At 40.2% G+C, this 72,089-nt stretch overlaps 2 long non-coding RNA genes across 2 annotated transcripts; both read right to left on the reverse strand.

The window, feature by feature from the left end:
- Nucleotides 1–9,794: 9,794 nt before the first annotated feature.
- Nucleotides 9,795–16,774, reverse strand: LOC122183672. The gene is made up of 3 exons (XR_006180327.1): nucleotides 16,751–16,774; nucleotides 15,728–15,801; nucleotides 9,795–12,309 (listed from the first exon to the last, which is right to left on the reverse strand). It is a non-coding gene; the product is annotated as an uncharacterized LOC122183672 (long non-coding RNA).
- Nucleotides 16,775–26,988: 10,214 nt separating this feature from the next.
- Nucleotides 26,989–34,210, reverse strand: LOC122183673. The gene is made up of 4 exons (XR_006180328.1): nucleotides 34,152–34,210; nucleotides 30,988–31,067; nucleotides 27,081–27,153; nucleotides 26,989–27,002 (listed from the first exon to the last, which is right to left on the reverse strand). It is a non-coding gene; the product is annotated as an uncharacterized LOC122183673 (long non-coding RNA).
- Between the last annotated feature and the right edge of the window lie 37,879 nt (nucleotides 34,211–72,089).

The raw sequence follows: 72,089 nt of genomic DNA on the forward strand, positions 1-72,089 counted from the left end.
CAGCATTCAAATTCAGGCACCTGAAGTTCACCATCATTTGGCACCTAACAGAGTGGTTTGCCAAAACTGAAGAACTTGGTGGAACTCAAGCATTCCAGTATGCCTCATGAACAGCTCAAACTGCAAATTTGGGGAAATGGCTGTAAGGTGCTCCACAGACCGTAAGGTGCAAGAAGTATGGCAACACTGCCATGTGCTAGAAGGAGCTTCTGTGGTCAGGCTCTGGTTTAGTTTTGCAAGGCTGGAGGCTTACAGGTGGGAAACTCATCTCCTAGCCAATGTGCAAACTAATAAATCTGTTCTTAAGTAACTCTGCCATGTAAGGTTCATTTGGAAAGCCTTCCTGGAAGCACCTCACTTTTTTCTTATTGTCTTGCAGATATGCTTGCAGATAGTTATAGATTGGTATCTGCAGATCCCCCATTAAGAAGTACCTATTGGCATCTGCAGTTAGCTTGATCTTCAAACAGCAGCAGGTGAACTAAAGATACCCCAGGAACAGCTTGTGAGGGGAAGGAATTTGTGTGTGTTACGTAGCCACTGTTAGCACCAGTTGGTTTATATCATGAATTTCCAAAGGTCTTTTAATATTTAATAAGATACTAAAAGGTGGTTGATAGTTTTACATCTCCCTTTAAAGTGTAGAAGAATTCTCGTTGAAAGCAAGGCTGAAGGATACAAGGATAAAAAGAATGGTTGTTCTGTTCCAACAGAGTAGGCCATTTCTCTGCTGTAGTCATCTAAGTTCAGGGTGATGTGATGTTTAGATTGGAAAGCATTCTGCTTTCTGACTTGCCAAATTTAATGGGGAATCTGATAAAATATCTATCTTCTTATGTTCTTTTTAACAAGATAAAATATTACATTAGAAAAAAAAAAAAAAGAGGAAGAAAAAAAAGAAATTAGAGGCAACAATTAATGATTCAAAAGTCACATCCTCCGGTTTTTAACTTCTCAGCTGCCTGTTCCTGTATTTACTTTTTGAAGACATTTCAGTTTGAAATCTAATTGTTTAAGCAGTAGTGCTCCCATGGTTGTTACTGGTTATCTAACAGTCATCCACTCCTTGCTTTATTTTTAGTGCTTATGTTATGCTCTGCTGACACTATATTGTTTCAATTGTGTTTTTCTGCTTCTGCACAGGGAATATAGATCATTGTATTGCTTCATTGGATCCTAGAAATGTCTGTCTCTTATGATTGCCGAAAATCGGTATACAGACTAGAAAATGGCACTGCATATTTCAAAACAGTAATTTTCATCACTGAAGCTATGCTAATGAATGTTAGTGGTGACAATGTTCTGATAAAGATAGCAACACTTCTGCAGGATGCACAAATTATTGCGTGTTCCCATGTAGTAGAAGTAAGAAAGTTTTTTTGTTCATCTTTTCTCTGTTTATTTGTTTTGGTTTAGAAAAGTAGGGACAATCCTGAACTTAAAAGCAGTGCTGTTTTAAAATGCCTAAAACCTTGACACCAACAAAATGGGGTGTTTAAACCGCATTAAAGCCACTAATGGGGCTAAAGCCCCATTCAAAGCTCATCTTCAAAGAAATCTAAGCTCATGCATAATTTAAGCCCATAGCTGATTTCTTGGGCTGGTGGCTCTGTGAATAAATGATGTTAGAAGCCAGCTGAAGATGCTTAAATTTACACTTAATTGTCTATTTTATTCCTACTAGCTTACGTTTTCTGTGCTGTTATTTCTTCTTTGTGTTGACTCGAAGTTGCTTGATGTCTAAGTCTCTATGAAGATCTATGAACCGTTCAGGGAGGTATTTCAGCATGTTTTTGAGCTTATTCTTTCAACAATCACTTAAGTTCAAAGCCAGGCTGGATGTGGTTCTGGGCAGCCTGGTCTGGTGGCTGGCGACCCTGCACATAGCAGGGGAGTTTGAAACTAGATGAGCATTATGGTCCTTTCCAACCCAGGCCATTCTGTGATTCTATGATTCTAAGTCATAGTGTAATTTTTAGCAAGTGCTTTCATTATATTATTGGTTAATGTTCACTTTAACTTAAGTTGTGGCTACATATCTTCTGGGAGTTACTTCCACCATTTGCCTTTCCTGTTTACAACCACCCCTCAGTGAATGTGCATGTACATTTTGTAGATATGATTTAAGTCTAAGGAGTGTGATTTTGCTAGACAGTTTAAATGCTTGCTTTAGTTGAAATTAAGGCAGTAAAGCTTTTAAAAAGTGTTTAAATGTACCTACTTGTAATGAGAAATTGGCTTATGATGACCAAATTAAAGCTGGTAAATAGTTTTATTGCATTTTTAAAACTGTTTTTCTGCAGTAGAAAGAATGTTCATTGCTTGAACATGTCATGCATGTTCAAACAAGAACCTTAAAAGTTGATTTCCTCTGGCAGGGAGCAATTGTAAGCAGCATTGGGATCGGCTGGGATCCATGCAGCCTACATGGCTGCATCTGGAAAAGGATGTAAGATCATAATTTTAGGGTGATCTGCCTTGCAAAACGCAATAAAGTGCTTTAATATTGGATAATAAAGAGAAACAGCATTTATGGAACTGAAAGTGGATTTTTTATGTAGAACTTCTAAGACTTCAGGGGACGGCTGGATACCAGATCTTTTTGCTGGTTGATTTCCAGAGAGCTGTGATAGGCGCAGACCTGACATGTGACCTTTGTAAACTTTCCTACAAACTGAAAATGTTCATGGATCTAGGAATTTATGTAATCAAGATCTGAGTGCCAAATGACTTCTCTTGCTGTGAAGATCTTTGTTGAACTCCTTTGGGTAGGTCAAGATTTAAGTACAGCTTTTCATGTTATTTTATATATTTGACCTTACACAATTTATTATTATTATTTTGTTCCCCAAAGAAATGTCCTTCAAACTACATCTTTCCAGCATAGCAGCGTTTTTATCAAATTCATCTGGAGTTTACGTTGCCCTGGAAGCCGACTGAAATGTGGGTCAAGTCTGACATCAAGTGGTCAGATGCACTCTGTTCCCAGTGGGACTGCTAACACTGTGCCTCTCCTGTCTCAAAATGAAAAACCTCCACCTCCACTTTTTATCTCCAAGTTTTTTCTTCTGTTAAGAAGATTTCTTAGTACTCACCCTACTTTGGTTTCCACCAAGTTCATGGTGTGGTGTGTCATTCCTGAGAAATTTTTGAAGTGTTGAATTAGTCTTGCATTAGGTATTGCAACTGCAGAATCAGTCAACAGAACGTCATGACTGTGTAAATAAAGTCTGCATGACAGGGAGCTGCAGATAAGACCTTTACATGCACTGCTTTGTTTTCCCAATAAACTCTAACAAGATCTACTTCTTTTTAAAAATACTCCTACTTCTTGAGGCTCTGAGTCTGCCATCAGAGCAGAATTTGAAGCTTACGAGAACTGCAAGAGGGTTTCACACTAACACGGTGCTTCCTACTGTTGAAACACATAGCAAACTCTAATTCAATAACTCTTGTCATTCAGTTCTGAAGAAACTTAACGAAATTATTCATTCCAAGGTATAGGAGATGTAGTGGGAAGAGAGATCAGAAAGAATTGACTTGGGATCTTAGGTTTTCCTAAATGTGTCCATCAGGTTCAGTCTTTGGCATGCTGCGTTGCTGCCCTCATGTTTTAGTGGGATTTGTATCCCTGCTGACTCAGGACCAGGTCAAGAAAACAAGGTTGGTGCTACCTTCCTCCAAAGCTGGCATTATCCTTCAGTGGCCAGCGGGAAGTTTTTCATCTGTCTGCTCAGTGATCAGCAGGTTTGGTTTGACCTGTTCAAATGGCAACAAACGGCAGGTCGTAAACTGGACCATATAAACTTTTTATCTGCACAACTGACTTATTTTTCACTGAAACAGTAGTGTATAAATCAAACAGCACCAAGATCAGCATACCTTATAACTGCAGAGTCAGCAACACAAATGCAAATGTTCAGTTTCTCCCATAAATGCCACAGCTTGATAAGATTAGCCGCTGTGTTTGTGTCTCTGGGACTCCAAAGTATCCATTAGCAGGTGGGCACCATTTTTTAAATTCATCACAAAGGTGAAGATATTCACTTCAGATTTGGCTTTTTAGTCTGGAACAGTAGTTTTACAAGGATCTTAAGCTGACATAAACCAACATTGCTGCCAACAGAAATACAGCTCTTCCCCTGGTTCATCACAGCTGTTTTTTGCAGCTCCGCAGAGACCCGGACTGGGAAATTCTTACAGTAAAAATAGCAAACAAAAAATAAGGCACATTTAGTTCATAACCTTAACCACTTTCTATTATGTAATTTATGTCACTGTCTAATGGTCACCTTATCCTCTGTGAGCAGAACTTCTTGCTTTAACAGTATTTCTTATGACAAACAACTCTTTTCTGTGAGGTAAGTGGTCACGGTTCACTTTCCCAGCATGTTCTCTGCTTGGAGATCACTGAGGAGAATGGGTATGCAGAATTTTTGTTCAAAAGTCCTGCAGCCTGCTTTACCTGGAAATAGTTCAGAAATGAACACAGGATTCTGGTCTACGGTTAAAAACATAATGTGCTTGACTGGAACGTTCAATGCTGTAGCTTTTTTTAATGTAAGTTCTATTTTAATGAATCCGGACACATTTTGGTTGCCATCCATCTGATTTTGAGCTCTTTATCCTCACTCTTCTATAATTTCAATGTCTAGATAAAATTGTGGTGAATCCTCTTAATAGTTCAAGGCATGCTTGTGTATGTATCCCCATGGATGGCTCCTACCAAAAATGTATTACTAACATAATTGTTATAATTTAAAATTGCTTCTATTTAAATATTAAGCATATGATCTGTACTAAACCTTGCTATCACTGAAATCCCAAATCATGCTGTAACTTGTCCCAGCACTGGTGTCGGGATCCACGGTTCAATATCCACAGAGCACTAAGAATATTTGTCTTTGACCCAAGGAGATGGTGTTTTAAAAGAGATGGGAGGGAAAGAATATTCGAGGAAATGACCACAGACTCGAGTTCAGAATGTCTCTTCAAACAGATTTTCAGATTGCTGTCCAAGTTAGAAGCCATATGGGGTGTGAAATGTCATGGCTTCCATCCTGGGTAAAAATAAGCTCAGAGCAAACCTTTCTTTACATCTCTATCGTGGCCATCTAATTCTCATAAAATATTTCTGCTGAACCATGCTGTTTGCATTTGAACCAGATACAGCATTTTTCTATTGAGTAAAGCTTAGCTACAGCAGAAAATATACCAAATGTTACTACTGAGCATTTTAAAAGGGCATTTTTTCAGGGCACCTATTGATGCTAGACTGATGGGTGCACTGAGGTTCATCACAGAAAATAATCTTGGTAGCCAAATGGCAGAGCTATGTGGCCCAAGCTGCATCTTAAGAGCTTTGAAAGGAATTTTGGCCAGAGTTCACAACTGTAGTTTATTGCAACTCATACAAATAGTACAGTAATTTTACACAAATCTGGGCTTTTTTATATTGAACAGACTATTCAGCATGTGTGTGCATTTTTAGCAAAACAAATCATTCTCTTGTTTAAAAACAAAAACAAAGCTCTACATATGTTAACAGGACTATAGCTACCATTCTTTATTTTAAAGTCATACACAAATGGTTTGTTCTGCTCTGATTAGCTTATTAGTTAATGTTGGATCTGAAAGGCAGTTTTGGGGCATTGTCTGTCAACTTAGTGGAAATTAGGACAGTGAGTGCCTTCAATAGTCTTTGTTCATTAAACCATATCTCTGCAGATGTTCAGTGTTTTAACATTTCTTTAGCTGCTCTGAAGTATTCTCATTTTTTTCAGCTGAAGAGAAATGTGTGACTTTTTGTACTGTTGTTTATTAAAGATGCAAAAGAGGTAGTCTTGTTATTCAAAAGACTGACATCTTTTCTCTGAATATATTATACCCATAAGTGCCAATTCACATTTACAAGCCCTCTAAGAGACAGATGAGCGAATTGAAAGAATCTAGAGAAATTTTTGCTTTCAGGAGAGCCCTGAGAGCATGTTCTTGCAATCTAAGAAATCATTAGTGCCAGGGGAAATTCAGCTTTAGCCGGCTGTGTTTCTCTGTCAAGAGGGGTTCACACGCAGGTTCCCACTGCCAGCTTTTCCCTTACACTTCTGTAGGTACTTACCAAAGTTGGAATGCAGTCCATCTGCAGACAACTAATGAAAGGGCAGGCTATGTTCTTCTGATATCTTTGAGGCAGAACTCCCATCAGAATGGCAAACGAGATGCTGTTGTAAGTGGAAATCTTTCTCCAAGCGATGAAGTCAGAAATTTCTGACTGACACTGTGCTCTCACTCCTAGCAGAAATGCCTTATTTATGTTGAAATAAAAGCAAAGACAGTTGTTCATACCTGAAGTGCAGTTAATGGGCCCAGCTGGCAATGACAAGTGAGCGCTCTAATTGATTAGCCAGGGAAATGTACTTTATCTGCTTCTCTTTGGTGAGCATTATGCTGGATTGATCATCAGGGTGCTAGTTTCACTCCTTAAGACTGATTTCTTCTTCAAATCATGCACATCATTAGTCAATAGGATGGATGGAAAGGTGTGAGGTAGTTGTTTGTGCTTCTAAATAGGTATTCGTTATGTGTGCAACTGTACTTTGTTGGGATTCTTGATCACCTTCTATTTCCAATTTATGTGTTTTGCTTTATGAACTTCCAATCTGGATGGAAATGTGCTTGTTCATAGGTAATGCTGCTCTTGCTGGATAAATTAATGAGAAAATATTTATGAAATTCAGAAGGCTGTTTTCATCAGGTTTACTCACTTTGACCCACTCTTATCTTGAAAGTACAGGTAACAACCAACAAGAAAAGAAAAAAAAATATAATACCATTGAAATATGTAAAATTAGCTGTTTATGAAAGGAAAGGTCATGTTTTATCTTCCTGCTTAATATCATGTGTTCTCTGTACTTACATATACGTGAACTGAAAATTAAGATAACACTACAATGTGTAAAAATATGAGTTGATAGTAATATAACTGGTCATTGGTACAATATGTGCTTTATGGGAACATAATATAGACATAGGTTGATAGTACAAAGAAAGGGGCTGTTGGAGAAGTTCAGTATATTAAAAATGATAGCATATCAGATATGGCAATTACACTAGCCATCAATCTTCAATAGTTTGTGAAGAATCCTGCTAAAATGCAGTGAAGCTTTATAAGATTTGTGATCACAGAGTGTAAAATATAACAGATGCTACAATATTTAGATGCCTGCTGGCATTTACTTTTACCCTACACAGCTCATTTCAGTTATATGAAAATTTTATGTGCTCTGTAACCCCACTGAAATAGAGACATGTTTGCAAAGAACCCACAATGGAGCAGAGTATTTTCAAGATACACAGTATTTGATCTGTCTAATAAGGTAAAAAGAGAAAATGACTAGTTAGACTAAACTACTATTAGATTATTAGTAAATTACTATTAATGCAGAAACCATGATACATGCAATGCTGTCTGCTGTGAACTCTGCAAAATATGTATTACTCTTAACTGGCTGGAGAGTTCATACAGCCACTGTGCAGTGCATGCTGATATCTTGTGGGGGTGATCTCTGTGAGCCAAAACTAATGAAATAAGACAGGAGAAGAAAGTTCCTTTGCTTCACTATTCCTTTCAGCTGGGAAGGATGACAGACAGCCTTCTTTGTGAAATGGGAATCTTTCATAATAGCTGCCAAGGCTGCTGCAGTTTCTTGCCACTCTGAAGACTACTAGAGGACTGTGAAATCAGGACCTAGATGTACTTGCTAATTAATACTGTCTTTTGGAAGGGTGCCCAGAAGTAGCTTTTGCTATCAAGCTATGTAAGTCCCCATGCTTCTGCTTTTGTAGACCTCTGTTTTCCTTGCATCACATCTCTGATGTTATTTACCTTTTCCTAGTTTAGTTTCCCTAGAGGCTACCGTATTAAAAAATGTGATAGCAGAGCGTGTCTGATGTAATTCTGGTAATCAGTGGACTCGTTACACTAAAACAAAGAAATGAATTAAGGTCAAAAACATCCTCTCTAACTTGAGAAGTGTTCCCAAGGCTTGACCTTGTAGATGTCTGACACAGTATTTGATCAAGAGGAAAATTCACTCAACCCAGACATTCTAAAGGACACCAAAACTTGCAAAGGCTTTTGAACTGGCAGTTTGTCCATATGGCATTTGCTTGCTTTCTTGCCATCTTCAGGTATCATGAACTGCTTTTCCATTTGCTAATCTGGCAGGTCTGCAAGTGTTGGGCCTGTAGGAAACCAAAAGGCTCTGTATGCTTTTTATTATAATGGAGCCCTGTTCAACTAGCCACAGTAACTCTTAGGTAACTGTAAATTGCTTTCTTTTAATCATTAATATTTTTATATTGTCAAGAGCAGTCTGGCTCTTACTGAGGTATCTGGATTTTTTCTTCTTCAAAAACATTTGAACTTTCATCCACAAAGCTCATAGCAACTAGCCCAGTGTTACTGACTTATCTTTTATAGCCACTCAACATTTACAGTTACTGTTTACAAATCAGATCCCGTGGCACATATGGAGCCAAAATATTTTTTCTTCTTCTACTAGCCCATAAATCGTAATATGGTAGAAAGCCTATCATTTTGTGTGAGTCAACTGGAAACAAGTTGGCTTGGGCCTTGGAGATAATTTCTGCTGTGAGCCTGAATTCCTTGAGCTTTAAAGAGCCACTTCAATGACTCTTCTCTCCTGTACAAGTATAAGGTATTTTACTGAGAGTCACTGCAGCTTGACAGTATACAAGATAGCCAAGTTACATTATTGCTGGAGTCATCCAAGCTGTATGTTCTGTAAATCAAAACAGTATCTTGAAGTGATGTTGCACTTCCGTTTCATTGGCTGTATACATACAAAGAGCACAAGCATCTAGCCACAACTAAATCTGGTAAATTTAAGGGCTGTCTGTTCTGCTGCAAAGCAATAAAACAGTCATTTTCTAGTCTCAACAAGCATGTTTTGATGTTAGAAGCAGTATAATTTCATTTTGTGCTTCTGCAAAATCAAACAAATTGTGTCCAGATAAAGGACATAAGGCATAGGAATTTCCCTATGAGATGAAATAAGTCTATGAATGTCAGATAATATTGAACAGTATCTTCATCAGAGTAATTTTGAAATGTAATCTAAGCTTATTTGGTGATTATTATAACATACTTCTGTCATAGACATAGCTTTGGAATTAGTGAAGTCTTTGGTGCAAGTGAACACAAAGTCCAGAAAAACCAACTAGGTCAGAGAACTTTAGTCTGCAGTATTTCTTGTTAAATTCTCAAAATTCAGGCTGTTAGGTGAACTACAACAGTTACATGACAATAAATTTTCCAGTAGCTAGAGAATTGAAGTAAATACGTGAACTAATACCACCTCACCTGGCATATAAATTATAAAATTATGCACATATATAATATGCGTCCAATGTTTCTCGCTCATCTCTGGTGACTGCAGAATGTTGGCTGCATGCTCCTGGTTGGAGTGTGAACAGTTCTGCCTGTGTCTTCTAGAGGTTGCCGTGGCTTCGGGCTGCTGGGATGTCAGCTTTGCCCTTCCTATGGATGCAGTTCCTGCTGCTCCATCCAAGCGGTGATTCACCCAGGTGGCACTGGGAGCAGTGGCAGATGGCATAGCAGGTGGCGGTCAGAGAATTTGGAGAAGTATTTTGATATCCTTCCCAAGTGCCCCAGTTCCTTCACCAGAGCCTTGGCCAGTAACGGTGAAGGAGAGCTGATCACTGCCCTCCAAAAGATCCCAGCTCCAAGAGGAAGCTGTGACCCAGGATGCAAGCGATGTTTGTATTATCTGAAGTCCTCACTTTCTGCCCACTCAACGTCCCTACTGCAAGTAGCTGTGACTAGTTGCATGTGCTACTGGTGGTTGTACAATTGGCTATGTCGATCAAGGATCCCTCAGAATAAGTAAGTGCAACCTTGCAAGTGAGGCTAGAGCTTTGAGCCTCTGCAACCTTCTTGCTTGGCAGCGGCGCTCTGGGAAGAGTACAACTGTAGGGGAGATAGAGAGGTATGTAGCACACTAGCTCCAGGTCTGCAGCCTGCTCCTTGGAGCATCTTTCCATTGACTTCAGTGGGTTTCAGCTGAGGCCTTTATTTGGATATTATGCTGGAGTAAATTCTTTACTCAGAGATCACATCCCAAGAGGCAAAGTTGGTCCTGCTTCACGTTCCATGACAGATCTATTCTGAATCCTTTTATTATTAATAATAGACAGCAAATTCTGATCTCAGAGTTCCTGTGGAAGAGTCAGTGATATCTGTGTAATTTAAATCAAACCTGTTCTTAAAGGTTTAAGTGAGTGCTAAAGATTTTATCAGCGCAATTTCCCCATGCAGCTGGGCAAGCTAGCACATAATTAGAGATAAGAGCCAAGAACTTTAGAAGTGCAAGAGGTGAAACTAATCTTTGCTAATGAAGGATATCATGCAAATAGTATTTGATTTTTTGCATGTATCTGATGCTACAACTGAACAAGGCAGAGTTGTTCAGTGCTTAATGGTGACTTCTGTGACAGTATTGGCCTTTGTGTGACAAATATTTTGATAAACTTTGCACAGATGCAAGGGAAAGAAGATTCTCTCTGTTGACTAATGACATACCTGCCCTCCCTTTATATTAGCTCAACCTTTGCCACTACGAAAAATATTAAAATAACTCCTTCCTCTGCAAACAGAGTAGCAGCACAGAGACTGCTTCTGTTTGTCTGCCCTAGTCTCCTATGAGGCTGTATATGGCCCAAACAAAAGACAGTGAAACTAGTCAGGGGAAGATGTCATTTTTCCCCTATAGTCTGTCTTATCTTCATGCCCTTGAGCATAAGAGTGACCCTCCCCCCCCCATGACTGCCATTTCTCAAAGTCAGATCTCAACTAATTCTGTTCCAGTAATTTGGAAACTTTAAAATTTACACAAATTTCCTGCAGTTCTTTTTAAAGTTCTCCAAAGCAGGCATAAGGGCTAATGTCTGAAGAGCTTTTGATGTTAGGAGGCAAGGTAAGATAGTTGTAAAGTTGGTTTTTTTTGGTAAGATTTCTAATGATATCCCTTTGACTCAAAAGGTGTTCGTAAAACTGTTGTTACCTTCATGATACTGCAGATACTGATGTGACATTCATGAGTTAGTGTGCAATTGAAGGCGTAAAGTTCTCTGTATTGTACATACTCAGTATATTGCATAAACCATCACTGCAGCAGTTTGAATTATCAGCATTGAAGCCCCAGGATTCTTCCAGCAATGATGGGTAGGATTGCACAAGGCAAGGAGATTGCGTGAATAAATACAGGAGTAATTCAGGTTTTAAGAGTTGCTCCAGCTCAGAGCAAGGCCAGCTCTGCACTTGAACCAATCTGCTCAGGACACGATCCAACTGTTAACCAATACCCAAGGCGCTCTTCTGCAGTGCCAGTCCTCAGCCTCTCTTGCTGCTGAGGATTATTTGCAGTTTGTTGAACATCATAAAGTTTTCGTTGGCATATTCCTCTTGCTTATGTTTCTCCAAATGATAGCCCTGTTGTATATACTTTGAATTCTTCTTGTAAGTTTTATGAATATATTTATTCCATTTTTAGTTTGCTTATATTTCTTCGGATAAAATGAACTCATCATTGCCAGATTTTTTTCCTTTCATACCAAACGTATAAGTTTGCTTCTTGAACATTTTAGAGATTGTGCATCTGAACTGTAGTTCCAGGCTGCAGCTAAGTACTAGCCATGCTTTCCTGCCTTCTGAAGAGAGAAGTTAATTGCGGCAGCAGGGTAGGTACGCTGTTGTTGCATTTTATCCTCACAGTTTCCCTCATGCAATCTAATTAACATTCTGCAGACTCGGATCACATCTTCCTGTTTGCCACTTGTGCTTATGTAGGCATAAATATCCTTGGAGCAAAATACCTTATTCTCCACCAAGATCATTATCCCTATTATAAGATTAGCTGATTGTCTCTTATCTCTGCAGCATCCCAGTATTATTTGTATAAAACAGTAAAGAACTATTGTTTCCATTTTACAGGTGGGAAAAGTAAAATGACACAAGGTTTTAGAGTGCTCAGCTCCTCACCTTAGCCTGTTTGAAACTGGAGTAACTTTGGTACAACCCGGAAACCATATGACAGTTGCTGTAGGGTGAGACATAAGGGATCTAAAGCCACTCTTTATCAATCTGCTTCAGGAAAATCTAGAGGAACTGAATTAGAGTAATGCAGGTATAGCTACCTTTATCCCCTTTATAGTTTGGAGAACTGGGATTATATACACAGAGCTCCATCCATAAAATGGCTAATCTCTCTGAAAAGAAAAAAAAAAAGTGAAAAATTCAGCCATTGTTATTATATTCATTACAGTATTTTTGAACAATATTGTATTTACTTTCAATTGAAAATAACTTTCTTCTTCTAGAGAAAAGCCATCTCTCCACTAAAATTAGGACAAATAACCAAGTACTAACTGTAAAGGGTAAATTTCCTTTGCTCTGTAAGAGCTGAACAACAAGGGAGTTCTGAGAGCAATATACAGAAGACACCTTTTCTTTTCATTGGTTTTCATAGGAATGACTACAATACACAGAGGAACTCCCTTCCCTTGGTGTCAATTACAACACATCACTGCTTCTGTCCTGTGCAAGTGGGTCAGACATTGTGATGTGCAGCACTAGTATGAACAGTGAAGCCTGGTTGATTTTTTATTAGCTGTCAGTAAGAGATTGTTTTGTTTGTGAAATCAGAAGATAAAATATAATGAAGTCTCTTAAGGAGTATTTGACAGTGATTTAAAACAGGATCCTAAAAAGGGAAGGCCATCAATACAGTACACAACAAACAGAACTAATAGATGCAGGGAAATAGATTTATTATCTGCACTTGGCAGGTTCCAAACTTAAGGTTCTTGTTAAAATGCTGAGTCGAAACAAGGAAGAGTTATTCCTGTGTTTGAAATGCTCCTGTCTTGGACTAAAACGTGGGCAGTAACCAGAGCTGGTCTGCCACTGCAGCAGTACTTTGGGAAGGGCATTTCACCACCAACAAGTGACAAAGAGCCAGAAGATCCCACTCTGGCTTTCTGACATTTTCTTTGGAGGATGGCAATGTTACATTAATTGTATTGGCTCATAGAAATAGTAGTCTAAACAAACCTCAGAAAGAAGAAATTGAAGCTTTAATTGTAAATGCACATGTTGGTGTTCAGGCACTTAATTGTGCTATGCAAGGTGACTCCATTGATAGGCAGAAGTCTAGGTGCTGCCAGGACCTGCGTGCCATCAGCTATGCCACATACAAATGATGCTGCAGCCTCAACATGCTGAGCAGCCCTGTCTCACCTGCAGTAAATTATCACATGCAAAACTTTGTTCAGCCCCTCTTTCGGACATGAAACAGGTTGGTGCACTACATCTCCTGGCCTTTTTGTGGCCAAAAGCAGGATCTAGCCAAGAGAGGAGGCCGAATTAGCTATGCATTTGTTATGAATGATTTAATCTTGCTTCATGAATCCTTTGTTCACATTTTGTTGATTTTGTGTCCTTAGCTTTAATAGACCTAAGTAGCTCTGGAAGTTGTACATGCTACAGAAGTACTATTTTGGTAGCACAATTGTTTGCTGCTGAGAAAATAGTTGTTGAGAAATCTTATAACAACCACTGCCGATCCCTAAAGGGGATTGCTTCTCCCACTAGCTATTATCTAAATTGGATGTTTTCTGGGAAGACAAGCTGAATAAATAAAGTAATGCTAGCAGGACTGGAGTGTTAAGGATTCAAAGATTCTGACTGCACCGTTTTAATTTTAGTGTAACTCTACTGAACTCAGTAGAGTTATTCTGGCTTTAAACCTCAGCCCTGGGGTCCAAAATGCTACAGGGAAAGAAGCTGTCTTCTCCTATTTGAACAAGAGGAAGGCCACAGCATGACTTTATTTGCATAAACTGTCTACCAGATGGAGAGAAACCCTGGGGAAAGGCCGGCACTCCCTGCCCCCACCACTTCTCATAAGCAGGGTGTTGGAGAAGGCTCTATCTGATAAAAGTGCCCACCTCTTTCCTTCCAGTGGCAGCTGAGGAGTCACTAGGTGCTTTTCAGACTTGTTTCCTTAGAGGGAGTAAACTAAAAGAACCATATTTTAGACCAGATGGACCAAGCGCACATGACGTGGCTATTGCACTATGCAACCATGCACTGCTGAGTCTGTGCTCAGGACCGTTTTTTGCTAGAGGGAGTTCTCGATTGGAAAGAGCAGCAGAAGATTTAGGCCCTGCCCTTATTATTCCATACACCAAAACTTGATATTTCAGCTTTGTTAAGCAGTATGCCAAACCTGCACTGGAAGCTGGCAGAGAGAGGAGGAAGGGATGGCCACCCCTTAGATAATGCCAGTTTCAGGAGTCAGCTGGTGAATTATAGAATCTTGAAATCACTAAGGTTGCAAGAGACCACTAAGATCAAGTCCAGCCATGACCATACTCACTAAAACAGTGGGTTAAGCACTAGTTGTGGTTAACATGTTCCTTACAGCATTGATTCTTATTCAAGTAGCTGTAGTCTTACTAGGCATGTCAGAGCTAGTTTTTTCTAGTCTTCTAAACATAAGTTCCCCCTGATCCATACATGGAGTTTGTATGAGATCCTACTACCTTTGGAGGGCTGTAAGGATGGGTAGTAGTTGGAAGAGTGCAGGCTACAACCCCTGCCCCAGGTTATGTGGATGCTCAGGGTTCATCCTACCTATGAGCTGTCAGGGGTGATGATGGTACCTGGCTGTTTGCAGAGCTGTGTTTCTGGTGCTTCCACTTTGCAGCATAAAAGCTCTGAGTCTGGGACTCAGGATAACACATGGCTTTGACCACATTTGTTCTGCTCCTGCTCCCATGACAGCTTCAGCAGAGGTCAGTAGAGAATTTGATATCTGATACAAACATGGCTGTTTACCAAATTCTAATTCAAAAGCGTAAGGCATTTTATTTCTGTTTGGTTTTCTTTTCATCAACTCATCTGTCTAGAATCTCTCTTTCTGGAAAGAGGCAGGGTGAAGAATTTAGTTTAATACACCATTTAAATTCCATAAACAAGACAGAAATCTAGTAGCAGGCGGAGAATATATATTGCAGCAATAAAACTTCTCTGAAAGAATTGCAGCAGCAGCTAGGGAATGCTAATAAGGGTTTATTTCCTGTGAAGTAACATTTACAGGCCTAGGTTGGCTTGATTTTCATTTAATGAAACATTGCATTAATATAATCACATTATTTTGTGAGGAGGAAATACTCTGGAAGCTTTCTGTTTCTCAAGTCACTTCTCTCTCTCCAGCTTTGCTACTGCATTGGAGAGATAGGAGGAGAGTGATTGTTACTGAATTTCACTTTTGAAAGAAAATGTACATCGTAATGGGTTTAATATGTAAAATTCCAAGTAAAAGTTAGACTTCTTTCCAAATTATATAGAAAAAGTTAAACTACTCTAAATTAAGAACCTGTAGGATTGATGTGAGCAACATCAGCTCCTGCCTGCAACTCTAGAGTCTCACAGAGCCCAACAGCAAATGTTTCATCCCATTTTTCAGCCAGATTAAGAATCAAGTCATGGCGAAGATCACACAGAAACTAGAAAAGTAGCTCTAAGAGGGCAACTTGTAGGAAGAAAATGAAAAGAAAGTGCTTGTATGTGAAAAGTCCTTTTCCATTTTCTAAATGAGGACACGTAGGGCATAGCACTCACCAGGGTGGAGGGCTGTGCAAAGAAGGACATAGTTTGCTGTTATCATCTTAAGCCACTGCTGGAGTTGTCCTCCCCTTAATTAAATACAGAAGTTATGAAAAAGAAAATTGAAAGTGTAATGAACATGAGGAACGTAATGCTTACTTGAGTTATACTATATGAGGCTGGTATCAATAAAACAGGTCTTACTCCAATTACAGCCAGTAGCAGTAGCCTACTCAAACAGATTGGATTCTCTTTGCCATATATTTCAGGTTATTGGTGTATATTGTGTTAATTGTAGTACATTAGCAGAGAACCCAGCTAATCCCTGTGAAAAGACTGCTTCCTGTGGTTCCTGCCTGTCTACTGCCAGTTTCACGCTTAATTCACAGCTCCATTTTTTATTTCTCTCTTGCCAGCAATTATATTTCATTGGTGACTGTTGTAGTATGGAATTGGAGGCAAGAACTCCTACATTACCTGAAAAGGCAGTATTTCATACCATGTATCACTTCTCAATGTATAGAATCCAGAAAACTGTTAATGCCTCACTTAATTTCCAGCATAACTTACTACACCGAGGAACAGTGCTGTCAACTTCTTTTGAAATTGGTATGTGGTATTTTCTGTACCTAAAGGCTTGCTGTGCTTCTGTATTTTCTATCAGCTATGAAGAAAACTGTATATTTCCAAAACTGTTACCTATTTCCTGACCATCTAATTTTGTAAGCTTTGAGGAAGGAGATGAGTTACTCTTTTCCAGAGGGAAAAAAACAACAACAGAAAAATCAAGCCAACAAACCAAAAATTAATCAGAGTGGTGTAACTGGCATTTGTGTAAATCCACTGTTAGATTTTGTTTGTTTGTTTGTTTGGAAGACTAGAGAAAATCTTCTCATTCCCTTCAGCAGCTGCAATGCTATAATAGGATGGAAAGTACTGCAATAATAGCAGGGTGGCAAAGTCTTTGGCTGCAGCAAACAAGAACAAACCCATGTGCAACAGCCACAGGCATAGAAATGAAGGAAAAGTGCTCCTTACCTTTAGAAGGCTTCAGACAGGAAGGAATCTCTAACAAGAGCTTGCTCGCTCCACCAACCCTTAAATGAAGTCTGGGAAGGGGTGGACCCTTCCAGTCACTCAGGTACATTGCATGCACCTGAGCTCCCCTGGGTTGGTCCTGACTTCCCACCAGGTGCTCAATCACTGCTTCAAGCCATGACTTTGCATTTCTGCTACAGCAGCAAACGTAAAAGTCCTGATTGCCACAGATAATAATAGTGGTATGGTATATACTATTGATATTATTAAATACCTGTCTGTGTTAAAACAGGCTGGTGTTGCTCAGGATACAGACTCTGCTAACTGAAATGCTTCATAGTTGATAGGAAGGTATTTACAGTTAGGCTTGTGAAATAAGTAGTTAAAAAATTAACTGATTTCCTCTGGGTTTGTTAGAGCAATGGATAGACAGAATGATGTTGAAATCTTGCAGACTTACTGCTTGATAACCTGAAGAACTGCTAGAGAGAAGTTCTCTGTAAATCAAATATGACATCCAGCAAAACTGTCCTTTGAAAGCAGTATACTGGAAAGTGTTTGTATGTACCGTACGAATGAGGGTTGGAACTAGATGATCTTTAAAGTCCCTTCCAACCTGAGCCATTCTGTGATTCTATGATGTGTTTAGGAGCACTGCTGTGTAGTTCATCTTAATCACTGTTTAGAAGACAAGCAATGTCACCATGTCTTTGGCACTAGAAATCCATTTTATTTAGAACAGGTTTTAGTTACTCTCCTCTTTCTTTATCCAGCAACTGGAAGCTTACTTGGAAATCTGTAATTGCTTTGGCGTAGTTCAACTTCCACGTAAAGTGCCAAGCTTGGGTACCCAGTCCAAACCAAGTAAACTGATGAATTACAAACGCATTTGTGATAATAAGAGTTTCACCCACGGGCTCTCTTGTTGCAGACTGAACATTGCAGAAAGCAGCCAGCAGTTCTGCGCACTGTGAAGGTGAAGCCTTGGGCACAGTATGCACAAAGCAGCCGCCGATTGCTGTTAAACAATGTCCACATCTTTGAAACCCGATTTAGTTGCAACACTGGCAACCCACTTGGCTCTGAAAGAGAAGATGTCTGTGCATCTTTAATGCCTAGTAGCTTTCATTTTAGCACAGTGTGACATTTTCCCATCCATGGAAGCCCGGCTCTAACTGCAGAACGTGTCCTTGTCAGCCTGAGTGGTCCAAGCCTCCAGGATTGTGCTCACTATTCATCCTGCTCAAGGAAGCATTTCGGATAAGAGCAGGACTGAGGTCTGGGATCGTGCCATCACAATTATTTTCCAGAAGATTCACTTACCATAAAATTAAAATATCCCAGCTGAAAATGTAACGGAGACTGCTCCCTGTCCATCCTCTCTGTCAAACTGGCAGGCATGCAGGCTTCCTGACTTCTTGGCATCATGTCAGCCTGTCAGGCAAATTTTTGTTACTGGAGCACTGGTGACTGACCTAGGACTGACATGTTCCCTGACCCCAGAGTATTTTGGGAAGCCTCAAATTTCTGGTTTGCTTCTGGGGTTCCAGAGAATATGAAGGCATTTGAAAACACTGAAATAGAGCAAGGTTTTCATGGCTGCAGAATACAGTGTTAGAATTTTCATTTCTTGTATAATCTTTCCAAGGTTTACATAGAAAACAATGCTCAACATTTCCATTCCCTGCATGTCTTTAGTCTGTACCATAATTGTTCCTCCATAGGTTTTATACAGACAAGATAACCTTGTAACATAATACCTTTAACACCTAGAAGTCGTTGTTCAAGCTCAGATATGAGAAGCTGTACTTATAAAATGAATCTCTTCCTGTGCTGTAGTCACTTCTGAAGCAGCACAGAGCCAGTCATCACATGAAGTCTCCCAAACCTGAGACAGATTATCTTTACAAAGTGTGTTGAGTCTCATCTTTGTCAAACATTTTTTCTCTTAATGCTAACTAACTTCTGGGTCACTTATCACGTGCAGATGGCTATGAACCTATTCTTTGGGTTTTCTTCATGACAGGAGAACAAATCTCTGAAGTACCCTATTGCTTAGTGGTTTCAGCTTTAGGAGTACCATGCATCTCACTGTAGAAAATGTCTAATGAACAGTTTTTGATTGTATAGTGGGATTTTGGTTATTTAATCTCAATCTCCAATTGTCCTTTGGAGGGATTTCTGTGCTGGGATGTAGGGGCACGTGTACTAAGGCACTGACCCCGACGGTGGGTGATGGGGTATTCCTAATCTGCCCTGTTTTGTACCTCCAGATGTATTCCTTCTTCTCTCAGCATGACTTATGTGAACACCATACTAGATCTGAACTCAGACATGGCCACACTGCTCCCTCTGCCTTGTCTTGGGAGTTGTTCAGTTACTGTTGCAGTAAATATATTGTACTTCAGGAAGAGGATGCTAAGGCAGTAAACCAAATTGCTGCAGCAACATATACACTATTTTCAATGCCTTCTAATAGTCCATTACATTTAAAATGACTTTGGAAAGAGCAATTAGAAGGTTATGCCTTTAAGAGAAGCTGCTTTGAAACTAGAATTGACCACTTGGAACAATGTGCGTTGGCCACATCTCTTGCATTTTATTGAGCATAGAGGATTTTAAAAAATATGCACTATCATTAAAACTGATAGATTCTTTTAATTAAGCAAAGGGAAGCAGGTATGATGCCACACAGCTAGTGGCACTGCAGTGGTTCTGTTGCTAAAATATAGGTGTTTCAGCTGGGGTCCCGTTGCACCAAGTGTTCATATTTTGAAGAGATTTGGAAGCTTCTCATTAATGATAATGGGAATTGCCAGGTGCCCAGCAGCTCATGAAATGAGTCCAAAATATGCCAGTTATACCTTGTCAATGGATTTCTCTTGTATTTAACCCAGATTTTCAGTAAATAAACTAACACTTGTTAACCAGACTGCTGATACTATCAATTTGGCTGAGTAAACTCAAAAGTACTTTGAATAATACATTAAATATACATATATTTAGTATGAATATACTATATATAGGAGAAAGTTACGATCTTTTTAAGTTCACTGGCTAAGAACTACTTTTATCTCAGTATTAATGACTCAAACATAATTTTATCTGAACATTTAATCTAAATTAGCTGTCTTCTGAGGTGATTACATTGCTTAGAATTATTTTTTTTTTCTTCTGGACCATGCATTTCCCTGCAGCTTAGTTTGCTGATCTTTGATTTGTGGTGATACAGATCATATACAAGCTGGTTTGTTGTTTTTAATGAACTGGATGTGTTGTATAATAGAATTGCTAGGTTTGTGTTAAATTACAGCTTTGGGACTCATTATTGTGAGATGTTATCCACTTTGAACCGGCTTATTTTATCACAAGGAAAGAAATTGAATTTGCTTAAGATGGCAAATGCAGCAATAGATGGGGTGGGCGGTGGGTGTTTTGGGGCACCCCGTTGAGCTGGTATGCATTATATCGGATCTAATTCACATTCCACCCAGAAGATGCATACACCCCTGCACATGTCAGAGTCCATATAAAAAAAGCCTAAAGCAAACAACAGCCACAGTGTGTTGTTAAATGGTTAAATGTTGCTCTCTAGCCATTGGTCTTTAACCATTTCAACCGTAAATTTATGAGATCCTTTCCTTAGGGTGTTTTGTTCCAATTTTTAGAAATGTGCATGCAGATGCTAATGATGCATTTCTTCCTTCACGTATTTAGCTTCAGCATGCAAATATTTCAGCACATACACAGAAGCAGTTATCAAGCACTGAAGCTAGAGTGTGTGCAGCAGGGTAAATTGAGTAAAAGCCAAAAATTATATTCCCTTTGACAATTGCAGGCATGGAAGATGAAGTTCTGTGCGCCCTTCTTGGCATTTCTTTTGCTTTGAAAAACGTGACAAGCTTTCAGCCTAATGTAATGCTATATGGGAAAATTTACAAAAATGTTGTTTACTGAAATAATTTTAGCTACCGTGTGCAACAATATGTAAAAACACTGCCTTGCATTGATGGAAAATATAGACACATGATGATGGACATTTCTTATATCCAATTAGTTCCAATCAGTCAGAAAAGGGTTCATTTCAAAGGTGATTGTGAGAAAAGGAGCAGTGTCTGAGTGATTTCGGTTTTTACACAGGGATATTGGAATCACTGCAGTTAGAGTGAGTTTTATAATAAATGAAGGTTAATTGATAGCTATGGGGAGCTCTGGTCTAAAAGGTCATGTTAAGGTTTGCACTGTAGCAGATCTACCCTCCCTCCAAAATAAAGCCAATAAGCAGCAATAAATATATATATATTTTTCAGAACGTGTTTAATAACTCATTTTAAATGAATCTTCTCTCTGTGTTCCAGCATCACACGCCACAGCAGAGAAAGAAATACTGGCTATTTGCTCTCTGCAAACCTTAGAATTTAGGGTGGGCTGGAATGCTGAAGTTGACATTGAACTCTGTGCAGTTAATTTGCTTTTGTTGAAATAACCTTTAAATTATCCTTCCCTTAAATAGACTTTTACTTTGCATACTGGTAGGTGCTCTGTTCTATTCAAATCCACTGTGCTGCTTTATATCCTCTCTCCCATCACTTTGACTACCAGTATTCAATAGATAGGATAGTATATACCATTCGGCATGGTATTTTTCCTTAAATTGCTTTCTTGTCTTAAGGAAGTTCCAATTTTTGCATGACCTTGCTTCTAGAGGCTCTGATTTACATTACATTAACAGGTTTATAGAATCGCTTTATAGTTTGCTTTATTGCTGAAAAATGAAATGGTTTTACTGTTAGAATTTACTGTTCGTTTTTTTCCCAATTGTTTTTGGCATATGTTCATGCTTTGAATTTCTTGTCACTGTTAGTAGTAATTACTTTGCTTCCTTTTTTTTTTTCTTTAATAGAGGATAAATGAACATGTGATATTTTTCTTTAGTAGAGACTGAGTAAATTTGAGATATCACTTACGATGGGAAGAATACTGTGGATATGATTAATAGCATCATCATTGTAACATAATTTAGTTAGAAGGACTTATACAACTGATAAAGTGTCATGCACTTCTACTAAACTGCAATCTAAGTGAACTGTATTTCTGGTTTTTATATCCTCATTTCTGTCTTCCATAAAGATATTACTGTAAGATTCATACAAGAGTCTTTATAGTCTCACCATAAGCAGAGAAAGTTAAATCAGAGCTTTTTGCGTGAAACATTGTTTTTTGATACAAAAACTAAGTAATCATGATTTTGACGAAAGAGCAAATTAGTTCACTAAATACTTTCATTACAGACTGAAGTTGAGACTAGAAGAGATTGTTTCTAGAATGAAAATAAATCTGTTAAAATATAAAAGACTTTTATGCATTTGCAGTAGATAATGCCTTCAATCTCTGACAGATCGTGGACCTTGTATTAATTAATTACAGAAAATAGAAATGTAAGTTAGAGGCTAATAAATGGCCTTTTGTTGATAATTAAAACCATTTCTGTCTTAGGCTACTTGACCCAACTTCTTAGGCCAATTGAAATATTGCATTTTAATTTTGTCCGTGTGTGTTTTCATCAAAACTGATAGGCTCATGTAAAACCTCCTTTCCCAAGTTACTTATATAGATGGAAATTGTTGGCTTTTTTTTCTTTTTTGTTATATTTTCCACCTAACCCTTGCATTTTACAGAGACCCTCTATAATTATCTTTTTCTTTCTTTACAGATAAATTTGTTCCTTGTGTAGTTTGCATGTCTCATCCACCAGTAAAAAGAAGCAATGTTCTCATTGAGCTAAGATCTCATCAAATCCTCAAGAGAAGCCCAGTACCATTTTTTTTTCATCTACATCAGCCAGTAGTCCTGTTTCCTTATCCTATTCTGTTACCAGCCTTGTCTTGCTTAGGTCTTTTCCTCTTCTGTGTTACCAAGCTGATGCTTTGCCTTGCCATTTGTACAATCTGGTTTTTTTCCAAGATCAAACTTTTACAGATTTTCAAATAACTCTGAACCCCAAGATTGCAGAGCACATCTATCTGTGATTTGCTGTTTAGGAGTTGTATCATTTCCAGCTCTTCACTGACTTGTCTTCTGCATTATTTTCCCTTTTGTTCTGTTGTTCCCTTTTCTTTTCACGGGTCTGTTGTGTTTTCAGGCGCTAAACCTTTCCAATGGAGTTGCTTTGTTCTGCATGTTAGTATGGTGGGGCCTCAGTCTGTGAGAATCACTATAGGCAACAAAAATAGTAAATGGACTCCTCTAATTTATTGAATCTTATCACAAATTCTGACCCCAGAGCAGTAGCGTGCACATCTGGCTCCTCACTTCAGCTTGTTCAAACGCAAGTGATTTCTTCATCCCTCTCTGAAGCTTCATCCTGTCTTGCTGCTGCTTGTACTTCTTTGGCAGTTTCCTTGGCTTTATGCTTAGTCCTTGTACTCTTATTTCATCCACTACCAAGACAGAGAATAGAGTACCTAGCTAATTGGTAGAGTAGCTCATTTTGACTTTACACACTGAATCACAGGGCTGACACTGTGTAGACCCAATACTCAGGTAGGGCATTATCTAATTATTATTGAGGAGGAGGCTCTGTAAAAGCTATGGTTCATACCACTTCATCAGCCTTCTACTGAAAAATGGAATGGGCTTAAAATTAAGATCCCCTTACATAATGGAAGTCATAATGAAGGGTATGGTTCATAAATTTCAATTGTTAAATAGTCTCAGTGGGAAAGGTGACTTGACGTTCCCATATTTTAAGGATTTAAAATCCAAATTCAATAATAATGGTAGAGGGTTTAATTATCAGCTTATATTAAGTCTTGAATACACGAGGGGCATTTCCACTCTTCTTTATCTGAGCTGTAAGCCTTTGACTGAAGATTTCTCCTACCTCTGAAATTCCAAATTCTAAATATATTTTTTACTGGATGCCAGTTGTAAAAACTAGACCTTACCGATGCAGTTAGTCTAAAAATGTCCTGAGCTATGTAAAAAGATGGTGACAAGTCCAGTTTAATAATTTTGTAAATGTTCACATTTACACAAACTGTCTCCCAGAAGCATATGACATGTAAGGCATTTTAAGAATATCTAAGGAGGCCACTAAATGGCCATTAGGCAAAATAACCTGTATTGCTTCTGTCAGAGTGGGAAGGAGCATTTATGGTCCAGGCGGCTTGGAGGGGGAAAAAATCTTTGCCTTTCCACTCCAATATACAGCAACCTTTGAGGTGCCTCAGAACTCACTGTATTAGAGACAGCAGCATCCATAACAGACCAAACATTGCTGTTGTTCATCACAAAACTGATGTGCTTGATATTTATCTGTACAGTCTGAGATTGAAAGACCTCCTGTTTCAAAAAAAAAAAAAATCCCTGTATAGTTCATCCATTCTGGGGTATGGGGTCTGTGACTTTCTTCAGGTTTAGAAAGCACTGATCGCATTGTGGGCACTACTGTAATATAAATAAATAGTAATTGCAATAGTAAGAGTGTAACACTGCAGAAAGTGATATTGTGTTTGTAACCACTGCTGAAACAGAGGTAGTGAGTGATGACCGTGTTTAGCTAGACTGCTGATGCAGGAATACAGAAACTGGAAAGATATCAACCAGCCTGATTTAAGACTTGGAGAGAGTACAGAGCTGCGAGATTGATAGCACAGAAAGGAATCTTTTGGTTGAGGTCCATGGCCTGCATCAGAGCTTTTGGGATTGATAGCACGCAGCACTATCAATCTCACAGCAGCAAATGGGACGACTATTCTCCATGAAGAATGGGTGGTATTAAATACCCTGACATCCACTAGATTGAGAACTGCAAAATGACTGAGGAAGAGTACATGTTTGTGGAGATAATACGGTGCTGATTCTTCATGTAGTTTGTTTTGCACCTGAGAAGCATCAGTGGCTACTCCAAGTTCAGCTCCTAGAAGCTGCAAATACTACTGAAAATAGTAACAAAAAGCATAAAAATGTACAGAAGGTAGGGAATCCATAAAGGAGAATGGCTACTTCAAAAAAGTGTCAAAAATAAGCAGTGCTGCTTACTGTGATCTATTTACCATTTTCTGTTTGGATTTGCATATTTTGAATATTGCATCCTGGACTTTTTCATGCTGCATATTTTGCTCAGAAACTGATGGCAGAAACCATCTTGTATCTTGTTTTCTGATTCTCCATGTTTTATGAGGCTTGCGAACCTGAAAGCTAAATCCGATTTAAGTAGACATGTTGTGCTTCAGGTCTGTGGAATTACTGGCATGAGTTGGCTTGCATTTATTATTTCATGTATTTATTTAGCCCAGTCTTATATTCTCCTCATCAGTACTGCCCTACGTAGCACTATTTCATGATAAAAGTGTAATTCACTCACTCTAACGTTCCAAGGGATGTGGAAATCACTTTCTCCCTGTGTGGACACAGTTGCCTTAGCAAACATTGCTGCTCACAGCACTACCAGATGCATTGCTAAATGAGCATAAGTACCTCATGTGTGAAATGATTCGCATAACAGCAATCCACAGATAGAGCCATTAGAGGACACAACCCAAACTATTGTTGCCTTCCAACAGTAGAGAAATGCATGAGTAGTAGTGGAACACCCCCAAAATTTGGAGGTTATTTGCTCCTGTAAATCCTTACTATTTATCAGTGTGTTTGATTGCTCAGTATAAAATTAGATTATTTTTTTTTTTTTTTTTAAGATCTGTTCAGAAGTCTGTGATAACCAGACTTTTACTAAACTGTACCCTTTGAAGAGTGTGAAGGCAACTGGAAATGTTTGCATGAAGCAAGAAGTAGCCAGTTGCCCTTGTTGGAAAGAATTCCCACCGCAGACAGTGTTACTAGTTTTTAATATTATTTACTAGATAGTAATATTATTTATTTTCCTTTATATACTGCAGCTTTTTCCCTAGATTTTAGTAATTTAAATCTTGCTTGAGAAGAGTACAGAATTATATTCTAGATCTGCTGGGCATTTCTTTGATGGCGTGACTCTTCCCTTAAACCCTTTTGGAAAATAACAGGATCTTAAAGCAAGGTGCATCCTGTTCTAATTCACAGCAGGTTCTCCTTTCCAGTGGTTCAGGACAGGGCTTAAATGAAAGGATGGTAAAGACCATATATTTCATCTGAGAAATCAGTATTCCAGGTGTGATTAATAGGACTTCCAGATGATGTTAGAAATGCTGATGTATTGTTCAGACTTACTGTTCTATGTACTGAGTTTTGAGTGGAAAAAAATATTTTTTAAGTATTCAATTTTAAGGGCATCCTTTTGTGAAGAAAATGGAACGGCTGTTAGGGGTTGTTTATTGTAACGGGCCATCAAAAACCAAAGTACAGTTAAACTCAACTTTGTGTACACACATGTCCGTGAAATACTTGAGGCTGGGGAGATTAAAATAAATTGTTGCTTTCCTTGTAATTAAGGAAGATGTAAAGGTAATCATATTTAGATTATTAGAAGGTGCTTCATAGTAGTCCAAAGGGGATTTTGAAGTCAGAGGTAAGAACTAAAATTAGCTGAAGGAGTTTTAGTGCTTGTGTGTCACAGATACAGGCTGGGAAGAGGCTAATGCTGAAGCACAAATGTTGCAAATTGTGACAGATTGAAATAATAGACCTGTGCAGAGGAAGACTGTAGTTGGCATCAGCAGAATACGCCCTTTAATTATAAGCTGAGTCTCCACATGTAATGCTAACATCAACTGACTGCATAAAGAAAAAAATCCCATGTGTACAGTATAGCTCATTTGGGAGGACATCTAGATTATGGGACCTACCAATGACAAATGAAATTCAGTCCAGGTAAATGAATAAACAATGAAAACAACAGCTATCCATAAACTGGAAAATGTGCTGATATCTAGACAAATAAAGCAATCTGGATATTTCTGCATTAAAATAATCCCCAAAGTATTCATCCCAATGTGTACTGGCAATGAAAAACAAATCAAGTAGTGGAGCGAATTGAATTACTTGTCCTCTGCAGTATAAATCAAAAGGAGATCCAGGCATTTTTATTGCTCCATATGGTAGAGTTGGCCATTATCTAGAGTACTGTTTATAATACTCACATCAAAGTAGGGAAGTTATTACTAGAGGAGGCAAATCACAAAACAACCCAAAACAAGAAAACTGTTAATGTAATGTTCATTAACAAATTGAAATAAAATGACAAGTCGAGTTAACTATGAGTAAAGAGAAAATAATTGAATTTATCAATCCAAATCTTCTGGGGAGTGAAGAGAATCTGAAATTGAACATAGATGATGAAAATGGAGAACCAAGAGGAAGTTTCAACAAAGCTTCGTACTGATACAAAACTCACATTCAACTACGTGTCTTGTCCTTGTCAGTGGTAAGTTAATGGAGGTGGCATTATCTGCAGTTCTCACGCTTACCTGAAACATATCAAAGATGGGCATACTAACTGAATGAGCCTGTGAGCTGGATGCAGGGCACAAATGCATGAATGTAGGTTTGTCTCCAGTCAGACCTTAAATACCAACGGTTACAATGCAGGGTTTATGAATGAAGGGAATTGGGACATGGTAAATATAATGCTGATTTTGTCTTTAATACAAAATTCTACTTCTTTTCTTGGATTTCCACTTAGCATTATCCAGCTTTGCACCATATGTTTGCACAGTTCTAGAAATTACAGGTGGGGTTCTGCTAAGAACACTGAAGAGTATTTGATTTGGATCTGCGCGGTGTTGCAAGTTCGCTTGATCATAACTCTGAAGGTCACTGGCCCACTACTACAACAAAGCAACTCATTAAACAGGAGAAACGGCAAACTCCAAAATACTTAAGGATGAACTAAATCATCCTGCTAAGTATTATCTAGCATGGACAAGCTTACATAAGAGCTGAAGAGGTTAACTGCACCTATCCAGTCAGTTAGAGATCTTACTGTGTGAACATAAGAGACTCTGAGACCCTTTCACCTTTCTACTTTCAAACTACCACTGGACCTCTTCCTTTGAAAACTCTTCTGTCATCCACCAAGTTTGGTTTGTCCTGTGTTGCCTCCAAGCCCAACGGAGCACTAGCTGATACAGTTTGACGATCACAGTTGCCTCAGGGTTTGCTGAGTGTACTTGTTTTGGATTTACAACCTCAGGTTTAGGCTCATCAAAGTGTGCAGATGGGAAAGAGATTACCTTCCCTTTCCATTACTTGCAGTGAACTGAAATGTGTGGAGCTTCCAAATACTGAGTTCCCTCTTCTGTGGAAGCATTTGGCTTCTGCAAGCCTATTAGAACCAGAATGAATTTTAAGCATGTTTCCACTGAGTATAATTAAACATATCAGAGACTCAATGAATTGTATTGTCCTATGCCAGACTAAAGACTGCATGGAATGAAAGAAATGAAAATGGATGTCAGAGTGAAAAGAAATTAACATTTAACACATCAATTAAGATCACCTAAAAATGCGTTGTTGTTTGATGTATTTAACAATTTTCAGGGGATGTAAAATGAAATGTCTCACTGTTGGTTAAAATTAAAGCATTGAAATGCTGCTAGAAGTTCAGAGATAATATAGCTAACCTGAGAATATATTATTAATTAAGCCTTTGTTTCAAGTGTAAAACCACTTGCATATCATAAGACTCTGGAATTTCTTTAGGTGACATGATAAATGGAGGCAAACATCTTTTTTTTCCTTATTTGTGGACATCATTGGAAAAAAAAAAAAAAAAAAACAGAACAAAACAAAGCAAAAAAAAACCCTGTAGTATTAAAGCTCAATTCAGCATAGTGCTTCGTATTTCCAACACTAATATCTGTTGTTTTTTGCACCAGTAAACACATTAATCAGAAGGAAGAAAGCTGAAAACATTATTCAGTGATCCAATAGGATTGTATAATAAGAAGCTAGTAATGGACAGAACTGATAGATGAATGAGAACAGTGATAACATGAAAAAGGTAGCCTTCCAAAATTCAGCCACGCTGCTTATGGTGTTTGAATGAGTTTCAGAGTTTAAGTATGAAAAATCACTCTACGTTAACCTGGTTTTAAAAGTCCTCTGAGCTCTTACAATATAAATTTACAGCACAGAACTTGAATATTGAACAGATCTGTACATTCATTTCCGACATGAGAGGTAAATTCTAACTAGGAAAACATACCATACACCCATGTGAGGTACACCAATTCTTCCCCATGATTATTAAAGATTGTAGGAGATTCTTTTGCAGTGCATCTTAACAGAGAATATCACCTTAAACATTAATTCACATTGTAAAGATGTTACTGCCCACTTCTTATGAGCTTACAGGTGGCTTTTCATGAATCAATCTGTTTGCTGTTAGACAGCAATATTTTCATCTGAGGCTTATGCAGTCACACTGATTCTATGCAAGCCAGCTGGCAGCTTTCAGACACATTGGCCAACTAAAGTTGGTGAAGGAATCAGTGATTACTTGTAGATGTTCTATAAAACTAGGTGAAGGAATAAAGCATAAAAGGCATTTTCAGCCTGAAAGGGACTGCTTACACGTGGTCATGTAATTATCCCACTTGTAAGAGCAGTTTCTAAGTAAATCTGTAATAAAAATTCAGACAGACTCGCATAGTTCTGAGAACCACAATGGATTTTGTTCATATATGATATTTTATGGTCTTTTTCTTAACGCTGATTTGTATGCACACCTAACAATATGCAATCTTTACATTCACATGAAAAATAAAGGCTCAGCGACTGCTAGGCAGGATGAAATCCATCCAGACAAGAGCAACCTACTGACATTTGTTTTCAAAGTTCTGATCAAAATAACAAAACCTTACTTACATCAAACCACCTAAATTTAATTTCAATTTACTGATCCATCTCACCCAGCTTATTTAAAGCCAGACCAGACACACACATACATGCCCCTTTGAATATATGATTTTAAATTATGAAAAACATTTGATAAAAATAAATTTTTGGACAATTGGAGCATGAGATCTCCCATTGGATTTTGTCACCATCACACATTCTCCTAATAGTACACTAATCCTGAAAAGCTGAAGCAATGAATTTTTACTTCCCAGAAAAATCAAATGGAAAGTTTGTGTTTTCAGTGCAACTCCATTGGCTTCCATGGATTTTCTGTTGATTTATGTGAATATAAATGAAATCAGAGAGGACCCGGTAGAATATGTTGTAGTTTACACAAAAAGGATTTATTGCAAGGACTCAAAAGAATTTTTCAACATAATTTATAGAACTGTTTACTGACTATAACTGACCTTCAGAATTGCTATTAAATATTCACTCTAAGGACTGCTCTGTATATTTAACTAAAACCGTAGTTTTGAAAGGTTGCCCAGCTTCTACCTGGGGTTTGTTTTCCTCCCAGCTTCAAAGACAAAAACAAGAGCTAGGAAGTACACATCTTTTCCACTTTGAATTGACAATGAGAAGTCCAATAATTTCTGATGAATAGTCCTATTTCATGACTTTAAATGCCAACCTGATTCAGTGTGCTAGATTAAGCACTATTTCATTCTTTCCTGCTTCCGTGATGTATCCTCATGATCGTCGTGTTTGAAAAATTTGTCCTGACTGTGTTGGTTAGCATTATCTACATACTGCTGGTTTGTGTACAGTGGTTGAGGTTAACATCTCCTTGTGTGTGTGTGTGTGTGTGTGTATATGTGTGTGTGAAAGCAGAAAGTGTTCCCTGTGACTTTAATAGCAAAAAAGCTTGCTTTAGTCAGAATATGATACTGCCATGCTTTGGTAGGGTGAAAACAAACTTCAGAAAAAAGTAAGAACTTATTGACTAGTCCTTCTCAGTGATGCATTTTTACAGCCTAATCAAGATAATCCCCAGGAGAGAAGGAGAGGTTTGTGAGATGGATCTGTGCCCCGTGTGGTTTTCCAAATGGATTAGAAGTCCATTTTATTAACAGAGTGCAGCATAGTATGAAATAAACCTGAAAGCATATGGTTCTGCCCTGCCGGAGAGCCACAGGTTGATGTTCTGCTATGGTCCTCCCACTCCCATCCTCCCTCTGCCAGGCTTTCCAGCACTGGGCTAAAGCTAGACCTCCCTTCTGCTGTTGGTTTTTTTTTGTTTTGTTTTTTGAGGTTACAGCAGTGCAGAGAATTAGATGGGACAGCAGTGCCCAAGCGACTGAACCAAGCTGATTGACCATTGCTTTGATGGTGGCCAGGTACAGCCTTAAATGCCCATGCGAAAATGAAATGGGGTTCCCCATGTGCCAATTTCTTACCATGGATAGCATACAGCTGTGGCAAAGAGGTTCCATTTCCATGCAGCATCTCCAGCTCATGCAGCCATTTCACATCTGCACTGTGGAAAAAGAACAAGCAAACAAAACAACAAATTAACTTGGTTACTTACTATTCTGGAGTTTCTTCTCTGTGATCAGTGTGGACAGTCATTGGATGGAGAGTGCCAATTGCTTGTAAATTAAATTGTACTAGGGAAAACTTTTCACATGCTTTATTTCCTCTTAACAGGATAGCTTGCTTTCTTGAGTAAACAAAACACACTTCAGTTTGTTCTCAAGAGCAGCAAGTGGATCTGTAAGATCAGTAAGTCCTTGTTGATCTGCTGCAACCCTGATACTATTTCTAGCATTCATTCCTTTTGTGAGCCTCTACTCTTTTCCCCACAGCTGCCATCAGGGAGCAGAGCAACACAGCACAGTTCCCATTAAATGCAGCCTTCTACCCAGATCAGTGGAATGCCAGCTTGGATATGCATTCAGGCTGATCGAAACACCCTCACCCAAAATGCAAAATAAGCCCAAGATTCCCTCACATGCATCCAACAGAAGATCCCACACAATTCCTGGGATTTCTGTGATATTTCTTAACACATCTTGCAAGTGCTTCCAAAATGTTTTAAATTAAGTCAGTTGCAGCTGCTCTGTCAGGAATTCACTAAGCACTGCAGCCACTGAAGCAATTAAAAAAATTGCACAGAAGGTAATTAAAAGCCTTACTGGTTCTTGCTATTAGACTGACATTTTAAATGCCTCTGGATGTTTTATTGCGCCAATAACCTATTTCCCTAGTCTCAAAGAGAAATACAACTGACATCAGTAATTTACTGAAGTATTCTACAGGTATCATAATGTTCCAAATAGAAATCTATATTAAATTACCACAGTTTCCTGTTCTGCGCAATCCTCACTGCACAACTTAGTGAAACAGTGGTTATTTGTTAATGGGTATTAGAGCTTTGTCTCTCATTCTCATTCTCTATAGTGAGCTGCGTAATATTTGTGTTTCTTGTACACAAACCGATGCATTCTGGTTATCACATGGGCTGGAAGGATTTGCATTTTACTGCACAGCAACATAGAAGCAGTGCTGGGTTACCGCACAGGGCAATTTTTTGTGGCAGTGAGCTTTGCACATGAGCATGGCTGCAGGCATGGGACTCTGCTGTCCACAGGGCCACCAAGAACATATCTGGGCTTCTCTCCATGTGTCTCCATCCTCACCTCCTGTGCTTGCAGGCATGCTAACAGAAAGACCTTGCACTTGGCATTATGTTCACCTGGGCCCACTACTCAAGCACATCCGGATCCCTCTGGATGGCATCCCCTCCCTCAAGCATGTCAACCACACCCCAGAGCTTGGTGTCATCAGCAAACTTGTTAAGGGGGCACTTGATCCGACTGTCAGTGTCACTGATGAAGATATTAAAGAGCACCAGTCACAGTACTGACTCCTGAGAGACACCACTTGTCGGTGATCTCTACCCAGACCTTGAGACATTGACCACCACTCCCTGGGTAAATTGTAGCTACTAAATGATGAAGATTAAAAGAAATTATTATGATGTGTAAACATAACAATCAGAATTAATGATGAACTTTAAGCAATTGCTCAGTTTTTTCCTCTCCTGAGCAGCTGATTTCCTAGCTTTATTAATGTATAAACAGAAGTGCTTTGGAAGGAATTTCAGCCATAGACACACACACATTTCTATGACCCATTAAAAGCCTACATAGACTGGCTTACACTGACCTCTGTGGTGTCTTGTTTCATATCATGCTGATCAATACTAGATGCCTCTACAATTTGCATCAACTAGGATGCAAGACTGCTAAACTCTCTTGGCACTGATCTCTGAAGCTGCATCTAATTCTCTCTTTCAATGAGGCACTGAATTATTCCGTACAGTGAGATGCCTGTCAGTTTGTAGCATAGCTCTGTGGATGCTGTTTTTCCATCAGGCGTAAACAATCAGTGGGATTGATCAGGCAGACAATCAGTTAAACAAATCCAAGTAGAAAAAAGCCACATACACCACTGAAAATGAGGCAGGTATTTGGATAAAGTCACAGAATGATAATGTGATATATGAACACAGTGACTGATGCTACCTAGTTAATACAGAGTAAGTTTTGCATAAACAATTAGTTTACTAGAAAAGGGAGATGCAAGAATTAGAACACTTAGATCCATATTTGCTTCCCCTTATTTTATCACAGATTCAGCCTTGAGTCATTTAGTTTCTCCTCCCTGTAGCATTTCCACTCCCCATTACAAAAAAGAAAAGCAAGTTTTCCCAACTTTATCCTGAAAATGCTACAATTGTTGAGGAGAAATGTGATAAGGTTATGAAAGTCTACAAGTGAAATATTACCCATGGGAAAAAATAATCCTAAAACTGTGATAATAACTGGAGGAAAACATTACTAAGAATTTAAAAAGTGCTTGTTCAGAATGCTGATGTCTCTTTAAAAACATAATCTAGGTGCAAAGACAGATCTTCACACCTCAGCAGACACAGGTCATATCCCACTAATCATGCAGCTACTCCATATCCTGAAAAGTGCACCTCCTTTGGTCAAGGATGTCCTGATCTTGTAAGAATTGAGGCACTTCTGTAGCTGAAATCTACCTTGTTTTTTTTTTTTTTTTTATTTAGTCCATGTGTTTCTATTGACTTTAATCACCAGATTACTACATTCTGGTTTTGTTACCTTATTTGCTTAACTCCTGTTGTAGGTTGAAATACATTGATTTCTTTACTTATCTACCCACTGATCCTGGTCAGCGTGTTGCTTCCTTGGGTTAAGTTATGTTTGAAGGAGTGCTAAGTTGCTTTACATAACTTCAATCTTTTTAAAGTTCATGTCCCATAAAGATGTTAGGGTGCATTGAGTCAGCAATAGGGGGCTGAATCCTTATTGTGTTGATTACCATGGAGTACAAAGCTATGGTAGAAGCAATACTGCAACAGAATTTGAGGTTGTTGGTCCCTTTAAAAAATGAGATAGGAAGAACTCCTTCCTAGGAAAACCCTATGAAACTAGACTTCAACATTCTCTTGCTTTTACATACAAGGAAAAACAAGATGCTTGTGAGAAGCATTGATTACTATTCAACCTCGTATCATGGAAATGAAGCCTACCTGAAGAAGCTGCTGCCCAGCTATGTATAACAGCTCACACTGCCAACACTTCTCTCCCCTTCAGCATTGCGACCAAGCTGCTTGTAGAATTACTCCAGATAACCTGCTTAGCCTAGGCAGCTTAAATAGTGATGGGTTGATGGGTTCTCATCAGTCAGGTGGGGCAGCACAGCTGGATCAAGCTGGGGACACTGGTCTGCAGCTGAAGGGAATTTGGTTTTACAGGGAGCAGAATCCAGAGATCTGAAATGGGTTTTCCCGTTTAATGAGTGGTGTGAATGTTTGAGTTAAAGTCTGATGCTTTAAAGCTGAAAAACATTTTACTTAGGAAGTGTTTTGATGATTAAGATTAATTGAGTAATGATCTAAGAGCGTTTGGATGGAAAGCTTGGCTGTTTAGGTAGAATTGTGAAGTTGTGAGCTAATTCACTGACATGCAGTGTAATTTGTGATTAAGGTTATCTGCAATATCTAACCTTTCAGTAAATGCCAGCTGCATAATGACTGTCGGTTTTCTCTCCACAGATATTACACTGCAGAAGGTTCTATCTGGCCATAAGAATCTATTTAATAAGACTAATGGGAAATGACCAATATCTGAGTATTACAGATTAAAAGTGACAATGCTAATTGACTGCAGAGGTATCTACATGAAGAGAGACCAGAAGAATCATTTAAGTCTAAATGAAATTGGACTGATTTGATATTTGAAAAAGCATTGCATTCCTCTTGTGTTTGGCAGCACGAATTAATTGTTCTGTGTGTCAGAGAGAACTGGTTCCTATATACCGATAGATAGGCTAAGATTGGTGGGGAGTGAAGAATATTAACTTGAGGAGTTTAGAAACAGTGTTAGTCTAGTAAAATTGCAAGTATATGTGGTGTCTTGTATTCTGTGTAATTTTAATGTAGAGGAGTGAAATGACGTTTTGTACATGCAGAAACAGCTCTACAGAAAACTTGCAGTAATTTCACTGTGGGGGTTTGTGATTGTTAGAAAGACAAATGAGAAGCAGAGACAAGTTTCTTCTCTGAAGATGTGAACATAAGCTCCTTTTAAACATGGAAATAGAAAGTCAAATCTATCTTTTGTGAACAGTAATTGGTAGGAACCCTGATAATAAAATGATCATACGTGGCATATGCTGTCTCATCTAAAAAAAGATATAATTAAATTCTCCAATCTTTGGTGTGCAAAAATCTTAATTTCCACAAACACGTTATATGCACAGAAAAAGCAGTATTTTCATGTCTGGATGCTCTACAAATCCATGCTATTTTATTTTTTTTCCTTATACAAAATGAATGCTAATAGCAAGAATTACCTAGTAACATTGGTCTATGTACTTCAGAATAGCACAGGGCAGGATTGTACTCTAGAGGAAAGGCCAAGGGGTTCAACCCACACCCCCTCGCTCTCCCAAATCTAATCAAATTCTCTTCAGCTAAGGGGAAGGTGTTGTGGATCACAGCAGCACAAGTCACCTTGCCAGATTTTATTTTGCTTTATATGAAAACAAGTGTTTAATTTCTGTCTGGTTGTTTTTAAAATCCCCGTGAACACAGGAAAAACTGCCAGTGAATTCAGCACACAATTCAGTGGCTTAATACAGAAAACTGTTATGTATGCGCTTAGCTTCGTGTAAGCAATTTTTGATGGAGTTGGAGGAACATGTGGCGTGGTTCAAATTAAATGGATCCATAAGTTTTCACAAAATCATCTGCTTAGCATCTCTGGTGGAAAATAGAGAAGGAAAGAAGCACTGTAATGCTATAGGAATATGCACTGCTCTCCACTGACCCTCAGCTTATGCCTGAGAAAGCATGCGGTGTACTCTGTGGGACATGCTGCCAATGCAAGGAGTGAAGCAGGGAAGAGAAACAAAAATAATAATGCTCAATTCTTTGAAATACTGTAATTTTGTGTTCTTGCACAATCTTCAGATTAAGTGTAGGGTAATTTTAAGGTAGCAGCTTTTAAGGTTCTGCTTATGGAATGCATAGGATTAAGGTAAAATGAAGACGTAGCGCTCAGAAGTTAGATTACATTTGTTTTTATTCAACAGTTGATAGATCATGTGTATAACTGCTACAATGTGAAATAATAATAGACAGTTATTTCAACAGCATGGAACTGGGGAAACATAACAAAATAATCAGCACGAAAATGAACTTAAACATATGACCTAATTCTTCTTTCATGTCAGTTTTAGGCAAGTATTGCTGTTGCTATACAAATAAAACCTGTTTCAGTGCAGCTGGTTTGTAGACAAGTGAAAATGTTCAGACTTCTGCTCTGTGGTCTTCAGTTTGAAATAAAATACCCAGCATTCTTCTGGCCTTCTGGTTTTTTTTTTTTTTTTTTTTTTTTTGTAGCTAAAACTGAGCCAGTTGAGTGCTGAAGAAAAAAGTGTGTGAATGTTTGCATAAATAACGTGGCTTTGTTTACATTTGATGATAACGACCTCTGAGGTCTTTCTGTTTCATAAATCAAAAACTTTTTAAAGCTCTTCTGCATAATTCAGCCAAATACAGATGCTGTACAGCTGCTATTTGTCTCCGTTATCCAGCATCTCTCTCTGAAGCCACATTCCTGCCCTCTGCTCACCGGTAGATCAGCTCAGCACTTTTGAGTCTTAAGTACCAAACTCTATTGTGGGACTCTCCATGAGCAATCTACAAACTGCTGCTTGCCCATTTTTGATGTTGAAATATGTATTTTTGTAAACTGGCTAGGTTAAAAAGTAATAGGATGGATTCGTGCGCGTTCTGTAAAGGCCAAAATTGACCATGTTGTGTTCTAAAGTAAAGTTGCTAATGAGGTGAATAGAGTCATCTGGTTTTCTCTCTACAAGTCCCTGTGCCTTTCCCTCTCCTTTAACCTGCCTAGGGATGAAACTATAAGCTGTGCTTCTTGAGACATTTTATGCTGAGCAAACATAGTATGCAGAGGTTTTACAGGACAGTTTGAGACCCTTGAGTATGAACTGCATTATTTGGCCAGATCACCACCTTAACACCAATTTTTATCTAAAGAAGCCTTTCCCTGCTGTGAAAGCTCACCTGCTCTTATCTGGGCTATATGTTGTGCTTCTTGCAAACCTGCTCTCCCCTGTGGAAATACCCTTCACATTCCTGTAGCTGCTTACCAAATATGACCATCTCCTTCTCAGTTTAAAACAGAGAGAAGTTGCTTCATATCTCTGTGTTGGCACAATATATGATTGTAGACAGGAACAAGAGTACACAAGCACAAGTGTGAGTTCTGCATGGAAGTGCAGGGCATGGTTCCCCAAAGCAATGGTTAGTAAGCAGTGCAGAGGAGATTTAAAAAAAATGTGACAGGGACAAAATAATAAAAGATTTCAGCTTGGGTGGTTTGCATCAGTTTTAAAAGTATTAAAGTGAATATAAAGTGGAGATCATGTGTTATGTCTCTTCTAATGTAGTGGAGGGGAAAGAAGAAGGTGAATGCAGAAGAAAGACTGATTTTTCAGATCACAACTATGGAGAGGAATGTGTGTCTGCACGTATTTGCACGAAGAGCTCCAACAGAGAGCATAAAGGTAAATCATTTTCAATATCACAGGATACATCAAAAAATAGTTGGTTTTTTTTTTTTCTGTTTTACCTTCCCGTTTATATAGGTGTCCATTAAAAACAAGGTTTCCTTTTAATATTTTTAAATGTCAATATTGTGCCCAAATCATTTTTAACCTCGCTGCAGAATCCATCCCTGTCAATAGATATGAGTGACTTCAATTTTTTTTTCCTTTCCAACAACTTACCATTTTGACATGTAAAGAAGAGTCATTTTGTAAAATTCTAAACTTTTACAAAGGTAAGAACTGGCAAAATAATAACAACATTTGTCTTCTGTCAGGAAATATTGACATGGTATTACTACAGCAAAATTGGTTTGTGTTGTGAAGTGTGTCTCATAGATAAATCAGGTCTGAGACTTTCTTATGGTAACTAAATTGTACTTTAGTACTGATACATATAAGAATATCAAGACAGTGTGCGGGGCTTTTTTCCTTTATTTTTCAACCAAGGGCTGGAGAGACTATTCAGTCTGTGAAAGCAATTCCTGCTCTTTATCTGCCTTCACTCCTTCTCCTGATGCCAATGTGATCAAATGTGCTGTGAGCATACAGTGCATGCCTCAGTCTCATATACAAACAAGCAGTGATGAGATAACATATAGATTTACAGACAGATGCCTTTTCCTTGTCAGATTAATTGCATTTCATTCCAGTACGTTAGGACAAGCGTATCTGTGTTTCTACATAATTAAAATATGGGTGAGACACAGGCAGACAAAATGGCTTTGTAAATTCCTTATAGGCATATGCTGTTTATCAGCCTCTGTGCTGAATGCTTCTGCCTTATTTTGTGTGCCTCTGTGAAGGACTTGCGGAAGATTTGCAAAGTGCTGCTCCTCGTGGTCATGCTTTGCTGAGAGTTGCTAAGCTGACATCTGGCTGAGCATCTTCTTGCTCCAAGGCATCCTCCATGCCGTCCTAGGAGGTGTTGGCTGCTTTGCCAAATGCACGGTTTGAACTGGTTTCTTCATGCCTTGCTCTGCAGAACACCAATGGTTTATCCCCATGAACTTGAGAAGAACAGCAGCAAACAATTAGCAGTTCTTCAATCCTAGAAAATATCCATCTGCTCTTGGCACAACTGTTTGTCAACATATAAATAGCTCTGCTAGTAGCAAATAGAGCAATTTTCTGCATCTGCCTCATGCTTTCATTCCTCTCCTTGCAACTGGCATTTGCAGTTTTGTAAAAGGAATTAATATAGTTGCAAGAGCGTCAGGTTTTTTCAGGATATCTTAAAAAGGAGTGCTTTCAGGAAATAAATGGAAACATGAAGATTTTTCTTCTTGGCACTGGTCTGTGCTTTCTTATTCAAAAAGTTATAGAGAATGTATCCGATTGGCTGTGTTTAATTTTGCATTGCATAATAAGTCACCTGCTGGAGTTTCTCACAGCTTTTCCATTCACTTCTATTGAGGCTAATCCTAACTGAGAAAGAAACAAGTAATTCTGTGACCAGTGGAACTCACAAAGCTCTGTTCCCTGTGGCTCCCTCCCATGTGTTCCTTTAGTGTCTAATAGTTCGATTGAGTTAACACTGCAGGTTCTCCCACAGTAAGATGCCCAGATTAGTTTCCTTCTGTTGGACTTTCTGCTCACAAAGAACAAGTAGAAATTTACATTGCATTTAACACAGGGTGCAAATAAAAGTTTTGTTTCTTCAAAAAAATAAAACCATTGGCGTTTTAGAGCAGCCTCAAATCTGCATTTTACTTTCTTCCCATTCACTTGATGATCATAAATGCCATCAGATTTGTAGTGGTAGTACTTGAGTATTTGTAGTTGCCTTTAGTTTTGCATTTGGTCTTTCTGAAATACAGCAGTAATTCTGAGCATGGGGAAGAGGGAAATAACCATTGTTTCCTCAGATATCAATGCATTGTAACTGGGAAAACCATTTGTTCTCTGGGATAACCAGGCTGTTTGGTGAGATGATGTATTCTCAACATTTGTTACAAGGAATTTTGGAATCCTGGAATTCAGAAGCTTTCACACCTTTGACAGTGAGGCGGATAGCATGGGATCCAATTTGGCTCACTACTAAGGAGGGAGTGCTATATATTTTGGATCCAGGTCATGTCTGCACAACAGAGTTTGAATACTTTAGTTTTCTCCTAATCACAAACTTGTCACATGCCACACAGGTTACTTCTTTGATTGATGGGAATTTGCTTGATAGGATAGTTGATGCTTGTCACATCATTAAGATAACTGTGGTTTGGGAGTTGCTCAGCTGCTTAATAATATACTGCAATATTTGTCTGCTCTTATTTCCCTGCTGGAGTCAATGCTAACCAAGAAGATTTTGCCAGCAAATCCTAATTCTTGTTCTAATAACATCAATAATAATCAAGGGTATTAATGTCATTGTCTAATTTACCTGTGTTTATGTTAACTGTCATATAAGCAACACATCACCAAACAGCATTTCCTTCCTGTTAGCAATTGCTGCTAGGAGTCTTGGATAGGACACACTGCTGTCAACTCATCATAACTCCATCGCATAGGGGAGCAGGTGATGGTATCCATGTCACTGATTGTGCACTCCTTCCCTCTGCAGTGCTGTTTTCACAGAGCTTGGAGAACTGAGAAATGCTAGTGCTTGAATCCCATGAACATTCCTGTGTGTCTGATTCAAAAGGAAAAATCTCTATTGTGCAGATGAGGAACAATTGGGTTGTTGGAGTAAATGTGATGCTAGCAGGCTGATGGTTTGGCTAGGTTCCATGGCAAAAGTCAGTCTGAGGTGATTGTCAGTACATGAAGGAAATGTAGCTTTTCCATTAAGTTATTTATTAAGACTTTTCTTTGATAAAAGGTCAAGCACAGCATCATAAGATGTGCACTGGCTAGATTAAGAAGCGTGCATTTAATATATCTGGGTGTAATAGCAGACAAGAACGGCATGAAGTTCAAGCTACTTAGAGAGCTTCTTCCCCTCCTTGCAGCTGTTCCCATTACCTGGTGAATGCCTCTGTGGGCCTAGGAGGAGATGGATACTGCACGAGAGGTTGCTGTTTCGGATGAGCTGGCATGAGTAGGAAGACAACTTCCTTCAGTGTATATTTTTTAGTACAGAAGGAATGATGGAGCACAAAAGCTGTTTCTTGCTGATCACTAAATTAAATATACAAATAAATCGTCACCTTTAACACCTATATATACCAAGATGAGCTGTGAGTCTCCAGATGTTCTTAAAATCACTTGCACTGACCTCATGAAGCACAGGAATGATGAGTGGCCACTTCATAGGAATGAAAGCAGCAAAACCAAAACAAAACAGAAAAGCAGCAGCGAGTGAGAAGGATGTTTTGCATTGGTCACTGGGGCTTAGTGCCTCAAAGATCGGTGCCCAGGCTTTGCTTCTGGAAGTTTAAGCATGTAAATAATAAGTTTAAACATGTAAATCATGCAGCAAATCATTATAGTGCTGATGGGCGTTCAGAGCCATCACAAGATTTCTCAAGCTTTTTCATTACTTTCTTTTCAGGGACTCAGAAACAGCATGAATTAAAGAACAGATTTTTGTAACAGTAGCCACTTTCTAATTTTCCATATGACAACTCTCTTTTAATTTCTCATTCACTAGCAGAGTCTGGTGCAGAGGCACTGTATGTACGCCGTCGGCAGGCTCTGCCAATGCATAATTCACTCCATACAAACCAGAGTGGGAGCAGAGCTCTGCTTCACAGTCAGCACGGTAGGCAGACAATGCCATACCGAAAAAAATGATATTAGTTTTAAAAGCAGGGAGTGTGTTTCTCTAATGGATTTTAGTTATCTATTTACTTTGGGGTTTCCAGAAGGTAAATGATAAATGTGGTGTGCGTTCTGTACAGACCTGGAGGATGATCCCTGCCTGCCCTGCAGCAGCTCTCTGCCTGGGGATGGTGTGATGATGCTATGGCTCTCCAGCCAGGAGCTGATGGTTTCAGCACCTTGATGCAGCGACAGCATGCATCCCTTTTTACTAAAACCGTGCGCTAGAATCCAAACCTAAATTCAGCTATTATTCACCTAAATGTACAGCCTCATGTTTCATTCAGGCTTACTTCAGTGGGGTTGTTTCTCACTGATTGCAGCTGAAAGGCAGACAAATCAGGCTTGTTATGCTTAAGGGCTGTGAATATTTTTATTTTCTTTTTTTTTTTTTTCCAGTGGACCTGATGCCAAAGTGGTACCATTTCCTCCAGAGTAAATGGGGAGCAATCACCTTACCTTCGTCGTCATTCACCCTGCCATTAAACCAGGCTCTCATTCATCGGCATGATGATCGGAGCCTGAGCCTGCAAATAATCAGAGTAACACAGTATTTAGCAAAGCAGTGGCTGAAACACAGCCCCTCATCCCTGTGTATACCCCAACAGCGGCCTGCAGGAAAGGCTGCTGTTGTTTCTCTCTCACCCTTTCTCCTCTCCTGCTTTATATAGAAACTGAAGGAGGGGGAGAGTTTTTCTTTTAAACAGAAAAGAAACTTGGGAGTCAAGTCAGCATAATGGGAGGTTTAGGATTTGGTCCTGCTGGTGAGATCAGATGTTGAGCTGGATCTCTATGAGATAGGTGGCTGAGGCTGCTGGAAGGGTATTCCCTTCAAGGAGGCAGGTGAGGATCCTGGCTTGGAAAAAGCCATTGTGAGGACAGGGCTGGTGCATAAGCCATGGGTGGCAGGGAGAGCTCCAGCAGGGACTTTCCAGCTCCTTTTCCATAATGAGTCCCTAACACAACCAAAAAGAGGTTTTCTTTCAAAGTGGCAGTGGATATTAAGAGTTTAAGTGGTGTGGGAAGACCAAACAAATCCATTTGGAAAAGAAGTCTTTTAAGGTTTGGGCAAAATGCTGTAGTCAGCTTCCTCATGAAAAGCCTGAGCAGGCACATCCAAGGGAGCACATGGACACTTGTGCCAGTGTCAGGAGCTGCACCAAAGAGCTGCTGTGCTCCTGCCTTCCTCAGGCTGCTGTCAAAGACAGAGCAAAGAACTACAGCACACCCATGGCCTGAGCACTACAGCATAGGTGTGGGACTGGGGTGTTTCTTCCTGCTTCTGCCCACTGTGAGTCTTTACCTTGTGCTGGTACTGCCACAAGCTTGGGTCCCCACAGGCAGTGCCAAGTCAGAAAATCCCACAGGATGCACAGAACGTGAAGCTTCACAGGCTGCTTGCTGTTTGCAGGCACAACTTCATGCATTTGCACATCTCGCATTGCCACAGAACTGCTCACAGACCTGGGAAACCCTCACAGGCAGCGAGTTGAGACTTGACTGCCTGCATCCTTTCCCACATTTAACATGAGGAAGCTCCCCAGTGTCATCCAACATGCCATAGTGGATGATGGCTGGCATGTGCCTGACCTGCTGGGATCATCCCACTTTTATCATTATTGGCATAAAAAGTTGAGCTTCCAAAAAGATTCAGCAGCATTTAAAATGAAAAACAAAAAAACAAAAAAACAAGTCTTCCCTTTGGTAAAGCTTGCTTTTTATTTATGAAATTCCTAGCATAAATAAAGTCTGGTTACTGTAAACCTAAAAACCACAAGGCTTTAGACATTTTTTGTCAAATCATGGTAAGAACAACCTTGATGCGGTTTGCCAGGCTTTGAATTATAATGTATGTCATCAGCAATGTAAGTTGTTATAATTTACTTCTGACATTAAGATCTTGCTTTTGGGCATATAGTTGCAAATGTATCCTATTCACTTTCTTACTTTTAAATGCCCTTCATGTTTCAGTAAGACAATCCAATCAAAACTAAAGACCAAATGCACTGTAAAACAAATCAAGCATACAAACAATTCTTAAGCATTCCTCTTGTAGTTTCAGTTGCTTGCCCAAGGCTTCTAAACTTCTTAAGCTATGTAATCGTGAAGCATAGAGAAGTTTTCAAAGGAAACATTGGTATAATATATTTTGTAAGGTGCTTCAGTTGGAATTTATTAAAAGAAAGCCACATATGTAAGAATTTATCATAAATTTAACCAGTTTTATCTAAAAAGCACCAGTACAGAACATCCTCATTTAGAAGGGCTTTCTGATTTTCTTAATTTAAATAAGAGGTTTTATGACAATGCCTTGGATGCAACTAGTTGTGCTAAGAGATATACATCTCATGATGAAACAAAAGTCCCCCAAGAGGAGAGAGGCTTTCAATTAATGATAGTCATAAAGCTGATTTTTAAAGCTGTACTAGTCACTGATTCTCTGTCTTCAGCCTCAGGCTGGATCCCATATTCTTTTTCTTTCCTTAGAATCTTTCCACGTTCTGCACATTAGAGCAGAATTTGTGTTTTCTTGTCTTTCCACACCTTTCATACATAGCACACAATTTTTATTTTGGTCAAGGATCCACAGAAAACATTCAAAAACTCATGGCAGGACTTTGCTCTTTATAAAAGCTTGATACCAGCCCACGACCCAGGGGCACGGGGACCATATACAGAGCTCCTCTCAGCCCTCTCAACCCATCAGCGGTGACGTGACTGCAGTCTCTGGTTTGCTGGGAGCCACCTGAGTTTGTAGAGCATCTAAATTTCTCCATTGCTTTTGTCTTGTGGGTGAAAGAGCTACTGGAGATATTTTCAGTCCCAATGTTAATGACTACTTTTTTTGCTGATTGGAGCATGAGAATGAGCAAAATCCCTTTAAAGCTCTGGAAGAAACTATCCCCCTAAAAAGCAGCCCCAAGAAAAGGGTCGTGGGGCTGAAGTAAAACAGGAATCCTAACCGACTTCCCTGGTTTGGGGTTCAAGCTGAAAAAGAAGCACATGAGCTTTTCACTGTGCGATAACCATCCTCCTGCCCTCCTCAGCTGCAAATAATTAAATGAGTTTCAGTAAGTGCGACATAAGATCAGCTCCCAAGAGCTCCCGCCAAGGAGCACTTATAAGGCATGAATTAAATAAAGGTTGAAGTACTTTTAGCCAATCAGCTGGTTTCTCACAGAGAGACAGGAGCTCCTTCATTTAGGAACCTGACATTTGGTGCGAGTTCTGCCGAGCAGAACAGATCTCACCGGTTAAGGCAGTAATGAAGGAGCAATGGTGGTATTTGCACTTGACTCAAACGTTGGCATAAATTCTGTTCCTCGTGCAGAGCACTGCGGCTTCTCTGAAATAAAGCGTATTTCAGCCTCATTAAGCAATTTAAGATCTGAAATGAAATGAGATAAATTTAACCTAAATCCATCTTGCCCAGGCTGGCATTAAGAATTAGCATCTCTGGGTTTGCAAGGCTACTGGAAGTGGCCATTCCTGGAAAGTAATCTTTCCTGAGGTTTTTTGTTAATGGGCCCAAAATTTTAATCAGATCAGATACGTGCATCTTGCATTGCGAATGCTGCTGGCACTGATGGAAACTTGCAGTATTCCTGCACTAGAGTTTCAGGCAATAATTAAATTTTAATGCATTAAAATGCTACATTTACCATTTAGTCACTAATACAGAATTAGAACAATAAACACAATTATAAAATAATTACCGCACATCAGAATAACCTTTATTTCAAACAGCACATTTCAATCTTGTTCGTACTGCACAATTAGAACCATTAGAATATGTTCAGTTTTTACCAGGGTGGCCAGCCAGAGCGGAAGGCTGAGACATGAAAATGGTAATTAAAGCCTTGAAAGAGGTTACGTTGGCTGTTATTTGTTGTAAGGATGGCATCATCGTTCTCAAGGCTCAGCTTTCTGGGATTGGCCAAATGGGTGAAGTTTCCTCATTAATCAATTTTCTCTCAGCATCAGTACAGCCAAACGTAGTACTGGAAATAACCTGTTTCTGAAGGGTCACCTCTACACGACACCCCTGTATTGGTGTCATCAAAATTAATAGGAAAACTTGCCTTAAGCTTAATTGGTATTTTAATGCCTACATTTTTAGATTACTTGAACACTTTCTTAATTAAACTGGAACATTAAAAATGAAACTGCTTTTTATTTTATGCTGTTTTCTTCATATTAAAGTATTTCAAAGATAATTGCGATCCATATGCAAGGGCGGCTTTTTTTTTTTTTTTTTAATAAAAAAGTCTTGTACTCAATACTACACATTAATTATAAGAAAAAAACAACTGGGAACCAAACTGTAATGGGTAGTCCAAAGGCCAGCAGTGATTTCACCCAAATGATTGAACATGGCAATTGTTTCCCAGGTGTTCAGATCTTAATCCCATTGTGGATTAGTATTGCTTCCACTGCCTGTATCTTTAATATCTACATGGAGAGATGCTGCTGTGGTTGTTAAGACAGTTGGGGAAATTCATTCTTTCCTTCAGTATTGTCTCAAGCTAAAGGTCCAGAGACGTTAAGCTAATGGCTCAAACACATCTCAGCAAAGCAACAGAATGAAAAAATACACCCTTTATTCCTGCTGGTCATATTAAAGAAAATGAAGCAAACAATGAAATTTCTAAATGGCAACAGGGTCATTCTTTCCCTCAGCTTACGATATCTGTAGATAACTTCCGACATCTTTCTAATGTATGGATCATTTATTTTGTATTTATTATATGCTTTAACATCTCGCCTGTTCCTGTATCCTCACGCACCATCCTGAGATAAACAACGTTCAGCAAATAAACCACATACTTGTCTTCACCTGCACCATCGCAGTTAGGGGTGGAAATGTGTTATTGAGCTTAATGGATAAATCCATTAAATATATTCAAGCTATACATGCCTGTTTGTTGGAAACAAAATGCTAACTGATTGCAGTAAAGAGCCTTTTATGTACCATATAAACATAACTCAGCTCCCCTGGCAGAGCAGGGAGAAGAAATGGGAACTGGAAGAAAAGGATTTGAGGAAGCAGTGCCAGCTCGGGATCTGTGGCTCTCCACTGTTACACCAGCACAAGCAGGAGCAGGAGCAGTCCCTGGATTCTCTTCTATGCTTTTCAAGCAGGGTCCAGGCTGGGGGAGTGCCCATCTTTTCTTCTGAACGCATTTAAGCCTGGCATTTCCTTAAAGTACGCATCACTAATGCCAATTGAACAACTAGATCTTTCTTTTTGCTCCATTAGAAATTTTTTTCTTTTATTTTGACTTCTAAAGGCCCAGCTTCTGAAGCACAGTACTGCGTATGGAATAAAGCGAGCTGTTTGCGAGGCTGAGCTCTGAAATATAAACAACTTGTGATTTTATAGGCAAGAAATTCCCCTCAGAGGAATTTACATTCCTCTGTCTTAAAAGTGGAAAAGAAATGGACTTTCCATCATCCATTGAGCTCATGCTGTCCTTTCTCTTCTAAAAACGTTTTCTTGCAGAATAACCAGATCCTTTTCTGGGGAGCAGCAGAAAAAAAACAGACATAAGTGAAGGAAAGATGGAGCCAAGGTGGATGCTCCGTGCTGCTCACATGATGAGCAGAGAGCTGCCCCAGCCCTGGGGACATCCTCCTGCTCTCAGCACCACCGTGGGCTTTGCTGGTTCTCATGGCCCTTTTCTTCCTTGCCCAGGAAAACAGCTTATGCTCGGAGCTTCTCGTTGCCTCCCAATTAATAGTGAAGCTGACTCTGTGCTCTTTGATGTCGCTGCTGTGAGCGCTGATAAAATGTGAGGAGCTTTAGAGCATGGAAGTTGCTGCAGACAGTTTTTCTTGTTGCTTGTGTGTCAATACCCTATTGAGTCAGCAATTATCCTAAACCCTTACTGCAAGCCAATGCAAAATAAAGGAACATTTTCTCAGTAATCATCTTTTATAAAACCCTTCCACTGCATCCCATTCCCCATACAAATTCACATGCGCTTGCTGGCTTTTATAGAATTCTTGGAATTACTGTGCAGAAATGTTCTTACTGCCAGATACTCCAAAAATTTCATCATTCAGAGGGGAAGGACTCATCCATCCACAGACACCTATGACCACACAGCGCCCAGCACCACTGACAGAATTTGCCATTCTGCACGAATACAGCATCCTCTGACATTTGCAACAGTATGGCTCTGCAACATGCTGGAAAAGAGGTTCTGCATTTACAAATGCCACAGGAGTGAAGATGAAGCAAGCAAGCACCAGCACCCAGCTGTTGGAACCAACAGCACCATGGAGCAGGGGGCGGGGGCCGAGATTAGCATGCAGCTCACACGCTCACCGCCTTCTCTAATCACAATGCAGGCATTATCAGCGAGCGGTGAATCTTTGTATTATTTCCAAGTTTCCCCTATTGTCAGTCATTGTGACAAAGAGCAGGACGATCTGACACAATGATGAATCACTCCCGACATTGAGTTTTCACGGGGCTGTCAGGCGATCTCAGTAGGCTGCATCACCTGGAAATGCCACAAGATTCAAACAAGAACAAAAGCAGAGTTTGGGATCAACTCCGCTGACTCGGGATATAAACAGGGGAGTTGGAGGGCTGGTTTGGGGTCTTCTCATCCACACATCCCTGTGTTCGTCCAGAGTGAATGAAACCACAGGGCTTATTAAAACATCTTGCATGCAAATAGGAGGATAGGTAGTTTAGGTTTTTAAATTAAATTCTTGCATGAATGGCTTCGTACTGTGCTCACTTATTACAGTGCTCTGTCCGAGATGCAACTCCTATCAGATAATGGGGTATTTTATCCTGACATTTTGGGTTGCATATACAGAAGTGAGCTGCTTTCTGTTTCTTTTTCTTACCTAGCAAAAATATCTCACAGGCTTTTCTCACTCTATGAAGCTGATAAGATGGAGCAGTGCTGGCAACTGATTGATGTATAGTCAAATGCAAACACGCGTGTTTAAGTACATGCCTTGCCTTCTTGCGTATTTGCTTGTTGGTGCTATTGTAAGTCCAGCCCAGAAGAACAGTGCTCTCGCCCACATTATTATTCACAAAGGCAGCTTTCTGAGTTATTTCTGCTCCCGCACAATATTCATGATAGCAATTTGATACCTTAGCAGTTTCAAGGTTATCAAGTGATTGAAAATCCTACTGCTTACTTCAAGGTGTAACATATAAACTCTACTGCCATCCATTCTAGTAATACAATAGTTTTTCTTAATGCCTTTCATGAACTGCTGATTTAAAGTGTAAGCGAACTTCAGAAAGGGCTTATCAGCCCCAGACTCCATCGATGCTGTTTGCAGTGGAACGCAGTCCCTTGAGTTTGTATCGCTGCGTGTTGCACTTGAGCAAGCAATATTTAATCTCCTTCCGAGATATTGATACATCAGCTCCAGAATGAGGACATTAAACTACAGCCATAATGAGAAACAAGGAAGTGGTTCTTCAGCTCACGTGCCGAAAGGCCAGCGCTCCTACAGGATGAATCTGCAGTGAGAACTGCAGATTGTAGATTGTGGCGCTCAACTCTGTGCCAAAGAGCAGCTACAGAGCCATTGGATACAGCAGCATTGGGTAACGATGATTGGATCACTCATGCTTAATGAAGGCACTGAAGAAAAGGCTATCAGTTCTCAACCTGTTTCAGGGCCTCCCACCTTCCCACACAAATTTAGCCTTGGATGCAGTTCAGGTGGTTTGTGATCAGTGGATGGTGTTGCTTGATGGAGTTTACATGGCAGCATCTGCTTAAGTAACAGATGTCTGTGCCACTAAGGTGCTATGTTCCTGCTTTTTATACTGAGAGAAATTGCTTTTCGAAGAGTTTTTATTGTCTTTATGCAAATTAAAATACAAAATTTCTCTCCTTAAAGGATCCTCATTATAACAAGAATCTTAAATAATCATAAATACATATGCAGCCTCATAAAGTCTTTTGCTCTTTCAATATCAAGGAAGTTCCTTCTGCACTGTCAATTGTGCATGAAATTAGTTCTTATTTCAACTACCAGTATGAAGACAGTTGCTTTCATTCAGCAAAGCCCCACTGGATTTCTAAACAAATAGTGCAGAATAGTTGTTTGTGCCAAAGTATTTCAAGGAGGAAATTTTGCATTCTGTTTTTTACGCAGTGCTGAAGAGGAAGATAGAGCTCTGTACTTATTCCCTAGAAGCCTAGTGAAAGGAATATATATGCTTTTTATCTTTTCTTTGCCAGCTTTCTTTAGCAGACAAGTGCGTGATGTCTTTACGGATGCATTTTTATTTATTTATTTATTTATTTATTTTAGCCAGGGATTGAAAACTGTGAAGAAATCACACCTAGAAAATGACAGCCAGAGATGCCAGCCTAATCAGGACCAAACATTAAGATAACCGAGTCCTTGCATTCTTGGTTCACCTCACATAACTCTGTTTCAGATGTGACTTGAGTCCCCCCACAGCAATAGATTACCCATTCATTTTGATTATTTCCAGATGCAAAGAAAGAAGAACTTTCTCGTTTACTTACATGTGGATGAAGTCAGCACTCCATAACACAGCACAGTCAGGAAGGACAAAAAGAAGAGCTGCTAAGAGGACACTTGGTCCCCAGCTGAGTGATACCAGATCCTGAGACAAATAAGACTGCAGTGCAGCAGGATTCCTGGAGATTTCTCCTACAGGCTGCTTATTGTGGGACAGCAACCTCTGAGCTAGATAGAACGAGCAATTCCTCACAAGAAAGGGAATAAAGATGTGCTAAAATCAGCCTAGGGCATCTACCACCCACTTCCAGGCCCTTTACAGAAGAAAGTATGCATTTCAATCAGCATTTAAAAACACCTGCCCATCACCTCCCCCATTCAGAACAAATTGCCCCCAGCTGCCACTTGCAAAGACCTTTTGGGCATCTTCATTTCTCCAGCTCTCCTCTCCTTTTGTGTGGGTTCAACCACTGTCAAATCTGTGAGAGACCTGAGAGAAATAGATGAGTTCTCTTGAAATGGAGAGCTTCATGTCTGGTCTCATCATGTACTGTTTTTGCCCTTTTGGAATACTCTGCATTGAGGGAAAATAAATAAAAAGTAAGGGTAGCAGAAATGTGATTACCCACCAGTGGGTTGTGATGCTCTAGGAGACAGAAGGCAAAGTCTGCTCAGTGTTTCAATGGGCAAACCTTATTTTAAAAAGGTGTTTCTGATGTGGCCTTTTCTTAACAATATTTCTTCATATATCTGTCCAGTAGTCTGAGCAAAGAGGTGCTGGATGTGCAGTGTATTATTAACCTGATGGCAACAGCATTAATAACATAGAAGGATGCTTTATTCTACTGCTAGCACTTGCATCTGTTTCACAAACATTACCAAGATAATCACATTCTTCCTGCATCTGCTTTGCTTTAGCTCACACAGATAATTCAAGGGTAATGCACCTTGTCTAAGCTAATTTTAAAAACATGCCTCAAACACAACAAAAAGTGCTTGGTGGGTATTTTGTCTGAATGCACTGCATCAAAATACTCAAGTAAGCTGTAAATATTTTGAATAAGCTTGGTCAAAAGCCGGCATTTGTCTAGCCATGTTTCTGACTTGCAGGTTTTGCCCTCTTTGTCCAAGTTGCTGGGGTCAGTGGATGCAGACATCAGTTCCTGAAAGGCAGTTTCAGATAGAGGATATTTGAAAATGATGACAAATTAGGCAAAATTAATAAGCGTAGTAAATGTTGTTCTTAATAAAAGTGGAAAGTTTGTTGTTCACTGTAAATCAACAGGAGGTCATATCTGTGAAGAAAGCCTTGAATCCTTGTTGAAGCTGTGCTTATTGTACACCAGATATATCAAGTCCTGGTTTGTCTTTGGATGATTAAGAACCACTACTATCAACAGCTCCTGTCAGGTACTGTGGTCATGCAGTAAGCCGAGGTGTCAGAAGCTTGAAATGACTCCATTAGAGCTAGGAATGAAGAGAATTTATGAAGGATTCATTAGCATTTCCTTTCCAAACCACATGCAAATTCCTTGCAGGAACATATGCTGCAGTTGCAGCTAAGAGGAGTCTTCTCCTCAACACTGGCTACAGCCTGTCATCTTCCAGGAAGTGTGCCATATGGTCCAGATAGCTCGTATCACACTGAGCATCATTCCATTCATAAGTTTGACTTGTTGTCATAATAGCCTTTTTTAAACGCTAGTTCTCCCAATAATTAGTATTATAATTGCAGTATTATTTCAGCGTTATAATTAAAAATTATTAACATCACTCACATTTGTGTTATTCACCAATCAGACTTGATTAGAAAAGTTTAGCTTGCGTTTGATTGATGTCACACTGAAGTGCCCACCAACATAAAAAATCAAAGAAACCTGGATTTTCCAACCAAAGCTTGAATTTCTACACTAGGAGAATCCCTCCTAAAACAAAACCAACCTGTGTGTAGCAGTCCAATATTTATGCATTTGGAAATTCAAGATGGCAAAGAAGGATCTGCAGCAGGCTATTTTTCTTCATCCTTCAATGCTAACATTTGCCCAGAGAGGTTGTGGGTGCCCCATAACGGAGACACTCAAAGTCAAGCTGGATGGGGCTCTGAGCATCTGACTGCTGTAGACATCCCTGTTCATTGCAGGAGGATTGGATCTGATGACCTTTAAGGGTCCTTTCCGACTTAAATGGTATTCAAATGGTGTTCAAATCTTGGACAAATCATGCCTGGAACTGCTGGTGCTGTAAGTGGGAACAAGCCAATAGGTCCAAAGAGGGAAAGGCTGAGTCCTCCAGCAACTTGTAGGAGAGAGATTTTAAAATGCCTTGTTGAAACATGCACAGGAAAACACTGCCCTGTCATTGGGGATAATAGGCAACAAATTGATACAGTCATTAGGGAACTGAAAATGAGAACTACAGGAAACAGCAATTAAGCAATTTCAAGCCTAAATCATAACAGCACAAGAGAAACTCCCCAGATGCCTTTGCAGCCTTTCAAATAATCACTGAGTAAGTTTTGCCAGGAAAAAAAAAAAAAAAAAAAAAAAAAGGAAAGGAAAGGAAAGGAAAAAAAAAAGCAAAATCAATGAGGATATTCAGGAAAACACAGGACTGCAAAATCAAATTAGGTGAGGGGAAATTCCCAAGGGAGAGGAAAGGAAAGGATATGCGAGGGCTGCATGGTTCCCACCACGCAACACGTGGCTGCAGCCCCATCACCAGCCGTGCCCAGTGCCCATCCAGGGACCTTCTCATTTCAAGCATTCTCTCTGCTTGGTGATAAAGACATGCAGGGGTCTAATAGGCTTGGTATCACCTGTGGTTACTTTGGTGATGACCTGCGTAGAAGCCACAGCACTGTTCTGCTCATAGACTCCATAATTCAAGACCATGGTGCAGAGAAGGGGTTGGGCAACCCTTTATCTTTAATGGTGTATGCAGAATCTAATCCTAGCAGAATCTAATCCTAACTGTACGGAGTCCCAAATCTTAACTGCAAGTAGTGCAATCAGCTGAATATCTACTTCTCCCCATTTGCATGATTAATTGACGTCTTGTTAACTGCTCATTAGGGACACCACAGATCAGCACAGTACAAAATAAACACATAGCAACAGAGAAGAGGGCCCATAATTGTGAATTATTCTAGGTTTTAAAACCCATTTCAGGAGTCAGTCCATGCAGCATGCGAGGTGAGCTGGAAAACAGAACTTGGTGAAAAGGAGGCAGCCCAGGTGGGTTCCAGCCTGTGCCATTCTGTCTGGCCAGTGACCTGAAGAGCTTTGGACCTGTAGGAGCCGTGTTGGGAAGAGGATTGTAGTAGAGAGAATGACTGCAGCTCCTCCTAGCATAGGTAGGATGAGCTCAGCAGTGCATGGGGAGCTACAACCATGCAGATCCCTGCGCACACCTTCTGTCCTGCCTGGCCCAATGCAGTGATGACAGCAGGCTTTTTTCCTCCCTGTTGCAGCCTGGCAGCTCTAGTGGGAATTCTGGGCTAAATGGCATTTTCTTTGCATGTACAGCAGAGTAATTTAATTTGTTTTCTTTCCGGTTTATTTTGTATTGCAGCAGCAGAATGGACAACAACTGATAAAGGGAGAAAGAGAGCTGCAGCAGTATTTTTCCATTTTATTTATGGTGATGCCATGTAGCAAAATATAAAAATAGATCTCAGCACTGACAGCTTTGCTGCCTTGCATTGTTGGGGTGGCACAGGGAGCTCCATCTCTGCACTGGGATGGGCAAAGGTCTGTGCCTGGCATGGGGCAGCTCTCAGGAGAGCAGAGGTGAGAGCAGAATAGCCCACAATTTATGACTTATTTCTATCAGAGGAGAAGGCTCAAGCTAAATATTGCTGTCCTGGTACAGAATTCAAAGGGACAGGTTCTGTGAATGGTGAGGGAGAAGAAAGGGAACTGGAAATTCAGCAAAATCCCCCCAAAGGAGAATGTGAGTGATATTACAGCTGAAAACAGAAATATTCTGCTTCTGTTGCACCTTGTTCTGAATAATAGAATCCTGGAATGGCTTGGGTTGGAAAAGACCTTAAAGATTACCCACTTCCACCCCCTGCCATGGGCTGGTTGCCCCCCACCCTCTCAGGCTGCCCAGGATGCTCAGGGTCCATCCAACCTGACCTTGAGCACCTCCAGGGATGGGGCACCCCCATAGCACCCTATTTACATGAGAGATGAGCAGTAAATCACGCTTTTTAATCAAAAAACTTGCTGAAGGAGATGATGGACATTTCAGAACCAACGGCCAGCGGGAACAATGGTATTTAACCACAAGGATTTATGTTTTCTCTTGCACACGCTGGTGGAAGCAGCCTTGACGCCCATTTCCATTAACACTGCAGGTGCGAGGCACGCCGTGCCACACTTGGCTTAACTTCAGATGTCCTCGAGGGACTGCATGGGGGAGTGACTTTGATGGATCGAGGCTGCTCTTGAAACCGAGCTGGGAGAGATTAGTGTGTCTCAGGCAGAGAGGCTCCGCTCACCTGTTTTTTTTTGTTCTGATGAGATAATTTTTCTAATTAACCTCGATAACATTTCCAGACACACAGGCCTATCCCACATAGAGGGAAATATGTTTTCAAATGGACTTTTCTCCCTTGCCTGTGTTTGCTTGTACTGAGCACTAAGTTTTAACACCTTGGCTGCCAAGTGGTAGAGAGGTGCCATTCATTGAGTCCTAAAGATATTTCTGGTGATGTTTCACAAAATAATTTGCAAAAATTTAGGCTTGATACTGTGTATCTGTTGTTTTTTTTTTGCTCACCAGGTAATGCAGTTTTGAGAACATATTACGCTTTTCCAGAATACTTTGGAGAGGAGATTTTTTTCATTTTGTTTGATTTGGAAGCATACAGTCTTTCTACCTCGTCAGCCTTTGCCATAACTTTTAAAGGACACAGGCAGAGAAAGAACAGATGGAAATCATGATGACTGCTTACTTTGAACATTGCAAGAAATGCACATTGCCTATAAGGTCTCATCCAACTTAATGGAAGGACTATCAATCTCCTGTATTTATATTACCTCTGTTACCATAGCATCAGTGCACCTCAGCAACTTTCAGGGATTCATCCTCATAACTGAGTTGGGGAAGTGTATTTTTCCACATTTAATTGAGGCAAAGAAGGAATTTTTGTGCTTCACAAGGTCACACACACAGATGGAGCAGAGATCTGAAGCTGGGTGTTCCAAGTCCTATTGTTGCCCAGATGGCAAGCAAACCCCACATGCTGATTGGGTGTCTTCTGGATCCAGCTCGCCCCCATAGGCATATATGGCTTCACATGCCAAACATATCAAGCTCTATGGCACCAAGTGTAACGATCAAGTGAGCTATAAGATCTATCTAGCCATTTTACATGTTTCAACATATCCAAAGTTGGTTCAGAGGTAGCTGATCTCAGGAAATTACAAAGGCTTGTAAGAACCACACCAAAATCCACGTGATTTTTCTACAGCTCAGTAAAATATCTTTGTCCCTCTCAGATGAAATGCATGCTAATTACTGAATGGGATATGAAGGAAAAACTATCGACAAAGAGCCTTTACTACCTGTAAACAAAATGACCTGTGCAACGATCAGCCTGCATCAAACCAAGTGTCATGAGGATCCGTGAGAGTGGCTGCTTCTGAAGCAAGAGGAAAAAGCATTGGGCCTGAAAACAAATGCAATGTTTTAAACAATATGTAGGATGGAAACTGAGATTTTGGAATTAAGAGCTTGGGTGATTTGATTTTTGAAGAAATAAAACTGGGAATAATATACGGAACACTCATCAAACATCTATCTATATATCTATTATTCATGCAGTACACAGAGGGCAATTTTGGGTCATTGTGTGTGATATATTTATAAAAATAACATAAACATTAACTTAAAGTAGTTGTGTACTGCGTCCAATGCACGTGTCATTTTCAGGAACTAATAAAGATGGTGAGAAAGGCTTAGCTATGGGGATTGAAATAGTAAGGAGAATTCATAAAACATAGTTAAAGAACTTAAAAAGAACATCTGAGAAGATGAACCATTTGATAGGATTTAAACTGCCTATGGGATTCAAGAGCTTTAATCAACAAAAGCAGCTTATTCCATCAACGTCGTGAGCAAGAGCAGAGAAGGCATCATCAGAGAAGAGAGCTGTAGAAAACAATTTCTTTGGTTTAAAAAAAGTGTTTGCAGAAATCTGAGAGTCCTCCTTTTGTCTGATGACCATCTGGATGGTTTTTGTCTTGGAAAGCCTGTCCTGAACTTGAAGCAAACAAACATTTGTTCACATGGCAGGAAAGAAAAGATTGAAGCAATGTGCCAGAACTAGAAAAGCTGCTCATGCGTATCAGTAATGTTTACCTAGAGTAAGAAAAATGTGCTTCTCTTTTCTTGGACACTATCTTTAGTCCTCTCGCAAAGGTCTATTTGATCATTCTGCAGAGCATAAAGTTGGGGGAACTATATTTAATTTCTTTTCATGTGCAGTTCTTATTTCTGTAACATACATTTCTATTCAGGATCTGTACCAGAAGACCCTGGAGAGGTTGGAGGGTTAATTTTTATGTTCCTTGATGAGGTTTTAGCCCCCATTCAAGTGGCTGGAGCAGCCAATCCCTGGGGAAGTGGTGCTACCAGCCCTGCAGCTCTGCCCAGTGCCCATGGCCCATTGCTGGCATGCTCTACAGGACTGGCACACAACAAGGTGATGGGGCAGATGGCTCTTTTGCACAGGGCCGGGTGGCCAGAGCCTGAGCCCAGACATTTCTAGCAGCTGCTGCCACACTGATGGACCCAAATCATCAGCTGGAACTGGCCCTATCCAAGGCATATAAAGAGGGATGATGGTAAATTCCATAATGGGGACGAATAATACAGAGAGGCAGAAGTGTTTGTTTTCCCTTTGGCTTTATGGTTGGCTTTGGGTGGCACTGTTTTGGATGGACCCTAGACAGCTCTATCCCTGTGCTGCAGTTCATACTCCCAAATGAGCTGGCAGGTCAGGAGCTGGTTGTTTCCCATGTCAAGCTATTCAGCATCACTAGCTGTTTCTTTGTTAAATGAAATCTCTCATGTCCTGCATCAAATAAATTCAGTGACTGCTAAGAATATGTACATCAAACTAATCTTGGTGCTCTTTGGCATTCCCAACTGCCAGATTTTAATAGTACCCTAGACCCAGTTCATCCCCTGCTTAAAGGTGGGAGAAACACTGTATTTCCTATTTCTTCCTTCCGCAGCCTTGAAAAAGGTCTAAGTAACATTTTCTATAATGTCACATAACGTGGTCTCAGAGGTTTATAATTTGCTAATGCAAGAGCTTTGGGTTGGTGCATTTAGAAGAATCCACATTTGTGGTAAAATGTTGGAATATTTGGGAAGGGTGTCAGTGACCACGGAGGACACTGACAAACTGCCTGCATGGTCAGCTTAGTTGTGCACTACCCTTGCTTCAGCAAAAAGAGAAATGCATTCCCTGATGAGCACCAACTGTTTCAAGACCACTCTATGAGCACTCTTTTGGATGGCGTAATGTGCATTTTTTTCCACTACAGCTGTACCTAAAGTTCAGGATGAAACCCCTCCTTCTTGAAGACAGTTTTAATTTTTTATTTTAAAATTACCTTGAAGCCAACTACAAAGTACTCAGAGTTAAAATGAATGGCTGAGACTTAAAAGAAAGCGTATGCATTAAAATGTTTTAAATTCCAGTAAAACCTCCCTGAAATTTTTAGAGCAGATTGAGGACACCTATGCAGACACACATTACCTTCCTGCCAGCGCTGCGGAGTCTGAGAGCTGAGTTATTAGGAGAGCTCTTTTGCTGGATTTCAGACAAATCACTTTAATGTGCCAAAATTGATTTGGCATGAAATCATCAATAGCGTCCAGAATACTAATTGCATTAAAAGCTGAGGCCAGGGCTGTCAGATCTGCTTGGCTAAAGTTGGGCTCATAAATTAGTAGTTGGGCCTCCAAATGAAAGCCTTCAGCCTCCAGCTGTGCCACATCCACTGATGTAGCTGGAGGGGCTCCAGGGAGTGACCCAGCAGTACAAGTGCTCCTAGGGATACTGAAGCAAGACAGAATTTGTTTTATGGCTTTGCTTTTCAGCTCCAGTACCTACCTACTGGCTTCAGATGCTACAGGTAAGCACTCCAGGTAGCAGTCCATTGACTGTAGTTTTGAGGGTTTGTTTGTTTGTTTTTTAAATGAGTGAACTTGGATCTGGACTCTGAACCCCATCTCTTTATTTTCACTCATTGAAAATACACAGTCCATGCACTAAGCAGGTACAGAGCTTCTCTCAGCCTCCCTTTCAACTCCCATCATGGCCTTGGGTGAAACTTCTCTCTGCCTCTCCTTTTCCTTTGTGAGACAGCAGTGATGATGCTTATCTTCAACACATGCTGTGAACATCTCTGATTGTATTCAGCTGCTTCCCCCAAAGTACAGAGTTTACTGTAGGAGCTTTGGTATGAAGGTATGGATAAATTTGCTTCTTCTGTGTAGCTGTATTTATAAAATGCCATGGAATTCAAGAGCATGAAACAGCATTTGGACTGGGTCTTTAGGCAAAAGACATACGCATGTTATCTCCAACATTTAGGAACAAGAGGTTTGGGTGGCACAAATCTGCTTTAACTTTAGTTGAACAGAATTTCCTTTGGAGAGATGTATTGATTCAGCTCAGCTAAAGTCCAGGCCCATGCCTTTTCAGCAGCAACATTTCCTAAAATGATTGGGAAAAGTAGAGTTTGGGAGATCTGCAGCTAAGCAATAACTCAAGGGAACTAAAACTGTCTTAGCTGATTAACAGAAATGAAAGCTGCTCAGAAACAAATCTGAGCATGAATTTGGAGCACAAGAATTAATTGAGAGAAGGAGATTCTCTTTGTACTTCTTTTAGTAGGTCAGACAGTTTATCCACCAAGATGCCTTTGAAGCTGCGAGCAAAAAAAGGCATCACTGGGAAGATGAAACAAGCCAGCAGAGTAAAGTCAATGGCTTGTCCTAAAACCCATGATTCCAACAGAATTACTTGCACAGTACATAACACAAGCCTAAGCCAAAGATGCTCCATTAGCTCTCCCTGAAAGACCATAGAGAAGGGGCATCTGTGGGAAGCAGGAAGCTGAGGGCAGCACGTAGACTTCATCAGTGCTAAAAGAAGGGTGTAACGCTGGAAAGTTGAATTCCTGCTTAATTCAGTCAGTCATGCAGCACTTCTGCTTTCAGTGTGAAAAACACCCAAGGAATGAATGCAAACCTGGCAAATTTCTCCCTTCCTGATGGCATTCAGTTAATGGTGGTGCAGACAGGTGAAAGGCATGGTAACAGCATAGTAATATCATAGATGGATATTTGTGTAGCCATGAAGTCAGCAGGTAGTGACAGTAGAAAATCTCAGATTTTAAACTTGTCTGGCTTTAATGCAAAAAGAAAGACAAGATGGAGAAGTAAAATAGGCGTTAAGGTGTTAAGATATCACAGTCTTGTTCTTCCTCATCAGAGAGAAGTTACGGTCTGATTGTGCCATTCTCTGCCTCCAGCATACACCCCTGTGAACCTAAGGGGTCACAGATCCTTTGCTGAGAATGAACAAGGTACAAGAACAGAGGAAAAGAGGATAACAGTCACAGCATCTGACAAGTTTGGGGGAGTAAGCTGGGAAAACAGTACTTCCTTAGACCAGATTTTCCCATACCTATAGCTCCAAAATCAATAAAAGAGGCATTCTGTCACAATGCTGTATTATGTTGTATTTATTATTTTTTCCAGCCTAAAGTGCTTTGTGTGCGAGATTAAAAAGCTGCAAGTCTCAGGCCATCTGGCCAACCAAATGGATTTAGTGTACAGGATCACTGCCAGATGTATGCCAGTTGTAAGTTTAATTTTTGAACATACAAAGTGCCTGGGGCTCTGTGTCTGTTATTCAGAGGAAATCATGTTCCAGTTTTCTAAATGAATCTAGATACAGTTTGATTCTAGGTGTATAGGCTTTTCTCCTTCGCGTGGCTTAAGGGCACATTCTTTTCTTTTCATAAAGAAAAATGATTGCGGTTGTATTTTCCATATATCTGATATGTTACATATGTTTGATCACATCTGTCTGACGCTATGGAGCAGGAAGAAACATTATATTTCTTCAAAGTTGTTGAATTGAAAGGTAAAATTTTACGGAGCACTTCAGATGAATATGAACTTCTATTTATGATCTACTTGGAGAATAAATATGTCTTCAAGTATATAATAGTTTTTAATATTTTAAAAGTGATATTTAATTGATTTGATTTATTTTAAGTGAGGAGCTAATGGAAAACAAGCAGTATTTTTAGCGTTACAAGCCATTAAGAAGGAAAAAGTTCATTTAATTTTCAATTAATCCAACATATCTGAGACAGATGCTGTGAAAGTGAGTAGAGTTCAAGCACAGATAACTCTGGGCACTGCAAACAGGCTTGGAGGCTTATGTTTGCAACACACCTGATGAAATCAAGAGCAGAGCAGGATTTGGGTGATTGCTGTTTTCAATCTGTGGGTTTGACTTTCCTGAAAACATCTCTAATGCCAAAACCAAGCCTCAGTCTTCCAAAAGAGGGCTTCTCTGGCTGTGAAATCAGCAGGCATAATTGCATGCTTCCTCCTGGAGATGCATGAGAAATTTTAGTTTGTAGGTCAGCTGATTACCCACTAGAAAGGACAAAGGACACAGTGGAAAGGACACTATTTGTTTTTGGGTGTGCCTTTCCATTGAAGAGCCAATAAAAGAAAGGCTGGCCCTGTAATTTGGAATTTATTGTACTCCTGAAAGTCATTTTCCCTTTGACATAAGTCATTTTCTCTACTTCAAACTTGCTTGGGGGTGGGAATCAGGGAAAACTAAACAAATAGTAGATTTCATAAAGGAACAGCAAATTGAGCAAAAGGAGGATTATGAAGACTAAATCTTTTGTTCAAAGAGTGATTAAAAAGCATTAAGTTGGATGAAGTCAATCTAGAGCTTAGCTTCACGAACCCTCTGCCCTGTTTTTCTTCCTTTTAGTTTTACACGTATTAAGAAATGAAAAGAATGAGAGAGACCTCACTAGGACTTCTCAGACTGGGGCTTTTCAGAAATAATACTTGAGCAAAGTCAGTTGGATGCAAGCTCTGTTTTGTGCTTTGCATCCTTTCTTATCCTGGATGGGTACATGCAAGAGCAGCAAGAGTGAGCAGAGTGCTCTCTTCCTATAGAATAGTTGAGCCATTCACACACAGAAGTACATGACATGGGGATTCCTCCAGGCACTGAAAATTTGGGTATTTATGCCTTTGCTCCTCATGGCTTATGGGAAAGTGTTCACTTGCCCAAGAGCAAATATATCTGCAGTTCACTGCTGATGAAAGGAAGAATCAGGGGTATCGATATTTCCTTTGCATCAGAATGTGTTTTTCCAGGTTAAATCTGCACACTATGAAGGCATCCAGTTCTTGGGTGATGTTCCTCTTAAGAAGATCTGTGTCCAGAAGAGCATAGCTTATTTTCAGGAAACAGAAATAGCGTGAAACAGGAGTTATCAATGGATGCTGCACCAGAGCCACGCATGCTCATCAAGCATCAAAACAACAAATATCTGCATTTCTACACTCGGCCTTTGAATAGCACTTGACAAGCTCTGTGGCCTTTTTCCATGCTGCATTTAAAGGGATCCAGGACAAGGAACAGAGTACAGCTGCAAATAGAAGTTGATTTTTCTTTTTACCCCCCGCAGCTTTCCTGTACTTAGGAACGTAGTTGTCATCCTCTCTTTAGACTGTTGCTTTAAATACATTGCTAGTTTAATTTAAATCTAATTGTTAATATTATACCATCTGTCTCCAACCATCTCCTATCATGCTCTTTGGTCTGCAGTTTTTCTTATCCTTCCAGTTGATACTGGCAATGTTTTCCTTATTTGAAAAGTTTTTGTTTCTTTTCTTTGCCATTTCATTGTGTTTTTCACTGTATGATTGAGTGGAAATAGGGATTTGAGGGCAACAAGGGATTTCCTTCTGCCCCATAGCAAACTAATAAGGAGCCCATTGTCTAAGGCATGTGCCCAGGGCAGGGGTTGTTGAATACCTACTCAGCCTGATCCTTACTAAAGCATGAGCTTAGCTCTTGCAAAGTGCAGAAGAGCCCAGCAGTGCAGGACAGGAGTGTCTGACAGCCTTCAGCATCCTTCTTTCCCTTTGTTGCTCTCTCATCTTCCCCATATCACAAGCAAACATGTGGAAATGTGTCATTTTTCTAGTCTTCCATCTAACAAACTGAAACAGCAAGACCAACAAGAAATAACCTTCCAGCCAAGAAAGCTGAAAACCTGAGAAAGGACTGGTGTTGGTCAGCTCCACCCATTGGGATGCCTGTATTTATATGGGCTTTTTTTCTCCTCTTTCAAGTTCACTGGATTGTTACAGAATCATAAAGTCCTCTCAGAATTGCTTTTCCAAGAGGTGATGCTCTATAAATCATGAAAAGTAGACATGGGAAATGTCAAGCTGGTCTCCTGGTCCAGCCATTTGCCAGGAGAAGATTGTTCCCTGCAGAATTTTTCCCAGTGCTCTGCTGGTGCAGAGCAGCATGGAGATGTTTTATCTGCAGCACAGCTCCACACCTATTTAAAGTGCTGCAGAACTCAGTGAGGGTATTTAGTTGGGGGGACCTGAATTCACAGCCCTGTTACAGCATATCCCTTTACCTGCAGTGCTGCAGCCAAATTTGTCCAGCAATACCTGACCCCGAAACCACAAGCTTGAAAGCTGATATGCTCTTGCAGCTTGATAATTAAATGAGAAGCTGATCTTATCCAACACAATCTCATATTCTGCTCTTCCAGAAGGCATCGCTATTGAACCGACAGCCCCTCGATTACTCCCCTATGAGTAATGGGCATTACAGCAAAATGTTCCTGTGGTTTAAAGCAGTGAAGGAGTATTTCATTACCAGATCCTCTGCTCTTTGCCAGAAGCTACCGCACAATAAAGTGGAAAGGAGAGATATAGCTTGTGGCATCTGTCAGTGCAAGTAGTCCTCGGTTCAACCTCAGATGTTATAAATATTATATTAGAAGTATTAGCAAGAGCAGATTGGATTGCAGCAGGTCCAGAATGAGAGAGCCCAAAGGCTCGCAATAAAGTTGGAGGAATTGAAATGGTTTGGCATAGGTATCTTCTGCTTTGCATCACACAAGGAGTGAAGAGAGAAGGGGGAATCTCTCTGCCTTGATTCAGCTCACGCAGAACATCTTCTAGAAGAGCTGCTATCAGTGTCTGGGCAAAGATGAACTAGTCATTGCCAGAAGGATCAGGGAGCAGCTAACACCTTGACGCTATCCTCCCCAAATCCATTTTGCTGTACTCTTTGCTGCTTTCTGAGTTTCTAATCATGTTTCTCAGTGGTTAACCAAGTTTGCCATTGAATGAAGGCTTAGTTGGCACCTCAGGCTGAAATGAGGAGCACAAGCCTAATTTGCACAGGCTTTTGGGTGAACCCAGGCACATCAGTGAGGGACAGAGTCTGCAGGAGTTTGGGCTTTGAAAGATAAAAAAGTAGTACCAACTCCTCCTGGTTTCATACAGTGAAAGTACAGTGCAATGGAGAGCAAATGAGACAGCAGAGCAGCAAGATTCCAGGCTGTAGCAAGTGAGGGTCCACTCATCTGCGACAGCAGTGGGCACAGAAATAAGAGAAAGAAGCTGCTTACCTTCAGAAGGCCTGTAAGGCCCTCAAGTATGTAGATAGCCCCAGGTAAAACAACCTCACCTCCCCTGCCAACTCTTCAATGAAGTCTGGGAAAGGGTGGATCCTGGATCCGGCCCTTATAGTCACTCAGGTACATTGCATGCACCTGAACTCCCCTAGATTGGCCCTGCCTTCCCACCAGGTGCTCAATTACTGCTTCAAGCTGTGACTTAGTATTTCCACTACAGAGAGCCCTTGAAACTGCCAATTAGTTCTTATGCTCAGTTTTGGACTCCATTAACTGGTCCCAGGCTCTGCATCTTGGTCCTTTACCTATGCTGCAGAGAGAAAATTATTTCTCTATCCTGAGCTCTTGTGAGAAGGTGAGGAACTTCTGACAGTGGTCATGTGAGTGCCTCAGCTAAATAGGAAAATTAATTACATACATTGAAATTCCAAAAGAAAAAAGAAAATCAGCAAATATATCTCACATTCCTTTCTGTTACTGCAATTGTAGATGTTACTTGTAAATAAAAATTATTCATCACCAAGGGATGAATCACCAATTTTTATTAGGTTCATGGTGTTATTAAAAAAAGATAAAAGGAAAAAATATGAACATCCTCCACCATTTTTCCCCCAGCAAGGAGAGAACAAAGCAGGCAAAAAGCACGGATGAGGTGGGCATTCCCACACCATTAAATAAACTCTCGGCCGTGCTGTGCGCAGGGGATTAGGAAAGACAGCTGCCAGAAATCGGCCTTGCTATATTTCCCTGGAGGCATGGGGAGATTGAGGGAAATCACAGTCATTCCATAACATGTGATTAAGAAATCAGGGCATATATATTTTTTTCATTTTAAGGATGTTTTGCTCTGGACAGGACCACCTGAAGGCCAGAGGAATGGGGAGAAATCATCCCCACTGGTACTTCTGAAGCACGGGCATTGTTTGCTCTACAGCATTTTTACCTCAGCAAAAATGCTCTTATGCTCACAATTTTGGGAAAAAGACTATTATAGAAGTAAGTATACATTTTACTGCACCATGCTGGCCCTCTGGAAGGACTTTCCTCCCAGTTCCAATTGGAAGTAAGATTAGGTCAGGTGCACAAAATATCACTTGAAGGCTTTTCTCTAAGAGAATGCACGAGCACATCTTCAGCAGGTGCTGGGAGAAGCAAGTCAAGAAGCAGCAGTATCGTTTGTTTCCACCTGAGGATAAAAAGAAATACACTGCCTGACCTTAGACAGATCAGATTCGCAGCAGCCAAGCAAGAGGCAGTCAGACATCTCCCATCACTTTGCTGCTGTTTCCCACCTCTGTTGTAGTGCAGCCTTACACCGTGCAAAAGGTCAACGCACCAACACAATGCAGCCTGGGGCAGGACTGGTGTTCCTCGTGCTGTGCAGGTTACATACATTTGTTTCCTTCTCTGACTTCTCCTTTCACAATAGGCACTGCAATTTGTGCTTTGGCTCTCTTCCTAATGACTATATTATTAGCTCTATTTTCATCTGCTCTCAGCTGTTTGTTTTGCATAGTTATTTTGGCTGCTCTGCCTGTCACAAATTGAATAGCTGAGCCAGAGGAAGCCCATCACTCTGTCCGGCCTTCATCACTTTCACCCCACAAGCACTCCCTGCCCACACCAGCCTCCCAGCCACTGTCCTGCTGCACTTCCCACCCTACAGCAGCACAGCGAGGAGCTGGGTGGCCATATGGCCTGGGGCAGCGGGGCTGCCTGAGTCTCCATTTATAAACCTAGCTTGCTCTTCTGAAGCTGCAGAAGGTGGCTAATATGTTATGTGTCATTTTATGGGCTATTCCAGTCTTAATTACAAAGTCTGACACGGTGCACAGAAGCTGTCCTTTCAAATGTGCTCCCTGCGGGAGCAGCAGGCTTTGTCTGTCACTCAAAGTATTTTTCCATCGGCATGCAGGACGTTTGAACAAAGCAGCTGATGCTCTGCACTGCTCAAGGTGGCTCGTCCTACTGCTTGTCATCGCCATCCCCTCAGCAACATGCCAGCAGTCTTGGTTTTTGACACAAATAATGGCAATGTGAATTGCAGAGGAGTGGGAGAAGATCTTGAGGCCCTTAATGGGTCTGTGGAGGGGAAGGTTCTGCATGATTTGTTTTCTCTAGCTCCCATGTAAGCTTCAGACCACCTCTCCAGGTCTTTCAACATAACAAGTTGGTACAAGAGAGTGTAAGCTAAAAAGAAATTTTCCAGCACTTTTACCCCAACTTTCATCCCTGTGTCCAAGCACGTATGGAAGCTGCTTGCTGTTTTTAGTCTCTAATGACACCAAATCGGCTGGAAGCATTTGCTGACTTCCACGTCATTTGTAGAGGATGTCCAAGAGAATGACAGGAAGTGAGAGAGCTTCCATTAGCCCTAAAAGCCTCACCAAAGATAAGAAAAATCTTACAAACCACTCTCCACTCCAATAAACATATTAATAACCCCGTTCTCAATCATTTTTTATGTCTCTGTGCGACGCTACCAGTAAGATCTCAATCTCTGTTCCACTCTTCCTTTTTGCAGCCACAGAAATATGTAAGTTTTGGACTGCAAGCTCTGGACCAGCTGCTGCTAACGGGATGGGAATATCCAAGGGGCAGAAATCACAGCAGGCAATTCCCTTTTCTATGGGCACTGGCACATAGCTGCAGACACTGCGTGTGGTACCTTAGCCAAAATGCAGGGTATGAGACCCAATATCTGGGTGGGAAGGTGCTCCCCAGGGAAATACAGCTCCATCCATACCGATGCTTGTGCCAGGCTCCTGCACTGCTCAGTCAATGAGAACGTGCCTGCTGATTTTGATGGGCTGTGTGCCACGTGCCAAGCTTAATGCTGCATGGCACGGCATGCCCTTATTCTGCCCTTGTTTGGAGTGCTGTGTGTTCTGCTAGCTGGAGTCTGGGGGGTGGAGGGGAAATACAAGAAAAAAGTTATTGTTTACACCTTGAAAAACCCAGAACTGAGCAAAGTTGTAACAGCCCTGCCTGCCGCTCGGCACAAATCAGAAGGCTGCTTGCTTTCAAGTAGTGCAGGTTCGCCCCAGGACTCCAGCTAAGTGCAAGCAAGGCAGGGCTGGTAATGCACAATTTAATCAGTGAATTTGTAGATCTCAAAAGGCGTGCTTAATTTAATATTGTTTCTAATGGCTATTGTCTTCATGGTTGCCTGTTTCCCCGGTGTTTTTCTCTTTTGTAATTACTCGAATGGGCATTTCCAGGTGCATTGCATATATTAGCAAGCAATTTCATTTTACTAATGAGTGAGAAGCTTTAAGTGTTTATTTCTTCATTGCCCTAATACTTACCTTATTAAAGTTCCTTATTTTTCTAACGGAGAAAAACGAACATTTCCCACTCATTTCTGCCTCGCTTTTTTCTTCTCCCTTATGCTGCCCTTGAAAGGAGAGTTAAATTACTTATCGGCTGGGGTTAGACCAGATTGAACAACAGGGAAGAGCAACATTGAGGGGGCTGCTTGGCTTGCTTTCCATAAGCCCTCAGTGCCAGCCCTCCCCTGCTAAGCTGCCCAGCGAGGCACTGCTTGAATTGAAACCAACCTCTGCTGCCAGGACCTCAGGGCTGTTTTAAGCTCTCTTGCGGTACCCAAGGAGCCCAGGTCTGCGCCCCATTTCCATCCCTTAGCTTTCATGTGCATGTTTTGCCCTTCCTATGGATCTCCCATCCCGCTCCCAAGCAGCATTTATAATACATGCACCATATCCCTTTACCACATACTAGCCTCATTTTCAGATGAGTTGTTTATTAGCGTTATTACAAACAGGGCTCTTCATCTTCTATTAAGCGGTGCTGCAGCCACCACGATACCTCATGAAGCCTGTAAGGAAGCACTTGTTTCACTAAATTACCCTGCAAATGTCAAACTTGCTCTGTATTATTAGCTGTACGTCTTACATCCTCTTTATTAGGATTTTGTGTCTTGAGGGTGCCCTGTGGCGTATAGATTTTTTAAACTACAAACCAGTGTCATTTCACTGTTTAAAGGAACATTTAATTAAACTGGATTCATTACTTGCATGGGGCAAGTTAAATGAAAACTAAATAGATGGCATATGATTACATGTTATTAAGACGAGTGACTGCTCCAGAGACCAAACTCTTTTAACACAACATTAAGCGGAGCTCATTCCATATGCACAGGTTAGCTCTGCCCTGCGAGGCGAACATATTTCGAGATCAGCAGAGTGGTTATGGGCACTGAACAGCTTTTAACAAAATGCGCGTTTCGGGGAGGAACACTTTTCTGAGCTAGATTTCAGTGTGCTAATGGCTGAGATCAGAGTGTCCCACTGATTCTAGGTAACCTTTTTAAAATTAGCATTTTTATAATATCAGATGGAGGTAAATGATAAGATTGGCTTTATTTATTATCTCACTAGCTATACAGTAGCAAAGGGCCACAATGAGTATAAAAATAAAATCAGAAGCATTTTTTAAGCGTCAGTCATTTGGGCACATCATAAAACCATAAATTTTAATGCTTTCTAGGAAAGTAAAGGAGGAATAGCAATTAAAACTCTGTTACACAATTTTCGATTCCCTACTCCTTTTGTGCTGGTACAGCCAGGAACTTGCTGATGTGTTTAAAAGAGCACTCAGCAAATTTGGGGGGATCTTAAACTGATCTCAGAAATCTCCCTGCAGTGATGTCCTTCTCCATCCCCAGTGTTCTGTGTAACTGTGAGCCCCCAAAGCGTTCAGGAGTGATGTGGCACATGATGGGCAAAAGCTGCAGTTTCGGATATGAATCACAGCCTTCTCACTGTACTTTTCCTGCTGCCCTGAGATTGGGATTGCTTTCAGTGTTTTTGCCTTTCTTTTGGAGCAAGGGTGAGGGTTTGGATGAGCATCGTTTCATGGCACTGGCTGGGTTGCGAATGGTCCAACAGATCAAAATACATAGAGACTAGTGGGCAAAATTGGTGGTATGTGGATGGTTGGACTAGACGATCTTAGAAGTCTTTTCCAACCTTAATGATTCTATGATTCTATTCTGTGACACTTTTACCCCTTCCCTCTGGCCCAGGCCACTGATCTACAACCCTGGACCTCTTCCTCTGAGGCAGAGGTACATGTCCTACATAAAAAACTGAAACACCATTCATCTATAGCCATATATAGATGAGAAACTGAGCTGTAGCACCTCTTATTTTAACTAAAAACCAAACTGAAAAAATCCCACAATTTTGGAGCAAGTTTGCTTTCCAAATGGAATTGTAATCATCCAGAGGTTGAGTTTAACCAGCAATAACTCCTGGGCTTATTTTGATAGCACAGGCAGCCCTTGGGGCACATCGACATGGCTTGGAGGTGAGCTGTAGCCAACACGGTAATGAGAAGGGAAGTAATTAGCAGGGCTGGTGCAGGCAGATGGGAGATGAGAAAGCTGTGTTTGCTGTGAGGGAGCCTTTTATATATGTTGGCCTGGGATCTACAGCAATGTGTGATGAATGATCCTACATGTCCGTAAGCCATTTGAACAGGAAACCACAGCATCTGTGTCCCTTTCCTGGCTACAGGGAGGTTGTACCCTCTCTATAAATCATGCCAGAATTAGGTTTTCCTAGGTAATTTGCACTACCCTCCTCTGTCATGTGGGCCAGCTCCCCATGGGTTTACATCATTTGCCCAGCTCAGGAGGTTTACCTGCAAGACAACAAATCCCAAACTTCTTTAGTCAAATCTGGATCAAGTCCTTACATTTCTCTTCCATAAGTAATGTTCTTTCCTTCACATAAACATAAATAAATAAAATCCTGTGCTATTTTTACTACAGGTGCATCTAAAAACCACCAACCAAGAGGACCCAATTGTGCTAGGCACTATAAAAACAAACAGTAATCCCCGGAGAGCTTTTAAAGTCAGGAACTGATAGCTTAGTTCTCCTATGAAGACCAAGCAATGTGAATCTTTAATATATATTTCTATGCAGAGCAGGGATGGCTGTTCTGCTTTCATTCCTTTTTGTTCCTGATAGCAAGCAGAAAGTGCCTAACACAAAAGATTGAGTGTGACTTTGTAACTTGAATACCCAAATTTGTGTGCAAATTCATCCAGGCCCAGCTACTGACTCCCATGCTGCAATTTCCTTCTGAACCAGGAAAATGCAGAGGCAGGCAATGCTCATTATTTAAAACCCAGCTCCACAGTGCAGAGATGTCTGCGGCAGGCTTCCTAGTTAGAGAATAGCAATCCCAAACCCTTAACATCAAAGCACATTAATGACTTCCTGATACTGCATGGGACTCACAGACGTGCCCAAAACAATCATTTTTAGAGCAGTTTGACTCCTGAGCTCAGCTTGGTACGTTTTGAAGCAGTTTGTTCTAAGCAAGTCATGTTCACTATCCCAGCCTGACACAAAGCCTGATGGAAAAATCTGTGATCGATTATAGCAGCAGGACAAAGAGATATGATAGGGAAGCAATGCAGAGGAACAGATATCCATCACTGGTTTGCAACGAGCCCAAAGACCATAGCTGTGGTGTTACAGAATTTGCAGGCAGCATAGCATATCTCTTTGTGTAGGTAAACACTCCGGGCTGCAGACAGTTTGTCTTACAGACAGACTGATTTGGTATGAAAAGTGGATTTTGAAGCATGGATTCTGTTGGAAGGGAACAAAATAAACCATTGTTTTTTTACCTTGAAAATGGGGTAGCCCGTAATGAGTGTTTGTGTCTGTTTCACAGCTGCTTATTGCAGTTAGTTTTAAGCTTCAACAGTTTCTTTTATAACTACCACTCTGAAATGATTGAGTATGGAGTACACACTGGAGAAAAATTTGTATTGGCTATGAATTAGCAGAGATGATTAACAAACTCTTTAATGTCGAGTTTGCCTTTTTCTTGTTGCTGGACAAGATCAGACTTCAAAGCAAATTAAAGATGTGAGGCTGAATGCTGATTGCAATGTGGGCAACAGAAATCTCCCTGTCAGCCTCAATAAAACCAGGTGTAAGCTTACAGTGTTAGTTCAGTCAATTCAATTCTCGTGTCTTTCTGTCTTTATCTAATCTAATATATAGTCACGAGATAAATTACGGGAGCGTATGATAAATTGCATTGCTATTCATTGCTGGCAAGATCACCTATACTACAGCCACTAATTCATCTCCGCCAGGATCCACAGTAATGTACCTGATCCTCAAAATAGCCTCCCAAAATGTTGTTTTCTGTAAGAAAACAAAGAAATTAATTATGATGGCAAATATTCTGTTTATCCTCACCAAAAGAAATATCTCATTGCCACCTCTGCAAAGTCACTCTGTTATAAAATATCAATACCTATTTGTAGCATTAAGATACTGGGGCCTGGTATTCTATTTGTGTTGGAAAGTAATGCTATGAAATTTAGGGATTTCAAAAAAGGGAATGACAACATCAAAGGATGATATGGTTTAGGCTTAAGGCAAACAAAGAGTCATTAATTGGCTGTTTGTTTATTGGTTGTGAGGCTGTTTTTGTTTATTGTTTGTGGGGTTTGGGGTTTGGCTTGGTTTGGTTTTCGGTGTAGGGTCTTTTTTGGCTTCAGGCCCAAACATACAAAACAAGCAGAATATATAAAACTGAGTAAGAAACCCGTAACATGCCATGATCATTTTTCCAGTGCTTATTTAGAGCAGTTCACTGCTCTCGAATAACATCACCATTCTGAGTCACACCAGGACCACCCTGAGTCCATACATCTGTGCATCTTATCCTCATTCACCTGGGAGTGAAAGGAGGAATGAAAGAAAAGGAGAGAAGATACCCTCACACCCATCAGATCCAGTTCCACCTGTCATACAGACTATGGTGGGTAGCAGAGGCCATTGGTGAAGTGCTTTTGAGGTGCAAGGAAACTCTAAAGACCTGGGGAGTGCAAGGTAATGAAGGCTGACTTCATGTGTTGTAGAAGAGCCACTCATCATCAGTAGTGTGATGGAGTACACAAGTAGGACTGCAGCATCAAAGCTGGTCCCAAGCACTCATTCCTATCACTAGTCCATGTTGTGGAATGTGATGGGCACCAGGACTCATCTTCAGCCACCCTTGGACCCAAACCACATCCCACCACTTCTAAGAATGAGGAAAGCATCAATCTGACAGTAATGTTGGCCAGAGGAGATGTGGTAATGCCCACACCAGTGCAGTGCCAGCTCCAGTATTTGCTTTCTGCTTCTCGGTGTATTTGCTTCCATTGGTGTCAACCACTGTAAATCTCTGTGAAATGGTGCTGAAATGCAGTCAACAGCTGCTGAATCTCATCCAGGAGATTGCTGCACCTCAGCAGTTTGCATATCAAGATTTAAAACAATTTGGGACATTTTGACATGGAAGATACTATGGATG

This window comes from Lagopus leucura, unplaced genomic scaffold (assembly GCF_019238085.1).
Source record: "Lagopus leucura isolate 7727_CA_CO unplaced genomic scaffold, USGS_WTPT01 Super-Scaffold_100019, whole genome shotgun sequence".
In the NCBI taxonomy this organism is placed as follows: Eukaryota; Metazoa; Chordata; class Aves; order Galliformes; family Phasianidae; genus Lagopus; species Lagopus leucura.